General features: G+C 40.8%; 1 pseudogene; it reads left to right on the top strand.

Moving 5' to 3' along the window:
* The first annotated feature begins 31328 nt into the window (after positions 1 to 31328).
* Positions 31329 to 60483, top strand: LOC116857868 (annotated as a pseudogene).
* Positions 60484 to 72089: the final 11606 nt, after the last annotated feature.

The raw sequence follows: 72089 nt of genomic DNA, 5'->3' as shown, positions 1-72089 counted from the left end.
CCTACTCCGTAAGCTTCTCCGAAGGGAAAAGAACTTTCACTTTCCTTCACAACGGTAAAGAAAGAAATCCACTGAGCTGCTTCCTCCATTCTCTCTCAGCCATGCCTCCCAAGAGGGGAAAAAAAGGTTCTTCCCAAAGTAATGTGGGCTTGGGTTCTTACGGGCCTGCTTCTTTCAAAAGTTCCTATTGTCACAGGACACACATAAATAAATTGTTGGTTTTTTTTTTTTTCAATTTAAGCAGATATTTTTACTTCCATTTACCTGACTCTATAACCTATCTTTCAGTTTGAAAAGAAGCTGATAACTCCCATACACCTCAAAAGGAATGATTTTTCACTCCCTGAAAAGTCAGCTATAACAACGACTACTATGATAAAACTTGGTTCCAATTATACACACACACACACACACACACACACACACACACACATTAAAAAAAACTTGAGGCATGAAAGAAAAAACTTAAGAGCATTTAGATGGTAATAAGGGAGACTATCTTCATAGAATCCGTGTAAGGCAGTATTTTTGTGAATAAATCTAGAAGTTCACAAACAGTATTAAACAAGAAAAACCAACTGATTAAATTGGTTTCTATTAAAATTAAGAACTTCTCTTCATCAAAAGATATCAGGAAAAGGTGGAAAAGATAATCCCCAAGTGTCATGATTAGCAAAGGACTAATACGCAGAATATATACAGAAAGAGAAGTTTCATGAGTTTAAAAAAAAAATGTATGGGGCGCCTGGGTGGCTCAGTGGGTTAAGGCCTCTGCCTTTGGCTCAGGTCATGATCCCAGGGTCCTGGGATCGAGCCCCGCATCGGGCTCTCTGCTCAGTGGGGAGCCTGCTTCCCCCTCTCTCTCTGCCTGCCTCTCTGCCTACTTGTGATCTCTGTCAAATAAATAAATAAAATCTTAAAAAAAAATAAGTAAAATGACCTGAAGACATAGGTAATTTATAAAATGAAAAATCCAAATGGCAAATGACTATAAGAAAAGACGCTCAGCTTTGTTATTAACTAGAAAAAAAAAATTAAAACCAGTAAGATGCTACTACATACTTAGCCGATCAGCAAAATTCAGAAATCTAGTATTATCTAGAGTTGGGAAGGAAATGCAGCAATGCAAACTCCCATTCACTAGCAGAGTGCATAAATTTTATGATACAACCACACCGAGGGATGCCTGGGTGGCTCAGTTGATTGAGCGTCCGTCCGACTCTTGGTTTCATTTTGGGTCATGATCTCATGGGTTGTGAGACTGAGCCCCATGATGGGGCTCTGAGCTCAGCAGGAGGTCTGCTTGAAGATTCTCTCCCTCTGCCCCTCCCCACACTTGTACTCTGTCTTTCTCCCTGAAATATATTAATACATCTTAAAAAAATAATAAAGTACAACCACATTGAAAAGTGGTTCATCATTACCTAGTAAACTTAGGGATGTGTCTTGTGGAAAACATGACCACAAATTCTACCTGTTTCTGTTGGCAAGCCCCCTTTTTAATGTGACTTGGCTGTTCCTTTCATCACTAGATAAACATATTTCTCTACACTCTTTATCCAAGATGACCTTAGGACATGCTTTAACTAGTAGAGGGAGGTGGATGTGATGGTATGAGAATATTGAGTCCATAACCTCAAGAAGCCCAGAAGCTTCCATCCTTGCCCCCTCTGCTGTCATGAGAGTGCTAAGTGAAGAAACCAGGATAGTCCTTGAGGAAGAGAGACCACATGCAGGAAGTGTCTGGTCATCAGCCAGTACCAACTGTCAAACATATGAAGGAGGCAATCTGGGGGCCATCCATTTTTTTTTTATAAGCTCCACAGTCAACATGTGGCTTGATCTCAGCACCCTGAGATCAAGACTCACATGCTCTATGGACTGAGCCAGCCAGGTGTCCCAAGGGCCATCCCAATTTAGTTGAGCTGTCAGGTGACTACAGCCACATAAATGAGCCCAGTATAGAGACCAGCAAAAGAACGGCCTACTTACTTAAACCCTACCCAGACTGCTGACCCACAAAATTGAAGAGCAAATAAAACAGTGGTTTAAGTTGTTATGTTTATGATGGCTTGAAACATAACTGGTTCAACGTCTCTATCCTTTTACTCAGAAAATCCACTCCTAGTTTTGTATCTTAGGAAAACTCCCAAAAGAAACACAAAGGCCCCCAGAAGATATAAGAACATTCAGAGAGGCACTGTTTGGAATAGTCCCAAACTGCAAAAAATGTGAATGTTCATAATAATAGATCAATAAATTATGCTATATTCATATACTAAATTATACAAGTCCAGGCTTTATAATTAGCCTTGACCTGTACATATATTTTATATACTCTCCTATATGTATATATCATAATTTTCCCAAATGAAAACAGTCTTCTTTGGTGAAAGAAGTGTGCAACTTAATTTTCAGGAGCAACTAATATAGCAGAAACACAGATGTCCAAATATCACCAATGCCTTGGGATGGCTCATAAATTAACTTTAGCAAAGACAGATGAGGCTGATTTGCCAGGAAGGGAAAACGTTCTGATTTAACAGCATTTGTCATCTACCTTGACATCAAGCCAAGTAAAGCATCCCTCAGGTTTTTGACCTCTTGCACAATTCTTTACATCATTAATATACCTGGTGGCAGGGATGAGAGTCAGTTTGGCTTGCAAAGCAAATGCTCAAAATGCTCAAAGGCAGGGGCACCTGGGTGGCTCAGTGGATTAAAGCCTCTGCCTTTGGCTCAGGTCATGATCCCAGGGTCCTCCAGGGTCCTGGGATAGAGCCCCACATCGGGCTCTCTGCTCCACAGGGAGCCTGCTTCCTCCTCTCTCTCTGTCTGCCTCTCTGCCTACTTGTGATCTCTGTCAAATAAATAAATTAAAATTTTTAAAAAAAAATGCTCAAAGGCAGAGCAGAATAGCCAATCTTGACCCAGCCCGCAGGTGAGAACAAAAGGCAAAAATGAGATCCAGTACACCTTCGCCACCCCCAAGAATCTAAAGGATCCTTTGACAACTATGAAATCGACACATAATGGATTAGAGTACATATCTTCAGAGTCACTATGGCAGATTGGATCATTGTTCCCAATTCTTCCTTCCTCTCTCTCTTAGAGAGTTTACATCTATGCTCTTTTCAGTTTAATTCTTCATTCGGGAAGAGTGCAATTCCCCACTGTATTGATGCTGGGTTTGGTCCTGTGGCTTTATTCAGTTGACAGAGTATGAGGGAAGTGACAGTGTGATTAGCTCCAAGGTGAGGCCTTAAGAAATGTCACATATTTCTGCTTCCCTTTTTGTGCTCCTGTGATTTGTCATTAGAAGAGGATACTCCAGGCAGCCATGGCCTGTGAAGGCAGGAGGAACAGAGATGAAACTGACCAGAAGCCCACTGTCTATCCTGGCACGGCTAAGTTCAGCCTGGATCCGTTGAATCAGAGCTGACCTACAGACCCTGGAGCTTGAAAATAAATGTTTGATGCTGTTATCACTGAGAGTCTCAAGTTGTAGGTTTTGCAGTAAAAATGGTCTAATACAGCCATCTTAAGGAAACAATCCCAGGCCAATGTCTATTAGAATGGGAGTGGTCAGCCACAGAAATAAAAAAGAGAAAGTCTGGAAGGCAAATATATTTCTTCAAGATCCACTGAGAAGTGGGGTAAACCACAGCCAAGGACTCGAGATCTCCAATCTATGTGTGCAGGTATTCATTTATCAGAGAAGTTGTCATAAACATTAAATGTTCCTATTATACGATCAACTCTGTTTGATTCCTTACTGCCCAAAGAACCCCGTGATCATAATTTGGTTTCATGTGTACCTTGCCTACAGTGACAGAATACATCCATTATTGGAATAATTAAATAATCTGACATATGAAAATAAGGATGTTCAGAGCCTTTAACAGAGTGAAGCTCAATAAATTTTAGTCTCTTTATTTTCTCCCCAAGGCCCTTGACAGAGCTCTCTCAGATGAAGGCAGTGTTTCCCACTGTCCACAGCAGTAACTAGTTCTCGCTGAGACTCGACACTTAAGATTCTGTCCTTCTCCACATGAGCCCTGATTTGAACAAAGACAGGTCAAATGACTTTCCTAGAATCCCATCTTTCATGTATGCTTTGCCCCTAAGAAAGAAGACTTTCACAAAGAAACATGGACATACTTCCAGTATCTGTAACTCCACGTTTTAATGTGAATTACCGGAAATAGATATAGCTGTGAAAGCGAAGCCACAGTTAGCCAAGTGCCTGATGAGATGCTCTCTCCCTATTTAATGAAATGATTCCATTAAGCCTAGGTCTCCATTCTCAAAGAACATCAACAATCTGCTTATGGCCAAAGCCTTTTCCTATGATTCACACTTCTTTTTTGTCAAAATAAATGGGTTGTGAAACGTAATAAAGACAGAGTACAAACTCTCACATTCCAAAACATCCCACAGTTTAGGTAATAGTGTTGGGATCTTATGGTGCCCAAGTCAGGATATATAAATTGATGCATAAAGCATCAAATGAGAGTTTCAAACCTTAGTTTTATTTATATAATTGGTGATTTTTACTGACAGTATATTGGGTTAGTCCTCATTATTAGTCAAATCTGGAAGAGGGCAAAGATTTCCATTTTGCATGTACAGAATCTACAACCCAGGGGAACCAGATGAATCCATGTCTCAGGACTGCCATGATGTCATACCTCAAATCCAGAACTCACCCTTTAACATGAATAAATAACTCCCTTGTGCTTTCCTGAAATTTAGTTGCTTGGTGATATATGGTGTGTGAACACTGGTGAGTAACAATTATTAAAGTGAAAGTTCCTGCTACATGTGTACTTTATGTATCACTGAAGCTTACTTTAATCCAAAGTGACACATCAATAAGCTCCTGCGAGTGCACAGCAGCAAACACATTGAACACATTAACCAGGAGGTGGCTTAGTTAAAGCAATGACAGACCATGAAACAGAAGCCAAAGCAGAAACACAAAGTGGAAAAGGGAGGTGTGGCATTCCCCCACACAGGCATTAAGAAATAGATGCTTAAGTTGTTTTCAGTGACTAAATCACTCTAGTCCCATAAAGCCCTGACAAGCCATCCAGTCTGTCCTTCGCTTCCCATTCAAAACCCAATCAGAGCATTCCGGATAAAGTAAAAAGAGCAGATGTTTTCTTGAAAGCGAAATGCCCTTTGGGTTTGCTGTGCACAACAAATGAACAAATACGATTGCTAATTCTTCCAACATATAATAACCAAGTGCTCACGGAAAGTAAAGGAATAGAACCTAACTCTTATTATGCACTCATTGTCTATTTTGGCAGATACTATCTCCATTTCACAAAGAAGAGAACAAAGATTTGAAGAGAAATTTTCTAGCGGCATATTACTGATGACTGGCCCGAGGAGCTTTGAACTCAACCTTGATCAACTCCCCAGCTTGGTTTGTCTGTTTATATTTTACACTATCATGTGCCCAGAATCAAGAATGATTTATTAGTAGATGAAATTCCATTTTAGAATTTCCAAATGTGCCTTTCTCTTGTATTGAATCAGTTTTAGTGGGGAGTAAATTAATTTGGGAAGTGGGAGAATCATTTTGTGGTTAGCATATATGCTAATTTTGATTATGCTTCCATTTTTTCCAAATGAAAGCACCAACATTTTTTAATATAATTCTAAGATGTCTGGTGATTATTTCTTGTTCAGAAAAGTTCATTTTTCTTAGAATGTCACCTATGATCAACTGGAAAATTCCAAGTCATTCTCTAAGGGCCCTGGTAACAGTCAATACTTTCAACTAGTGACTTTCTGCAAGCTTGTGGTATGCCTGAATGGCTTTGGTTGTAATCACAAAAGCCAGGCAATATTTGTCATTATTTTGCTATGCAAAATTTTGCTGACTCTTTCTTTTCTTCGTTATCATGCCACATAATACCTTCAAAGACAGAAAGCAAGGTGGAATTTTGAGAACATTTTCCCTCAGTCTTCTAGGAAACCTTTAATTTTTTTGGCAACAATTATGTGGAGATTCATAAAACTTCCCTCAAAGAAGCAGAAAATGGGCATTGTTACTACAGTTTTTAAAGACACAGAGATTACAACTGCCTTTACCTGCAAAGAAATGATAGGATAGTCATCAAGCCCAGCATAGTGCACTCATCATCTCTACTAACAGCAAATGTGAGATTCTTATTTTTCATATTGTAACTGCTAAGTATTTAGGCAAACTTCCCCCACTGCCTCTTGACAAATTAAAAAGCAACTAATTCATTTCTCTCCAGACTTACAGGGCATTAGCTGTATGTTCAAAGTCATTGTGCTCTCTGAGTCATTATTACAATAAGCAATTTTAAATAGAGAAGGCTGGGAAGGAAGATACAAGTCAAAGGATGGTAGAGGGGCCAAGGGAAGGCTGTCCTAAAACATGCCACTAGGGTCTATTGATTATTTAAAACAAAAGTTACTTAAGAAACAGCCTGTGTAAGAACACTCTAACCCCTCTTTGTCTCCAGGCAACAGGAAATAAATCTCGCACTACTGGGCATTTACCCCAAAGATACAGATGTAGTGAAAAGAAGGGCCATCTATACCCCAATGTTCATAGCAGCAATGGCCCATCGCCAAACTGTGGAAAGAGCCAAGATGCCGTTCAACGGACGAATGGATAAAGAAGATGTGGTCCATATACACTCTGGAGTATTATGCCTCCATCAGAAAGGATGAATACCCAACTTTTATATCAACATGGACGGGACTGGAAGAGATTATGCTGAGTGAAATAAGTCAAGCAGAGAGAGTCAATTATCATATGGTTTCACTTATTTGCGGAGCATAACAAATAACATGGAGGACATGGGGAGAGGGAGAGGAGAAAGGAGTTGAGGGAAACTGGAAGGGGAGGTGAACCATGAGAGAGTATGGACTCTGAAAAACAACCTGAGGGTTTTGAAGGGGCAGGGGGTGGGAGGTTGGGGGAGCCAGGTGATGGGTATTAAGGAGGGCACATATTGCATGGAGCACTGGGTGTGGTGCAAAAACAATGAATACTGTTACACTGAAAAGAAATTTTAAAAATAAATACAATAAAAAATTTAAAAAAATAACCAGCTCAAGATAATCTTTATGCCGAACAGGCATATATTGGGGGGGGGTAATAGCGCTCCCTCCCAGGAGAAAGACTTCCAATAAGGCAATACTCTGAATCTAGTCATCTGATCGTCTTACAAGATACACTGTTCATCAATTACTTGAGTTATTGCTTTGAGATTTCACATCACTGATGCAAGGAAATCTAGTTTCAAACAAGTCTGGGACAGTATATAAAAGCCAGTGGAGGCCCAGGCCATTCCATGAACAGCCTCCTAAGTGCCTATTTGTAGCCTAACGAGGACATTCTTTCATATAGTATAACAATTCAATTTGTCAAATACATGTTTTTATTGATACTCTGGTTTCCAATGTGGAATTCTCCAGACTGATTTTAACATGCCCAGTGCCAACAAAAACATTTTGGATACTTATTATGTAAAATGTGTTGACATATTTAGTTCTTACCACAACCCAGTAAGGTACTATTAACCCAGCAAGGTACATACTATTTTCCTAAAGTGGATTTGTTAGGTTAGTACAAAGGTCTACTTACAAAGGCAAATCAACTAACATCAGCATCAGAAAACAATCACCTGGCGATTGGAGGTCCATTTAAGTAGTGGCAGTGGAGACTGAATGAAATTTCCATTCTGATTCACTTCAATAGAAATCTATTTCAGAGGGGGCAGACCTAAGTTGCATTCGCTAGTCATTTGCTGACATTGAGAACAGGGAAGGTTTTCATTCTAGAAAGGATTGCTTTTACTCTAGGCCTAAATTTCTACCTTGTATTATAGTTATTTATGACCCACGACTTGTCTCTTCTGTTAAGACAGTGAATCCCTTGAGGCCAGAGTCTCTTATTTTCAATTATCCTCTCACAATGTCTTTCAGGAGAGGTGTTCAATAGCAATTTGTGAGATGAATAAATCAACAGTCTCAAACTACTTAACCATTCAAGTATATACCACAGTCTCACTGTCTGATTCACATTAGATGTGCCAGCATATACAAGCAGGACAAACTCGTACTTCCATTCTGGTGCAGACACATACGTGCCAGTCAACAACTAGAAGCAAATAGATTACTTGCTATGATCCAAGTGTTCACCAAGCACAGCAAGGTGCTGCCCTTTAATCTGCCTACGCCCCAGGGAGGGCTGGGTGAGTGAAGGGAAAAAGAAGAGCTGACATAGGGTCTATCCAGTCAAGGCAGCAAAACTCATACAACTGCAGTGGAAATACACCTGGAAGGACAAGTCAAGTCACTGAGTAATAGAATGGGATGGAAAACAAACTACAGAAGTTTATAATGAAAAGCACACTGATCTCTGAATCAGAAGACCTAACTTTGGTTCCAACTCTGCTCCTGAATTGCTAGATTATCTGAGGCAAACTACTTAAACATCTAAAGCTGTGAAGTGTGGCTAGTAAACATGACTCACGGAGAACAGTAGCTGTCCAAGTTGGATTAACATCCTGTGTTTTTAAAAAAAAAAAAAAAAAAAAAAGACAACAGGCCCAAAATGGAGCTGCTTATGCTAAGCCCCCGATCACCAAACCAAACCTTAATTACAGTTTTGGTTTTCCTGGAAAGGGAATCATAAACCAGCCCATCAGGAATCACCTGATCAGAACTATTAGGTAATCTGCCTGAGAGACATCTGGAATCGATCCCCTAAGGAAAAGTGAAGTTGCATTAAGCCACCCACTTTTTTATCCCAGTATAACGTACTTGTTCCTGTCCCCTTCTACCTATAAAAGTCTTTCAGTTTGCACACCCCTCGTAGCTTCTATCTACTAGATTATATGGTGCCTGATTCAGATCAAGGTTTGCTCAAACTCTGAAAAATTGTAATATGATTCAGTTTTATGTTTAAATGCCTGATACTGTATTCTCTGCTCAAAACAACACCTTACGCCCCCTGGAAAATGCCCCTTTCTGTGCTCTAATTACATGGTTCAAATAGAAGTTCTCAAACCCATAAATGGCCCTTTTGACCACTCTTGACCAGCCCCTTACTACTAGAATATAGACTCTGGAGGCAGACTTCCCAAGTTTGAATCCTGTCTTGCCACTTTCTAATTGTGTGACTTTCCTGCTGCTGCTTCATCATCATCAACATCATCATCATCAGGGCGCCTGGGTGCCTTAGTGGGTTAAAGCCTCTGCCTTCGGCTCATGTCATGATCCCAGGGTCGTGGGATCGAGCCCCACATTGGGCTCTCTGCTCAGCAGGGAGCCTGCTTCCCCCTCTCTCTCTGCCTGCCTCTCTGCCTACTTGTGATCTCTGTCAAATAAATAAATAAAATCTTTAAAAAAAAATCATCATCATAACACTTGATCCAGGAAGTTTTGGGCAACTAAGTTCCTAACTGTTCAGAAGAGTCACAGCTTGACCCCCAACTTCCCACGCTTTGGGTATATATTTTGAAAATTTCTTAACTGGTTTGAGTCACATTGTTGTTACTTGCAATCCTAAGTCCTAACATAATGAATATAGAAAGCTTAGAAAATTTAAAGTTCTGCACAAATAAGGATGTAATTACCTTAAAAAAAACTTTTTTTGCCCCATTCCAATCCTATCATTCACTGCTCTTTCCATATGCATTATGCTCCAGTCAACCGGGTCCGTTGTTTTGCCTATTACTTGCCTTTGCCTGAAACGCTCTACTTCTTTTTCTGCCTGTTTAAATTAGATCCTTCTTTCCATCCATAGATTTTTATGTCACTATCTCTGTGAAGTTTTCATTTATCATCTACATCACAAGTAATTTCTTCCTCCTCTGAACTTCTAAGGTCCTTGGTTTGAGTCTGTCTTAATTCATCACATTTTGCATTATAGCTATTTGTAGCCAAATGACTTCACCTTTCTGAGACTCAGCTTACTGACCTATAAAATGAAGGGGTAGAGTGCTGAGATTTCTCAGATCACTTATAAGATTTGTCTACTGTGATGAAATATAATATTGTATATGCCAAGTTATTATTATTATTATTATTATCCTGATGATGACTTGATCATATTTAAAATGCTGTGATACCCCTGACTGATAATATCTGGTTGTCCTAGAACTTTTGTAATCCTTTATATTTTTAGTTTATTCCTCAGATACTCTATTATTTGTCTAGTCTCAATCTTCCAAGCCACAGTCAATGTAATTATTCTCTAGGCATGAGGAAATCATGAATAAGTATGATTACCTAGGTCAAGGGTCAGAACACATATTCCTCAGGCATTGATATATATAAGGTGAAATGGTATTTTCCCTCGAATTGCTTTATTTGAGTACTTTAACTTATCTGTTGTAAATGTGACTTAATGGACTAAATGACCTGAAGATATAAGTTAATATGCATGTATCAAGTGTCTCTTAGGTTTCCAACTATATGTTAGGGACTTTGGGCCAAATTATAGTAACAAATCTAACAAGAGTAATACTAACACCTATTGATAATATCTGGTCTAGGCATTGTGCTTATGGCTTTTACATACATGAACTTTCTTTTCTTGAGATATAACTGACACAACCTGGTTTCAGGTGTACAATGTAATGATTCAATATTTGTATATATTGCAAACTGATCACCACAATAAGTCTAAGTAATATCCATCACTACACATAGTTACAAATATTTTCCCATGTTGAGAACTTTCAAGATCTTCTCTTAGCAACTTTTGAATATGTCCAAAAGTATTATTAACCATAGTCAACCACCAGGCTGTATATTACATCCCCATGATTTATTTACTGTAGGACTTGAGGTATCGTTGACCCCCCTCACCCATTTTGACCACACAACCCCCACCTCTGGCAACCACCCATTTGTTTTCTGTCCCTGTGAGCTCAGGGTTGGTTCATTTTCTTTAAGTTTCATATATAAGTAAGATCTTGTAGTATTTGTTTTTCTCTTACTTCACTTAGCATAATGCCTTCAAGGTCCCTCCATGTTGTCACAAATGACAAAATTCCATTCTTTTTTATGGCTGACTAATATTCCATTGCATGTGTGTACATACACACACACACACATACATATATGTATACATATACATATACACATTATCTTTATCTATTCACCTCTTTATGGATGCTTAAGTTATTTCTACATCTTGGCTATTATAAATAAACCTGCAATGAACACGAGGGTCCATTTATCTTTTCAAGTTGGTGTTTTCATTTCCTTCGGATAAATACCCAGAAGTGGCATTACTGGGTCATATGTTCACTCTACTTTTAATATTTTAAGTTTTCAAAACTTTAATGTGTTTGAGACAGTATTTACAAACTTGCATTTCTCTTCTAAGTACAGTTTAATTTCCTTGCCTCAGTGCTACAGGAACAACTGCAAATAACTACAAGAATTAAAAATAGTCTAGTCGCAAACACAGGTGATAAACTGAATCCAGGCTGTAATCTCCGTATTTTTACTTTTAAAAATACTTTGCTAACACTAGTCAAGTTCAAGCTGCAGGAAAAACACATTCTCATGTTAAAATAGCCTTATGTTAAAAAAAATAACTTTATTATTTCTCAACACAATGTGAAAAAGTTCTTTGCCTTTAAAGTGCAAAATGGACTTTCCACAGAATTCATCTTCTGTTAAAGGTACTTCAATTTTAGCATGTGTCAGCATCTCCTGAAGGGCTACATAAAGCACAAATTGCTGGGCCTCCCCCTCACTAGAATTTCTTAATCAGTAGATCTACAGTTGGTCTAATTGTAGAGGAAGTCAAGGAGTTACTTTTCTAACAAGTTCTCAAACAATGCCGATGCTGCTGGGTCAGGGACCATACTTTGAGAACCACTGACTTAAATAATTATTTCAAGGGAAAATTTTACCATAAGGAAGACTAAGCTAAGAAATCTTTTTAGCTTTACATTGCAACTGTATTTCTTGTTTAAAGAGCAAAAAGCACAGATTTTAAATGCCCTCTGTCCCATAATTTATTTTGCCATTGCCCCCAAAATACATGCCTTTGTTTTTCCCATGATTTTACTGGGATGCCTAAAAATTGGTATTTAATGCCTAACCAGGTATATTCATTTATTGCTGATGGTAGTATAAACTGCTTTTGAAAAGAAATAAAGCAACACATAAAATGCCCGTATCTTTGGGGCACCTGGGTGGCTCAGGAGATTAAGTGTCCAACTCCTAATTTCAGTTCAGATCTAGATCTCGGGGTCATGAATTCAAGTCCCACATTGGGCTCCATGCTGGGCATGGAGTCTCCATTAAAAAAAATGTTCTGGGACACCTGGGTGGCTCAGTCATTAAGCATCTGCCAGGGTCCTGGGATCAAGTCCCATAGTAGGCTCCCTGCTGAGCAGGGAGCCCACTTCTCCCTCTCCATCTCCCACTCCCCCTGCTTGTGTTCCCTCTCTCACTCTATCTCTCTGTCAAATAAATAAATAAATTCTTTAAATAAATAATTAATTAAAAATGTTTCTATTCTTTAAAATATTAATTCCACACCCAGGAATATTAAATAGAAGGAAAAAAAAACTATGTACACAAAGATGCTCAAGTTGTATCTATAGTAACCAACAATTAGAAACTATATAAATGCCCAGCTTTAGGGGAACAATTTAATAAACAACAGTATGGCCAAACAGTGTACCATTAACATAAAGATGATAAATGCAGAAATATCAAAAACAATTGATTTAGTATCAAGTAAATACAGAAAAATGCTGAAACTACTTAAAGATGAATTCACATACGGAAGTTAAGATGCAAAAATTAAAAGATGTTTTATGGTGGTTGGTGGGCTTTCTTATCATTTTACATACTGGTTATTAAGACATTAACTCTAAGTTTCAAACCCACGCTTCTATATGGCTCTGTTGTACGGGGACTGGGACTCAGCAAATCCCGTTTCTGCGGGGCCAGACACTCCACAAGGGGGAGACAGAGGAAGACCACAAGGCTAGAGGAGGACCAAACGATTTGCTTTTTCTGTTCTGAGTCATCTCGGCCAAGGTTCTTTACCTTAGTAGCAGCTCTTAGTTCTAGTCTGTAGTTTTTTCATATACCGAGAACCAGACTCGTTGCATTTTCTCGTAAATGCCAGTACAGGCAAATCTCATTTTATTGTGCTTTGCTAATACTGCCCCCGCCTTTTTTTAAAAGTGACTAAAGGTTTGTGGCAACCCTATGCCAAGCAAACCTATTAGCACCCTTTTTTTCAACAGCATTTGCTAACTTGACATCTCTGAGTCACACTTTGGCAATTCTTGCAATTTCTTAAACTTTTAAGTTTGTTGTTTTTGAGGGGTTCAAGACTTCAGTGGTGGAGTCAGTGCAGATGTGCCAGAAACAGCCAGAGAACCAGAATCAGAAGCGGAGCCTAAAAGTGCGGCTGAACGGCAGTGATCCCACGACAGAACCTTAACAGACGAAGAGCTGCTGCTTATGGATGAGCTAAGAAATCGCTTTGAGGGGCGCCTGGGTGGCTCAGTGGGTTAAGCCCTCTGCCTTCGGCTCGGGTCATGATCCCGGGGTCCTGGGATCGAGCCCCACTTCGGGCTCTCTGCTCAGCGGGGAGCCTGCTTCCCCCTTCTCTCTGCCTGCGTCTCTGCCTACTTATGATCTCTCTCTCTCTCTGTCAAATAAATAAATAATCTTTAAAAAAAAAAAAGAAAAAAGAAATCGCTTTGAGATGGAACCTACTCCTGGTGAAGATGCTGGTCCTGTTAAAAGTGACAGCAAAGGACTTAGAATAGTACATAAATTTAGTAGATAAAACAGTGGAGGGGTTTGAGAGGACTGACTACAATTTTGAGAGAAGTTCTACTATGGGTGAAACGTTATCAGATAGTATTGCATGCTACAGAGAGATCGATTATGCATGAAAGGAAGAGTCAACTGATGCAGCAAACTTCGCTGTTATCTTTATCAACTGTCACAGCCACCCCAACCTTCAGCAACGACCACCGGATGGGTCAGCAGCCGTCAACATTGAGACGGGTCCCCGCCCCAGCAAAAACATTACAACTCACTGAAAGCTCGGATGATGGTTAGCATTTTTCAGCAATAAATTATTTTTTAATCAAGGTATGTACATTTTTTTTAAAAATTTTATTTATTTGAGAGACAGAGACAGCACACAGAGGCAGAGCAGCAGGCAGAGGGAGATGAAGAAGCAGGCTCCCCGATGAGCAGGGAGCCGGATGCGGGATCGATCCCAGGACCCCTGGATCATGACCTGAGCCCAAGGCAGAGGCTTAATCCACTGAGCCACCCAGGTGCCCTTATATTATCTTTTAAATAAAAAAGAAAGCATCAACTCTCACTAATAAGCTGATACATCAAAAATATTTTTTAAAAAAATATTAAACCAAGGCACTTTTATTTCCTGAAGAAATCAAAAACTCTCTTACATAGTATTGCCTGATGCCAGCTAATATTATTAGGTACTTTTGATATTCTATAGCTTGATTTTAGTGTTTACATTCATTCTTAATTTAATACATAAACACAATCTGGAACTCCATGCCATCAAATGGCACCTAAATACATTAACCTTCAGCTCTGTTCATTCAACAGGTATTTACAGAGCCCCTTCTCTGGGCCAAACTCTACATTAAGTGATGGGGTACAGAGCACTTACCTCCAAGAAAACCAATAGTTAAAAGGCCAGGTGGTAAGAGCAGTGATAGAAACAGGCCCAGGTTGCCATGGGAACAAATAAACTCTTTTGTCTGTTTGCATCATTTTCCTTGGTACCTACTGCTTCAACAATAGTGGGAAAATTTCAGCTGGTTGGTCAAAGGGCAAAAAAGCATTCCAGGAAAGGGGTCCCACTCATAAAGGGCACAGAGGTGTGAAAAAGTCTAACATACTCTGAAGATCTGTTTATGGCGGTAACAAGGTTGGTCTGCATCAGAAATACGGGCCTGGTTCATCTGGTCAAGAAATGTGGGGTCCCTAACAGATGCTTAAACAGTACCTTGATACATGAATGACACTTCCCACCTGCACGGGTTTTGACAGCCGGCCCGGTGAGAGGGTTTCCCGGCCTGCGGTCAAAGTGGGACATGTCCCTGATGGGTCCTCCCACTGCCTTCCCGTATCCACTCCCCAGTCCTTCCTGCTTGCTCTATGTAGGCTGCTGCTTGTGTCTCCAAACCCTGGTTCACTCTGGCCTTCAGACTTCGACATCTCTATTCATTACCTTTCCTCTACCTTAAAACCTTGCAACTTCTTTCCTCTATTGACGCCCCCTATTTCACGGGGCTGTGCTTGTTCTCGGTCCCGCTGCTCCCATTTCAGCTGTTGAGCCTTGTCCTGTTGGACTCTTGGTGGTCTGTGCCAAAAAGCAGTCCTGTTGGGTGGCATGAGGTGTCCTTGACTCTGCCTGGCACCTCTGACTCCAGAGACCCTGCCCTTCAAGAAACTTGTGGCAGAAGTTTAGGTGTGAAAGTGGTATAGGGCTTGAAACAGACCTGAGCTTACATCTCTGTCCCCAAAACTTCGGTAAAGAGAGCGGTAAAGAGAGCGCTCACCAAATATTCTATTTACAACCCCATATTCCCAGCCCCGCCTCCAGTCAGACTGGAGTCACATGACAAGTTCTGGCCAATAGGAAAGCATTTTACAAAAGTGTGCCTAGTTCATTACTTCTACCTTTTCTTTCATGGAAACTTGTTCCAGATTATATAGACACAGGGGACAGAGCCTCAACCACCTTGAGTCTCTTAGTAATTGTATGGAGCAGAGGCCCCTGCTGGATTTGTCATGTGAGAATAAAACAATAAGCACAATAAACCTTCACTATGTTAAACTACTTATGTTTCAAAGTTAATTCTTCCCACACAAGAGCCCATCTTATCTTGACAAATACTTTATTTACGTGACTTTAGACAAGATATGTCATTTAGTCTTCCGTTTTCTCATGAGAAAAAAAAAAGGAATGATAACTTTTTTAAAAGATTTTATTTATTTGACAGAGAGGGATCACAAGTAGGCAGAGAGGCAGGCAGAGAGAGGAAGGGGAACAGGCTTCCTGCTGAGCAGAGAGCCCGATGCAGGGCTCTGGGATCATGGCCTGAGCTGAAGGCAGAGGCTTTAACCCACTGAGCCGCTCAGGCGCCCAGAATGATACCTTGTTATGGACTGAATGTATTCTGCCAAAATTCCTATGCTGAAACCTAATCCCCAAAGTAAGATTATCTGTAGGTGGGGCTTTTAGGAGATTATTAGGTTATGAAGGTGAAGTCCTCCTGAATGAGATTAGTAGCCTTATAAAAAAGAAATGCCTTATGCCTTCCATGCGGTGAAGACACAGCAAAAGGAAGGCCATCTGTGAAGCAGGCAGTGAGTCCTCACCAGACTCCAAATCTGCTGGCAGCTTCGTTTTGGACTTTCACACTCCTGAACTACAAGAAATAGATTTCTGCTGTTTACAAGACACCAAGTCTACAGTATTTTGTTACAGCAGCCTGAATGAACTGAGACTCCTTGGGGTAGAAAAAGATGAATGAGATAATAAGTAAATGATCACATATTCCATTGCATGTTCCTATAGCATGAATGAGTTCACATGCAATCGGTAAGGTTAGGAATGATGTGTAACATACAAGTCAGGTTGGTCCATGCACCATTTCTCCCAGCACAGTAGTACTTTGACTATGAATTAACAGAACTAAATACCGAGTACACGACGCAAGAGATGAATGCTACAGCTAAAACCATGACTTGGGAAAATCCTTCCTCAACTGCCCTCTGACTTGACTAGATCTTTCTTGTTGTTGTTTATGATAAATTGTTTTCTTCATTCTTCCAAAATCCTTTCCTACTTCGCTGCATCAGACATCCAAATACTTTAGGTCTTTCAGATTTGTGTCTGTCTTTGATCCCTACCTGGCCCTTCCAGGGTCATCCATAGGGCTTATTTTAGGTTATTCCCCTGGTAACCCTATTCTTATGACCTGGAACTAGAGCCAGGCATCAAGATTTTACTCTTAATATGTCAGCTAAGAAATATTGGAGGATTAAGGCAGAACACAGGTAAAGTAGAGAACTGTTGGATGCAATTCTTAGTGGAGACACTTTGGCTACTTAAGTAAGTTCTAGAAAAAAAATAAGGGCTAGAGCTGTAAATGGATTTGAGAGACACTGGCTTACACTAAGTAGTCAAAACCATGGGTAAAAAAGATGCTACCCTATGAGGTGATAAATACATGAAACACAGAGTTGCAGGAAGCACCAATTTTTTAAGAGGCAGTATAGGGGCGCCTGGGTGGCTCAGTAGGTTATATAGCCTCTGCCTTCGGCTCAGGTCATGACCCTAGGGGTCCTGGGACCGAGCCCCACATCCGGCTCTCTGCTCAGCAGGGAGCCTGCTTCCCCCACCCCCGCCTGCCTCTCTATCTACTTGTGATCTCTCTCTCTGTCAAATAAATAGATTTTAAAAATCTTTAAAAAAAAAAAGAGGCGGTTTAGAAAGTATAAGGTAGGGGTGCCTGGGTGGCTCAGCTGATTAAGCGTCTGTCTTCAGCTCAGGTCATGATCCTGGGATTGAGCCCCACATCGGGCTCCCTGCTTAGCAGGGAATCTGCTTCTCCCTCTCCCTCTGCCCACTGCACCCCTACCTGTGCTCTAACAAATAAATAAATAAATAAAATCCTTTTTATAAAAAGAAAGAAGTATGAGGTCATTCAGACATGATGACACCCAGAAAGCATAACATTTAGGACACATTTACCATTCTAAGTACTACAACCATGTTAAAGCAAAGCCCACCCCACACTTTCTTAGATTTTATAGTCTCTAGATTTAGGTCAGCATAAATTGGCCTATAAAAGTGAAAGATACATTGTGCAATTTAAAACAAAATATTCCAGAAGGTTCTGTATGCAGGCTAATTCATAACAAACTGATCAAAGATTCAAAGTGAGAGCCTAATAGGATGAGAATGTGCTTTCCTGGTCTTACGGATCAAATGCCATCCTGCTAAGGAAGACACCCACAATCCCAGAAGATGACTTTCTTAGTGCCTCTGTGTGTCTCTGACAACAAATATCTTCTAGCATATGATGCCTTCAGATGTCTTAAAGGTAAAGCAAGTGCAAAGCCTTGATACCACCGTCTTTCATATTTGTAACTTCTGAAAAGAAAAGGGTGGAGGTAATATGCCAGAGTACTTGAAATTCAAACATCCCAGTATTAGTAAATGAGTATCTTGGCTACTGGGCAGGACAGGATAGCTAGTTTGACATTAATCTATGAAGAAGTACCAGAAGTGATTAGTAAAGAAGAGTTATAAACATTTATATTACAAGCTATCAGCATAACTTTATTAGGAAAGCATGGCAAACAAAACTGCTTTTGATAGAACACCAAAGTAATAATTCACAAAATTGACACGAGCATTATATATCTAGCATTCAGGAAAGTATCCCACATTAGGGTAATACCACCAGTCCTGGTTTACCCAGGATTGAAAGGGATCTCTGACATAGGGCTGTTTTAAAACCAGCAAAATCCCAAGCAAACCAAACAGGGTGGTCACCATCATGTGATGGTCTTGTTGGTAAAATACTCAACAATGGCCTGGATGATATTCTTGTTAGGGAAATGTATAGTTATTTAAAGAATTAAAGCCTTGAAATGTTATTTGTCTTCTTCCAGTGGGCAGGGTAGTCTTACAGTATTCCTTATGACTTCAATGAAATCAGAGGAGGAATTTCTAGCAAAACCACTGAGGATACAAACATGGGAGATTCAGTGAATATCCCCTTTCTTATATAACAACTGTTTATTGAGCATCTATTATACTGACCGTGTTTCTAGGTCCTATACACAGAAGAAAACAAGACAAAAATACTACCCTTGTGGTAGAGGAATAAAAATATAATAAAAGGTCAGGAAGTGAGCTTCATGGGGAAAATATTAACCTGCTAAAGAGGTGAGAGATTGGCAATGAAGTTAAATGACCAAGGAAGGGTTCTTTGTGGAGGTGACACCTGAACAGAGAGAAGACTTAAGTGCAAAATCTATGGAAACAGCTGAGAAATAAGGAAATAACTAGGTTCAAAGACCATGAAATAGAAATGGGACTTGCCCCAAATTTGAACATATTCTGCCTCAACAGTAAGCAGTATCTAGGAAGCTTTCTTTACTAGTTTTAAGTTTTCTAGGACATGTTAAAAAAGAGACAACAGGCTCCAAATGGAGTCCCTGGTGCTAAGCCCACACCACCAAATCAAGACTGAATGCCTGACCCAACTGCAGTTTCGGCCTCTCCCAGTAATTCCATCCTAACCAACCAGTCTGGAATTATTTGGTCAGCACTAGCGAGGCAATCCATTTCCTGACATCATGTTTGGATTTATGAGATGCCCAGGTGACCAACCCTGATCTAATTCTGTTTGTGGATGAAATAAATATGAATGTGAAATACGAATATGAAATATGAATATGAAATAAAGATGAAAAAGGGAAAAATCCAAGCTGACTATGCTGTCACTCCCCCATTCAAACTCTCTGGAGGAGACGTCTCCCACAGGCTGCATCAGCCCAGCAAGCAGAGCTCCATGCCCTTCCCAGAGCTCACCAATAACCAGAAGGACAAACCAGTACTATGCATACAGACAGTTTGCCTTTGGAATCATCCATCATGATATGGAACAGAGCGGTTTTCTTATGTCCACGGGGACCCCAATGAAGAATGGACAACAAATAAATGGCCTTCCTGCTCCTATTCTCTTACCTTCTGAAATTGCTGTCAACAAAACTGGGGTTCGCACTAAAAAGATTGAGCCTGAGTATCAGAGAAATGCCCCGGCTGACTCTCCTGCAAAGGCAGCGACGACACAAGATACAACGGTTGTGGCTCATATAGATGAAGTCTATTCTGCTTCTGCAAAAAAAATGGGAACCGGGGCTCCAACGTACACTTCAAACATTGGGAATTACCCTGCTTATAATAATCCTAATACCAACCTGGAACGTTATATTCCCTCAAAAGCTTTAAATGCATGTTTGCAATGGTTAACCACCAACCGAATGATCTCCCTAAGACCAGAGTGTTCAACTGAGTACATTTTCAAGATCTTGTTGGTTTCACTCAATGACCCATGCATTGGGTGGCATACAACACAAGAGCTGGAAAGGTATTCCGAAGAGCCATACGAAATGAAAGACTTTTACAGAAAGGTGGTGGGACAAGAAGGTCAGTTCATTTTTTTTTTAACACGTTTAACTAAGATTGTATATTATCCCAACAATTTAAAGTAAATTGTCTAACTTTAATAACAATGCAGGAGACACATTTGGAAAAAGTCACGATTGCAAGTATCAAGAACTAACTGTATCTGATCTCCTTTCCCTGGTGAGAAGAATCAACAGCCCACACTGAGGCGTGTCCAGGAACCCAGAATTGAGTGGGGAGGTGACCCATTGTCGAAGAAAGCATGATCAAGTCAAGGCCAAGGTAGGGGCGAGAGGCAAAGGAGAAAGGGCACTGAAGTTGCTGAAAATAGCAGGCTGAAAACCAGTGAGCACCTGAAACACCAGTTTCGTGACAGAGGTTAAAACTCACAGAAAATTGGGATTTCAGCAGAGAACAGGCAATAAGCAACACTTTGCAGAGTTCTTTGGCCTTTAACACTGCCCAGCGTGAGGAAAGGATAGAGCTATTAAAGATTTTGAATTATTTCCTATAATCAAAGTCTCCAACCTGTCAGAGAAGAATTTCAAAAAAAATCTATGGAATGAGAGGTACTCTTTCAGAAAGCTGCTGGGACAACCAACCTGCTAGTACTCACAGACAAGGCTTTATCCCCACTTCTTGTCCTAGAGTCTTTCCAAGAAAAGAGATTTCAAATGCAACTGGTCAGATTCGAGCCCAGTGGTCAGCCCGCCACTGTGAGATATTTGTGCTGGTTATCCGCTGCAGCAGAACGACCCAGCCCTCACCCAGTATGCAGCAGCTGAAACCCCACTTGTGATCTCCCGAGCAGTGTGGTCTGGAGGCTGCTGCTCAGCAGGGGCTGCATGGCCCATTATGACCCCACTGCCACGTCCAGCAGCTTGGACTGACTGTTCACTGGGTCTCTCTCCCCACCACTGGATCTCCCCACGTGGCACATCATCCACAAGAAGACTAGCCTGGCTTCTTTGCACGGCCGTCTCAGGGCTGTAAGAAGGAAGGAGCAGAAGCTACAAAGCCTCCTGAGGCCGTGGCTGCCCAGCTCATACGACACACGTTTGCTACACTGTATTGGTCAAAGCAAGTCACAAGGCTGGCCCAGATGCAAGGGGTGGAGAAATAAACCCCACTTCCTGATGCGACAAGTGGCAAAGTCATGCTGTACAGGGAGGGGCTGTTGTGAACAACGATGCAAACAATCTACTGTAAGCTAACGTCACTTAAATAAATGCCATCTTCTTTTTTTTTTTTCCAAAAATTTTTTTAAAGATTTTATTTATTTATTTCAGCCAGGGACAGAGAGAGCACAAGCAGAGAAGAGGCAGAGGGAGAGGGAGAAGCAGACTCCCTGCTGAGCTGGGAGCCCAATGCGGGGCTCTATCCCAGGACCTGCAGCTCACGGCCTGAGCCGAAGGCAGACGCTCAGCCATCTGAGCCACCCAGGCGCCCCTAAGTGCCATCTTCTTTTCTACCTCCTGCATCTAAGGGGTAAGAGGATCTAAATCCAAGGTTTCTTCCTCTCCCATGTCTCCCTCCTGCACAGTACCGCAAGACAGGTGGCAAGTGGTCTATTCTCTTTTGTTCTCATGAGCAGTTTCTCGAAGAACCTCCAAGAGGTGGCAAATATCCAAAGGTACGTGAGGGCAGAATTCTAGTCCTCCTGATCTCCTTGGCCAACTAAGAGAAACATGCCTTACCCTCATCCTTGACAAAGAAAAAATGAGGCCTCTCTTGTAAAGACTTCCTGACCATCTTCCTTCCCCACTTAGCCCACACCCTAGTGCTCCCTGCCTGCTATCTCTGTCCCTTGTGTCCATGCTATATCACACTACGGTGTGGTTGTTGCCTTCACATGCCTATCTCCCCTAATAGTCTGTGAGGCCCCCGAGAAGAGGGTTCAGGTACATCTCTGTAATGCTAGCTACGCAGTGATCGGTGCAGGGCAGGTGTTCTACAAACGCCTGTGGAATAGAACTGAAGAGATTATAAGAGCATCTACGAATTCCAGATCTTCAAAACCATGAACTAACACATATGCTAATGCGGCTCAGAGCATCTCCCCCTGCAAAGGGGACTTGAGCAGTGTCTCTCATGTTGTACCAAGTACCCAAGGGAAGAGAACTTCCTAGGGTCTTCCAGAGACACTACAAATCCCTATCTCTTCTTCATACTAGAACAGGTATCTCGGGGCAGGAGGGAGAGGAGAGAGAAACTTTGTGATTAATAAACCCTTAAACCCTTAAATCAGAATTCTATGCCCATTTGTAAAAAGAAGTGTTTTAAAATGTTCTTTTGTCTTAAAATGTTCTTTTCTGATACTTGGGTTTATAGGAGATACAGTGTTTCACTTTGCAAAGGGTATTCCCTGATGAATTCAGACCTGAAAAGTTCACATATTTCACACTGAAAGAGGAGCCTGCAGCCACCGGCAATCATCACCAACAGAAGGGACTCGGGAACATTGGAACCACAAAACCCGCCCTGCAGTGACTTAGGTATGAGAAGAAATGTTCAGAAAAGGAAAAGCTGAGTCTTTAGAAGAGCCTTCATGTGCAGTAGGAGACAGGCAAAGTTCTCACTTCCTGTGACTTCTAACGTTTCCATCGAGAGAACATGATCACCACATTGACAAGCGTAGAACCAACTGGAAGTGAAGGCTAAATAAGAAATGAGAGCCACTTGAAATCAACTTGTGTCTCTAGGCCCTCAACAATGGCAGGCAGTCTCAGGCAAGTGGGAAAGGAGGATGAGACAGACAACAGGGAACAAGACAGGCAAAGCTTCCAGCCCTCCAGAGCTCACATTCTTGGGGGGAGGTAGGGGAAGAAACAACAGGCATAATAAATACATAAGTAGTCAAGAGTTGAAAGGGTGGGTCCGTTGGGGGCACGGTGGCAAAGGAAAGTGAAGAACAGAACAAAACCGTTGATAATATTCAACAGGATGGAAAGGGTGGGCCCTACTGAAAGGGTGAGGTCAGACAGAAGGAAGAGGGTAAGCCAAGGAGATGTTCATGGGAGAAGAACGTGATGGACAGGCAGCTAGAGTAAGGCCCCTGATGTGGAGGCATGTTCCAGGGACAGCAAGGTGGTCAGTGTGGATGGAGCAGGGCTGACAAAGGGGGACACAGGAGGAGCAAAGATCAGCTAGGTGATAGGGGACAGATCATATGGGACTTGTGGGCCATTAGGAGGACTTTTGTATGGACTTGTAGGCCAAATTCAATGCCATTTACAGGTTTTTAGCAGAAGAACAACGTGATCTGACTTCAATTTTTTCAGTTAACGCTAATAATTGGAAATGTCTACCTTCTGACCCCCTTATATATGTCAACGGTTTTTCAATTAAAAAAAAAAAGAAAAATACTATTTTTAAAAAAGTTGACTCTAATAAAAAATAAATTATAAGTAAATAAAGCTAACTCTAATGACTGGGCTGAAACCAGACTGCAAGAGGCCAGGAGAGAAGCAGGGAGTTTCAGTTCTATGGAGTGACATCTCATGCAGGGTTACATTTTAAAAGGGAAAGCTTTGGATCTTTTCCCTCTTTCATCAAGAAAGCAAAGATATACTCGCTGACTTGTGTTTAGCAATCAGCCTATATGAAAAATTTAAAGAATTCTTTTGTGAGAGATTCAATTTTCTCATTACTACCCTAGAGGACCAATAGAAGAAGTCAGAGGAAGAAAGAATCCAGTTCAATATTCAGCAGGACTTGTGTCAGTAGAGCTGAACTGTCACAAAGCACCCTGAACAAGCGTAGACTTTCTTATGGGACCCAGGCAAGAACGTGCAGGAAATGCAGACATGGTTTATACAAGACGCCCTTTTGGATTACTTCCTACCTTGCGAGGGCATCATCCTAAATCCATACCAAACTAACTTCATTTCCCGGGTTCTAACTAGGAGACTTGTCACAGAATGCTGGGCAACAGATTCAGGTCATTATGTGACAGCCACCTCCTCCTTAGAAGATGTGCCTTCTCTTCTAGCCCCATGGTGACAAGCTTGTCCCCCAGGTCCCAGGACAACCACTTAAGATCAAGTAAGAGAGAGAGATAGCCAGCGATCCAGGACAGAGAGCCCACTATCCCATAGGCCTCTTTATGTAAGACGGTGCTGTCTCCCTCTCCCCCTTGTCCTTTTCTTTCACTCTACCTCTGGGTTTGCTTGGCCAGGACTGCAATATCTGCATGGCTCAGCTGAAAGAATTAGAGTTTACAGGTGTATTAAGTGGGTTCAAAGGTTGAATTAATGGGTGCTTGAATAATGGATCCTGTCAACATGAACGCCCCAGTGACATGCCTGTGGTTTCTGGATCTGATCATTATCTTTTATAATGGCAGAAGGACATATCTAGCACATTTCAGCATTTGCTTGCTGCCTGTCTTCTTCCTAGGCATATAAGCTTATATATGAGCTCTAACCAATATACTCAAACAATCTTTTGAACAATTACCAGCATATTCTCTGCCTTCCTGTATAACACTAGTCACTCATCCAAGAGAGGTGCTTTGGGAACCAATGTAAAAGTTGTTTGTCAGTTTCAGAGTCCATGGTTGTCAGGGGATGTCCATTTCTCCCTGAGTTCTGTCACTAATCTATCCAGGTGGTACTCTCATCATCCTACATCCGTCGACTAAATGATGCACTTCATCATAATGAACACACCCTTCATAGGAGAGTGAATAAAAGCTAGAACAGTGTTAAGCTAGCAATGGCCACGAAGAAAAATTGGAAAATTAATTCTAAAGCCCTCATCTTTCTATAACCTGTTCAGGGATCCCCTTGTCTTCAGCTAGCACTTCAGGCAAGGGGAGGGCAGGATGTGTTACTGAGTAGGGTAATTCAACTCAACCAAGAGGTCCAAGAATTTGGTAGAATGTTTGCCCCTTTTTCTAGAGATGCTACCCTGCTTCTGTGTCAGATTCTGTTGCTCCCTCCTGCTTTTTTTACTTTTGCTGAGTCAAGTACAGAACCACCCAGCTAAACTGGATTCCTAATGCCCAGAAAATGTGAGATAAAAAATATTTTTGTTTTATTTGTCAGACAGAGGGGCAGAGAGAGAGAGCGCGCGCGCGAGAGCACACACAAGCAGGGGGAAGCAACAGGCATTTCTTTTGTTTTAAGCTACTACATTTTTTTTTTTGAGAGAGAGAGAGAAAGTGTATGTGCGAGTTGAGGGGGAGGCAGTGGGGAGGGACAGAGGGAGCAGGAGAGAGAATCCCAGAAAGACACCACCCCAGAGCGGAGCCCAACACAGTGCTTGATCTCAGGACCCTAAGATCATGACCTGAGCCGATCAGACAATCAACCAACTAAGCCACCCAAGGGCCCCAGGGGGGAATTTGTTATAAAGCAAAATATAACTAATAGATTAGGACATTAGATGGCCCACTTTGGTCAAAGAGGACGGCATCACAGAGGAGGACAATAAAGCATTAGGTTAAAAATGAAGACGGAAGGCAAGGCATAGAGCAAGGGATCTTGAATGCTAAATGGTCTAGACTTTAAATAAAACAGCAATGAGGATCCTAATAGTATTTTTGAACAGGGAAGTTATCAAAGGAGTATGTTCGGAGATTGGTTTAGCAGACCTGCCCAGACTACATTAGGAAGAAAAAAAAAATAGCACAAAGGTAAAAAAAAATGGATCATTCATATAAATATCCCATCCCAGTCTCATGTCCTGCTTAATCGTTATCAAACCCATTCTGTTGTATATATGCTTTTCATACACTGTGTTAACTTGAGATGGATGGCCGGATTCATGGCTAATTCCTTTCTGAATCCTCTGAACCATCTAGCCCCATGCCTTGAACATAGTAAGTACTTGGTAATATGTGAATCATGAATAAAACCTTCCTGAATTTGCTCTACTTCCCTGCAGACAGAATAATACTCTTCGCATAATATTTTGTTCATACAGCTAATAGACCATTTCTCAAATCTCAGCATTTTATTACCAATTGTACTTTCTTTTTTCGGTCTCACCCCTACTGCCCCTTCAGGGCAGTCAGGACCAGCTATGCAATTTGCCAGGACCAAAACAAAATGCAAACGAAGGTCCCTGGTTTCAAAAATATTTGGAATTTCAACACTGGAAGTGGGGGGGTGGTGGGGGGAGGTACTTCTGAGCTGAGGCCCTTCTGTGCACAGGTCACAACCCAGAAAGATGGCCTGAGGGCATTAATTCCATCTTATGCATTGTTTTAACCATGGCTTCTACCATGGGAATGTTTGGCAAATGTGGATTCACCGTCCTAGGTCAACAACGAAGGTCTAGAGGGTTATATGGAAAGGGGAGACTGACTTGGCCAAAGTTCCACATGAGCGGAGTCCACCCTAAAGGTAACATGGCCTGTTTAAGTAAGACAAAGACAGGAGTGCCATCTGCTGTCATACTCCCTCCGTTGCCTGGGCTGCCTACCTCCAGTACTGCAGAATGTGCTCATAGTTTCTCACTGGGTTCAAAAGGCCTGCGTGTCCTGTGTTGATTCCCACTCTAGGGGATTCTGGCTTGGGTTTGGTTATTTATTTGATTTCCCTCTACGCAATGACAATGGCAATGATTTAACATGTAAGAAGCAAACAGCTGAAGGAATTTTCTAGGCAGAAACAACGTATTGACTAATAACGTTTAAGACCGTAAGAGTTGGTACTCTTAAAATAAAGAAAACAAGGCTAAATGATTTAAAAGCATGCTTCAGACAAATCCTAGTTAATTTTTTGAAAAATACAGCAGGGCAGAGAAGTGTATATTGATCATCCTCTCTGAGGGATGGGACAGACCTCAGAGATGAGCTATAACCAGGAAGAATTGTTTTCTCTATGGGACAATTTATTGAATCCCTTCCTATCACTGGTGAGTATCCTACCCACAAAACACAAATATTTTCCTTTGTATCTGAGCAATGCCTCCCTGCAAAACTGAGGAAAAGAACCTACTGGAAAGATCTCCGTAACCCCCGCTCTTCCCTTTCATTTTAAGCAAGTCACAGCCACCACTCGAGAACCGCAGGCAAAGCTTAGCAATTGTAACGGTGACCCCCAGTGGCAACTGTTTGCAAATGAAAACCTGGCTGTTTCTCTGCCAAGGATGGCGATTTCATTAAAACGCTTTCTTTAAGAAGAATATTGGCAACTTTGTTGAACTGTAATAAAAACTAATTGTATACTGGTTCCAAAAAATCAATATCCTCCCCTCTGCTTTATTGTCGCTAGTTAAACACATGAATTTTCCTTTGAAAAGAGACTCTTGAAAGTGACAAGCTGTTTCTGGAAGGCCTGATAAGTATGGGTTTAACAGCGCTTTACTCTAAGAGGCAGGTAAGATGAGGCCTGATACCAAACCTGGGTTCACATACACCCTTCTGTGTCCACTGTGTTCTGAGAGTCGGCCTTAGTGGGAATTAATCAGCGGCCATTTCTCTAAGTCTCACTGAATCTGGAAAGGTAACCATCTAAATGAAATCTGAAAAGATATAAGTGGTCAAAAAAACAAGTCGAAAAGATTGGGCTTGCCTTCTAGAAGCTTGCATTCAACCCAAACAAAGGCAATCGGATCAAAGGGAGCAAACATTCGGTAACGCAAGTATGAAGAAAAATGAACTCAAAATAATGCAGTAGGGTACTGTATCATATTCAGTTCTCACACTTTAGTCCTTTCATTCCTTCATTCATTCATATTTGTGTTGTGGCTGGAGGGAGAGGAAGCAAGAATATACCATCGATTCATTAAGTCAGTGAGGGCTCTAGTAGATGAAATCCACATGCAGGTACAGTTAAAAACATCCTTAATATGACAAAGTACTGAAACTGACTAAACAGGTATGTGTCGGTAGGCAAGGTTAAATTGTGGTTCTCAAATGTTGCTGCACATCAGAATCACCAGGGAAGCTTCTCAGAGTCTTGAAACCCAGGTTACCCTGCATATTACATCATCATTGCTAGAGCACAGGCATCAGAATTCTTTAAAGCTCCACTATTCAAGCAAGTCCCTTGTGCAGTCAAGCCTGACTGGCTACCAGTGGAACTGCGGGGGTTTCAGCCTCAGTTTGACCATGGATTAGGCATATCCCTTACCGAACAGGCAGTTTACCGATGTTGGAACTATTTACAAGAGTTTTCTGCTATGAGTCTACTGTAGTATTGCCTGGGGAGTTTTGTTGTTGTTGTTTTTAAATCCCAATGTCCAGTCTGGACCCCAGGCCAATTTCATTAGAATTTCTGCTGATGGGACTCTACCAGGGCATCAATATTTTTCAAACCTCCCCAGGTGCAATCAAGTGCAGACAAATGCAGTCAAGGTCGGGGAAACACCTGTGCATTCAAATATGGAGAAAGAGTAATAGAGAGCCCTAATTTGGCAATATTAAACCATTTAAAATTACAGCATTTGTCCTCTTATTGACTGCTCTTTGAGGTTACAAAGAGAAATTCCTGAGAAGTTGGAAATATGGAAACAGATTGCCTTGTGAAAATAAACACAGAAGGGTACTACACAGAGGGGTAACTTAGTCAACCCAGGAGAAAAAAAAAAAGAAAAAGGAAAGATATTATTCAAAAATTTAAATAAGCAGCCTCTGCCAATGCTCTAACCCAGTGTTTCCAGCCCCGGCTACACATAAGAACCACCTGGGGAGTTTTTAAACTTGCCAATGCCTAAGCCAGAATCCCGGGGCTTTTGATTTAATTGATATATTTAAAAGCTCCCCAGGCAATTCTAATGTGCAGCCAGCACCGAGAACCACTGCCCCCCTGCAAAGCAGGAACAGGTCAGTGCGCCAAAACCGCGACACAGTCTCTGGTACCTGTACAGAGAGCTAGGAGGAGAGAGTAGATATTCATAGAACATCACCATGAAGCACGCGTTGAAGTGATGAAGACCTGGGAATAACCAACCGCGGGCACACAGCTCTGTCAAACAAACTGCCATGAGGCTTCCAGTACCCTCACTGCAACTGTAAAGCAGCAAGCGACTCCTCGAGCAGGAAGATTTGTTCATCTTTTTTAGCCAAAGGACTTTCCATGACATCATCTCGAGTTTTCTTTCTTACTCAGCAAAGCAAACCGGATTAGGGACCGAAGGGACAAGAGGAGAGGATGCACTTCTGCCAACACTGAGCATTCTCATGATTGCACCATGACGGCTCGTGGGACCTTGGCACCAGCATCCGGCCACCTGTCCGCAATTTGTGGGCCTCTACCCCCAAGGTATTCCCGAGAGCCCTCATGGCTAGCCCCAGCCAAGCTCACCTCCAAGGCATTTTGCCACTTCTACCTACACATTTCAGTGTTCCTAACTTCAATATTTTAAGGATCACAAATCCTGTACTATTATTTTTTGTAAAAATATAAATACTGAAGATTTTTCTTAAATAAATTCTTTTATGCATTCTCTCTTACGTGCGTGCACACACACATACACACACACAGAGAATGCATTATTATTATTAGGAATTTAGCTGCAGACAACAGATAACCCTGCCCCTACTCTTTCTCCAGTATTTTTCCATGTGTTAATAAACTTTTACAAATTTAAAGCTTCTTGTTTTGTTGAATAAGTTTATCTTCTATTGGTACCTGGACTTTTCACCCAAGCGAGGGATGGGGCATAAGATTTTATATATACATAAATACATACTTACATATATACGCACACATATATATATATATATGCACACACACATACGTACATATATGACATTTCAATTTGCAAAATTACCATGTTCTACCTGCAGATCTGATAATGGCAACTATGTACAGCTTTCCTCTTGAAGTACCAACTGGTAGTTTCGAGGGCACTCACCAGACGGCTCAATCTTACACTCAATGGTGTCTAGTTGCTAGCTGAAACTATGGATGTAAATGAAGTTTATTCATATTCTATAGAATTATACCTATAATACTGATCAATGTCTCTATTATCAAATTTCAAAGCAATCACTTCCTTTAGAAATTTAGGGACAGGACCTTTTTCTCCCTTCTTGAACAGGGATTTCCTTTCAACAGTCATGGAAAACAGTGTCCCTACTTCCACTGTCCCTTCTTTCTTATCTAGAAGCTAAGAATCAACTCTAGGAACCACTTAAAATGTCTTGTTTGCGTTGAGGAGCTCATAGGATCTGAGGAAGTGAAGTAAGTAGATGTAAGTTGGGCTATGAAAGAAAGGAAAAGTCTAGTGACTCAAAGGGAATAAACTGTCAAGAAAGGGTTTGGAGTTTTGTTTAGCTTATAGAATGGAGTTCAGGAGAGCAAACAAAAGTTTAAAAATGCAATTCCTAAAAAGTCAGGAGCCACTGACATCCAGAGTATGGATAAAAAGCCTAGCTTTAGCTATAGGAAGGTATACCCTTCCATTGGCACACGCCAAACGTTTTCACACAAGTAGGTGTGGTTGTAGAAGGTGAAGGTCATTTCTTTTTTCTCTTGTGAGTCGCACGGCAGTTGACAGAGTTGAGTACTACCTGAAGGAAGAGATGCCACCAAGTGGAGAAGTACAGAGATGAAGAAATGAATAAAAAACAATCAGAGTTGGCAGCCGCCTAAGGATGAAAACTATGAATTTATAGACGAACGAAGATGAGGGAATGAAGCTAACTTTGGGGGTACACAAACTCCGGCCCATAGCTAAAGTTCCAATGGCATACAGAGACGGTTGTTGGCCTTTTTCTTACTTCCTTTGTTTCTTCTTGGTGAATACAGTGGGAGTGCAGAATGTGATGGTCTGCGGATGGGGAGCTCCGTCATAAGTGGACTGAGAAGAATAAACTAAAGGGGGCTCACGGGACCAAAGGTCTCAATGACATCAAAGACAAGGGGTTGTGTGGAAATGAAAGCAGAGAGCTGGAAGATTATATGGTGTGGCTAAGAGAGGTGGGCACATTATTATGATTTCAGAGGAGAAACAATTCTACGTGAGAGGAGGTGGCTGAACGGGATGGAAATGAAGGTCACTGGAGCGTGGGAGCAAACGATAGGAAGAGATCTGGTGTATAGGTCTTTCCTGTTAACTTCGCCCACCGTGACGGCAGGGTGGGAAAAAATGTTGTGAGCCAGGTATCAAATATTCAATAAAAGACAACATGGACGATGAGTCCAAGGACATCAACAAGAAACGCACTGGGTGAGCCAGCTAGAGGACATGAGCTCCAGAGAAATATGCAAAAAACAATGCAGAAGTATCACAGCACAGAGGAGAATCTCTATGTAGCAAATCAATCCCAACGCGTAACCCTGGGGAGGTAGGTTGAGAAGATGCACCCACTGGGGAAAGTTGCAGGGTAAGCAGCACCTTTGGAGGATCTAATTAAGGCAAAGTACAAGTATCAAGGAAGTGCCACCCGTTGCCTATCATCAGGAGCAGACGTCGCAGCACTTCTGCCACTATGTCTTGCTATCATTGTCATCCAGGAAAACAATACAGTCCAACACCGGATGCAAAAGCCCGTCACTCACAAAGACAAGAGACAGCAAGATCAGTTTCAGTGGCCGCTCTCAGTCTCTCCAGGTCAGCAGATCCCTTCCAGCCTGCAAGCACCCTTCGTGTACCACAGTACAAAGGGCCCCATTCTCTCCCCACAGGGGACGGATATGGTGCTGAGGTGGCCACGTGCCAACTGATGCACACACTTAAGCAGAACCAACGGTGTGCAAACGAGAAAAATCTTCCCACGCAAGATGGCCTATCACAAGCTGTAAGGACTCCATCTCTTGGTAAGGTGATGATCCAGGTCCAAGGCCGATTCTTCTGTGGCCCCGACAATGTCAAAAGACTGCATTGCTCAAGACTGCCCCTCCCGACAAGAAGGAAAGTTCTGAGAGGAGATCAAGGACGACAGGAATTGGTGTTTGGAGGGCCAAGAGGAAAGAAAGGTTTGGACCGAAGAGGAAAGATGAGAGCCAAGGGATAAGACAGCGAAGTGGGAATTAGAAAAGAAACGATGCAGCTGAGCAGCAGGGACTATTCTTGGAGCAATGTCAAGTTCCCCGAAGCAATCATTCCTAGCATTCCTGTGACAAAAAGGGATTCAAACATCTATGGGGAGAGTCTGCTGTGGCCTTGATTATGTCTCTGAGGCTGTTCCTTTTGTCAGACTCTTGCTTTTTATTCCTATTATTAAGCCTTATTTTTTAATACACCTTTAACACTGTGTCTTTTCAACTTGCTTTTCAAAGTACAGTATACATTTTTTCTTTACAAAATAAATCCTTTGGCAAAATAAAACTTAAGGTGGCTTAAATCAGGGCTTGTTTTATAACAAGATCAAGTATTAGCAACAGTAATAAGAGCTGGCATTTATTAAGTCAGGCACTGGACTGAGGGCTTCACACGTGTTATCTTTTTTACTTCTGACAAGTGTGGGAGAAACTATTTTGATTCCTAGTTTTCAGAAAAGGAAATTAAGACTTAAAGAAGTGATTTAACTTACAGTAAGTAGTGCCCCGGGCAAGGGCACTAATTAAGGGCACTGTGGGAACTTTATAAGGACAGAAAAAGAACAGAGTAGGAAGTTCAAAGTGGAGTGGGTCCCTCTGAGAGCAGAGAAGGCGCCTAAAATACTCACAGCAAATTGGTAAAGTAGTTAAAATTGGCGACCTACCCTCACAATATGCTCAAGCATGATCATCGCAGCAACTATTAAACTCATCATGCAAAGTTAGGCTCAGGGTCCTCGTCCACAGAGCTCTCGGTCCCTGCAAAGCAATCGTTTCTCTGAAGCACACACAACAGACCTATTTATCTCGCACACAATGCTTGGAGTGTTGTGCTTAACAGTGAGGAATGTAAAGGACAGAATTTCTATAATTCCATCTACTTTCAGACAGCAGAAATTAAGTTTTCTACCATGGGTCAAAGTTCTGGCTCAATGGACAAAGAACCAAGTAGCAGCTGAAATGCTGATTTGGAAAGTCTTCCTCTAAGAGCCCCCCAAACGTGTGTGTGTGTGTGTGTGTGTGTGCGCGCGCGCGCGTGCGCATGTGTGCCAGTGTGCGTGTTCTGAAGAATACTTCCTTACTTACTCCTCAGCTATTTCAAGGAATAAAAATGGAGACTAAGACTTTTTAAAATAAACTAGGTGATTTAGGGGTACCTGAGTGGCTCAGTGGGTTAAGCCTCTGCCTTCGGCTCAGGTCATGATCCCAGGGTCCTGGGATCGAGCCCCACATCGGGCTCTCTGCTCAGCGGGGAGTCTGCCTCCTCCTCCACTCTCTCTGCCTGCCTCTATGCCTATTTGTGATCTCTGTCAAATAAATACATAAATAAAATCTTTAAAATAAACTAGGTGATCTGAATAGAAACCAGAGCTGCAGCAATGTGCTCTCCTCTTAAGCTCCCATACACTTAATAGGTAGGCTCTCTATTGGATGGGAGTTGGGAATTTCCAAGTGAGCTTAAAAAGAATGGCTTTCCAAGACAGGAGACATTTGGGGCTTAAATCTCAGTTGTGCAACCTTCTAGAACGTACATCCAGGAGAATTTTCCCTCAACCTTCAGTCTTGGTTTCTTCATCTATGAAACACAAGGCAAAAAAAAAAAAAAAAAAAAGCAAAAACAAAAAACTTCAGAAGTTGTTAAAAGACATAGAAGGTCTGGAACAGAGAAGGCATCCACAGATGTTAGGTCCTCTGTCAACCTCCCTTCTTCCCTCAGCAGCAAAGTAATGGCCTTTCCTCATTCTCCCAACTGGTGTTGGAATAAAAATCACTGCTCAAAGTTCATTCAGGCATCACTTCTGGTTTTATTTTGGATCTGGTTCTAGTAGTGGTTTTATCCACCTCCCTGGCTCAAATATACACTATTATATAACTATGGGATGTGACAAGTCTGAAATTCTTGCAAATTTTGGTAGCTTGTCCAATTCATTCAAAGTAGTTAGACATGGGTCATTCCTTGTACACGGTGGCATTAAATAATCATTGACAGTTTGACAGCATGTACTTACTTAGACCCATCATTCTTTCTCTATTGGCAAATAATTAACAAGATTTCTTCCAAGAAGTAGACTCCATTCTGAAACTTAAATGTCAAATGCATAAGACCTGTCCTCTAAGGAGCAAGGATCATGTAATCGCTAATAAAACTGGTACAGTATCAAGGCTGAGGCTGGACATCGTGGATTCTGAATCCAGAAGTCTTAAAATGTTCAGTTTCAGTAAATGCTGTTACTCACTCTGAGGATCCCCATCAGTCGATTTTGATGTGCAGTCTGGACAGCCAAAACATGTCCAGAACATTCACTGTTATTTAACACACTGGGCAGAGTTCTTCCCCACCAATCTGAGATTCAGTCATTCTAACACACCAGTATGTTCCCTGGTTTTCCAGGAAAGCTCACCTACCTGAAGAGAAAAACTTCATCAACTCTGTACCTTCCGAATTGAAAAATATTCAGTGTGCTCATTTCTGAAGAAAGCCATTTTAAAGCTAAATGTTTAATTTTTTATTGTTGGTTTAACAAGAAAAAGAACTATGACAATGTAGAATGTATTAATACATCCCCAGATCTTGTCTCCCCTTCCACTGACCTCCACTCCTCCATCCACAGGGATCAAAAGAGAGCTTAGGACTCCCATGTCCCTAGAAATTTCCGCCACCACACTCCCACCTAACTTCCTAATTTCTCTGCCATTCTTTATTTCAAGATCATTAACTGTAATCCAACCATACTTTCTACTTCTGTTCATGTCAGGTACCAACCCACATTTAGTTTCAACACTCCAGACCCTTTCCTCTGTGCCCTCGAAAACAAATGCCAACATTTTTTGTCACAGGACCCTGTAAAGAGTTAAAAATAACTAAGGGTCTCCAAAGAGCTTTTGTTTACATGGGTTATATTTACTATTCTTTGCTGTGTTCAAAACTTGAAAGAAATTTTTAAGTATTTATTAATTCATTAAAAAATAAACTCATTGCATATTAACAAATTCATTTTTATGAAAAAATTTATTTTTTTGAAACCAAAAAATTAGTGAGAAGAGTGGCATTTTACATTTTTGCAAGTCTCTTTAAGGCCTGGCTTAATAGAAGACAGCTGGAGTCTTTTATCTGCTTCTGCGTTCAATCTGTTGTGATATGCTATTTTAGTTGAAGTATATGAAGAAAATCCGGCCTCACCCAGATATATGGTTAGAAAAGGGAGGAATATTTTAAGAATCGTTTCAGATAATTGTAGATATTCTTTAACACTGTATCAAAACCCAACAAATGGTAGTTTCTTAAAAGTGCATTTTAATGTGGAATCTAAAGCGATATTGATAAACTTATTTTTACTTGGTTATATTAAAATCCATTAGTCTGTCTTGCACTCCAAATGGGTATCTCACCCACACATGATTTTCTCACACCATGCCTCACTCATTTGGAAACCATTGCTTCACTGAGTTATGGAGATGTCCCAAATGCTGCTACGTTTCACTATATAATATTTAAAAATTACACCTGTTACTATCACCACTGATGTCATCAAAAGCGTCTTCAACTACTGGGGAACTATCACCTTGGTGGATAAAAGTTTTTCCAAAGTCCAAACTATACTTAAAAGCTCAAATTTTATCATTGGCAACATATATTATCAGTTGTTTTCCTTTAAGTAACAGTTCATTTGATTTATTCCTGAGAAGGGGCCTAATACCCAAGCTTGGATAACCATTATTATTATGATTTTTCTCTCTCTCACTCATTGTTTCAAGTCAGAACAATCTTCAGGGGAAAGAAGTGGTTAGTTCAGTGGGCAGCTCAACCAGTTGCACACGTGCTTTTCTTCAAGCCACCCATGGTACCTTGGTAAGTAGAAAAACTATTTTCCGAATATGTCCTATTTAATCACAGTATCTTGAACAGACGTGCAATCCAAGGCCAAGATCAAATAAAGTGCTACTTTAGAACTCATGAGCAATCATTGGCAAAACTCCCTGAAAGTTGCGTGTACTACAAGAGGGGTCTACGTGTTGTACAAAGGGAGTGAGAATCATTACGACGTACTGACATCATCCCACAATCTCTCTCTTTTTTTTTTATTTGACAGACAGAGATCACAAGTAAGCAGAGAGGCAGGCAGAGAGAGAGAGGAGGAAGCAGGCTCCCCGCCGAGCAGAGAGCCCGATGTGGGACTCGATCCCAGGACCCCGAGATTACAACCCAAGCCGAAGGCAGAGGCCCAACCCACTGAGCCACCCAGGCACCTCTCATCCCATAATCTCTTAATAAAACTTTTTGTTGGGGCGCCTGGGTGGCTCAGTTGGTTAAGTGTCTGCCTTTGGCTCAGGTGATGATCCTGGAGTCCTGGGATCAAGTCCTGCATCAGGCTACTTGCTTAGCGGGGAGCCTGCTTCTCTTTCTGCAGCTCCCCTTGCATGCGCATGCTCTCTGTCTCTCTCTCTCTCTGAGACAAAAATCTTTTAAAAGATTCTTTTTGTTAACTTCCAAAAATGAGCTTTCTCATCTGGTACTTCCACTTTTTCTTCATGCCAATTAGTATGTCTTTGGTATAAAGAGCTTATATAAACCTTACTCAAAAATGATTAGCTGATCAGGAAAAGTTGGCGTCTCTCAAAATGAGAAGGAAGAGCATCTTTCTGGTTGGTTAATTTAGGACTCATGGTACCAAGAGGAGTCTTGTGTTTCCAAGGGAGTCATGAGCATGTGACATTTCTAGTACAAAAGATAGCACTGCTTTTTTTTTTTTTCCAGAAGAAGGTTCTCCTTTCCAACAGTGAGGAAACCTTTCTCAGAGGCCCTCTGCACCATGTGTCTACATTCCTTCTGCTTGCCTTTTGATGGACATGTGATCTCCAGGAGTGGTTAACACTGACCCAGATTTACCCCTGAGCTTTAGGTAAGGTCGTGTTCTCTATGGGACAAATACCTGCAGAAAATCAGGTTTCATTCAAGAAAGGAGACAGTGAGAAGGGGGACTGGGGAAGGCGCTGCCAGTGCCCTGCTCACGGACAGCCTGCTCTCACCCCTGCACAGGAAGGCCTCACTGACTACAAACCCCTCTGACCCCTGGCTGGAGGGCTTTTTACTGGGCACAAAGCTATACACAATGCACAGAACAAGCCAGAAGTACCAGAATTAAGGATCCAGAAGCAGCCCTTACACAGCAATCTGGATAAGTATCCAGATTTCTGCTGGGTACTCGTCTGAGATAACTGAGGTGCGCTGTCCATGCCCCACAGTTAACCAGTGAAATAAGTCACAACAGTCACCCCAGAACACACTTTTTACTTTCTGCCTTTCTCGCCCTGTCTCATTTCTTCACTTCTTGTGCCAGTGTTTCCTATTAAGGTCTTCCTAATGAACTATTTGCAATAACATCTTTGTCTCAGGGTCAGGTGCCAGGGGTACCCAGCACAAGGCAACAGCTCCTCCCTCAAAAAAGTGCACCATGATCAGAAACTCAGAAGCCCCCCTTCAAGACAAAGAATTCTCCAATTCTTTGTTCTCAAGAGGCCTTCACTATATCCTACTCCCGAAGAGTTCCTGTTCCCTGCCAAGACTGCAAAAAGGAACACGGGCTTATTGTTTAAATGGGCACATCAAATAGTTTTATTAAGTGCATAGCATCAATCAAGACTGCTGGGCTTAAAACGCCTTTCTCAGGGACCACCTCCGGCCTCTGCGTCAAGGGCAGCCCTTGGTGGCCATGTTCCAACCCAAGGGTAGCCAATCCTTGGCAGACAGTGCCCAGATAGTATGAAAAAATAAGACAATCCCCTTTCTGCATAAGGAATAACACGGAGGACATTGGGAGATGGAGCAGAGAAGTGAGTTGGGGGAAATCGGAGAGGGAGATGAACCATGAGAGACTGTGGACTCTGAGAAACAATCTGAGGGTTTTGGAGGGGAGGGGAGTGGGGGGATGGGTGAGCCTGGTGGTGGGTATTAAGGAGGGCACGGATTGCATGGAGCACTGGGTGTGGTACATAAACAATTAATCTTGGAACACTGAAAAGAAATAAAATGGAAAAAAATATCCTCAAGAAAATCATAGGGGCACCTGGGTGGCTCAGTAGGTTAAAGCCTCTGCCTTCAGCTCAGGTCATGATCTCAGGATCCGGGGATCAAGCCCCACATCGGGCTCTCTGCTCAGCGGGGAGCCTGCTTCCTCCTCTCTCTCTGCCTGCTTCTCTGCCTACTTGTGATCTCTGTCAAATAAATAAATAAAATCTTTTTTTTTTAAAAGAAAATCATTAAAAAATTAAAAATAAAATTTAAATTAGGAAATACCAAAAATTTTGTTGTGTGCCATGAGCTGGAGTTATTAACCGTTTGTCAGAGCCACAAGGCAGTCACGAGAAATTGCTGTGAACCACAAACTATGAGAAAGCCAAAAGCATGACGTACAAAGAAATGATCCAGGAGGGAGAGGAAATCTCCAAGCAGACCGTATCAGTTCGAAAGGGAGCAGGTCTACCAGGAAAAGCCAAACTTTATTAAGAGGGTAGCTGTGGAACTGAGAGTCACAAAGCTGAGGTTTCAAGAGCCCTGGCTGCTGCTAACTTTCCTTACAGCCACAGAACTCACTTTCTGGGAGATTCCGTCTCCTTATTGGTCACATCTATTTTGATGCCAGTTCCTCTGATATGAACAAGTTTGAGTAAGCATCTACCCATCAGCATCATAATCATAACGTTTTAAAAACAACTGCATAAAAAGCTGGGCTTTTTTTTTTCAATATACAATGAGGTTTTTAAATTTTTTTATTTTAATGTGGTCCCCATTTCACAACAATGTGAATACGCTTGACACCACTGAATGAACACTTAGAAATGGTTAAGAGGACCTGTACCCCTGGGGTAAATAATACATTATTTACATTATAACATTACTATGTTAATAAAAATAATTTTTAAAAAATGGTTAAGAGGGTAAATTTAGGTTACAAGCTTTTTACCACAAAAATATCCCTATTTCTCTCTCTCGGATAATAAAAAGAAAATAAAGAATGGGATGTGGTGCACTCTTAGAGAAGAGTTGAGAATAAATCATCTTGTCTTGTGATACACCCACATAATAATGGTATTTCCCAGAATAATAGAATGTTACCCCTTAGTTAAGAATTTTTTTTTTAAAACCCTGTTATTCTACTCTCAACCCAATACCCAAATTGAACATATGAAAGGATTAAAAGTAGTAGAAATTAGAAGAGGAATTTGGAAATAAACTGATTTGCAGTGATTGCATATAGGCTGGCGAACACACTAAGTCAGATTCATCCCTAAGTGATGGAAGGATCTAGAATCAGGCTAGCGTGCCGCTTTACAACAAAGTGAAAGAAAGATCACTTCACTGGATGTACACATGAGAGAGTCAGCACAGCTTCATCCCACGTCTTGTCCCGGAAAGTCTGCTGAGGAAAGAAAATGGGCTACAAGTGTCACCAGATGACCAGGTGCTAAGGAAGGAGTCAGTAACCAGCCAGCCCTCCAGCCAGTCAGTCGAGGGCAGTCAGAGATGAATTTGCCCTGTGGAAGGAACACAAAGGGAGAGGGAGAAACCCCTGCAAGGAGATGGAAAGGCCAAGCGTTCCGGGGTCTCTGATGAACCCAGAAAGATACCCTCCCCAAGCTCAGCCTGAACCACCCACCAGATCTAGACAGCATTGGTGCTAGATCACCAAACAACGGCAGGCAAGCAAGAACATTCTTGTCCGCTCTACCCTCTGCTTCCCTCAGCTCTAATCCTAGAGGGGTCTGAAATTGCTCTGGGGGGAAGAGGTATTAACGAGCACCAAGGAAAAACAAAGAACCAACCAAACATAATCTCCACCCACCCACTGGCAGCCAGCCCACAGCAAGCTGACTAGAAGAGAGCTTTACCTTCAAATGAAATTTAATAATTTGACGGGACAAATTACTGACTAAAGATTGTCTTATTACCTAAAAACAACCATCAACATCATGGGACCTCCCTTAAATGCCATCAAAAGCCTACAAAAGAACCAGACCCTCAGGATAAATGTAAATATTACACTGGGAGACAAAAATAAAGTTGCTTTATAATTACACCCCCATGAACCCTGCTTATTCACAGGAAAGGTTACGGATATTTAATTTTAGGAAACAGACTGAATAAAAGTAAAAAAGGCTCAATCTGATCATATAAACTTTACGTTTTAAAAATAACACAAGAAAATACCACAAGCCCTTAATTAGACAGGAACAATCGTTTCGAGGAGCAAAGGTACAAACAACATAAGATAGCATGACAATTTATCTTGACTTGATGTCTAGACAGTTAAAGGAACTGGGGACAACTACAAGGCCATGAATTTTTCCATAGAAAATGTAAATTCTATTTTCCGAATTGCAGACCTATCATTTTGCAAAGTATACTGTCTAAGATTGTAGGCCTAGTTTCCTCTCAATATTCTTGGAGTTTCTACAACACAGATAATGAAGCAGATACAAATTTTAAGGATGACAAGAACAATAATAATATTAATAAGACTAATCATAATTTACTGAGCATCGACTCTGCCGGGCTCGATGCTGTAAGACTGACATACAGGCTCCTATTTGATTTTCTAAGCGCTGTTGTAGATGGGTGGTTGCTACTGTCATCCCTGTTTCTGGAGAGAAAAACATTAAGGCAAGGAAAGGTGAAGTAATTTGCCCAGGACTGTGGAACTAGTAACTGCCCAAGCCAAACCCAGGAGCCTCACTGTTTAATGTGTGTTGCTTGCCTGAGAAAACCTTCAGAGCAATGAGAGGGGTTTTTTGTGTTTTTTTGTGGGTTTCGTTTCTGTTTTTGTTTTTTAATGAGTGGGGTTTTAACGTATTGATCACCAGGCAATGACCTCTGACTTCACAGGGGTCCCAGGTGCCTTTAACATCTAAGCCACTGGGACAGTTGGAGCAGACATGTTGCATCCAGACAGACAGAAGCCCACCTTCACATGGGCCTGCATAGAACTTGCCTGAATGAACCAATCCTCTGCCCCATCCCCGCCCCCAGCTATCAGCAGTTCCTTTATTAAGTCCTAAAATGATTAAAATAAATCCTCTTTGCAATTCCCATCAACAACACAATTATTAACAACTACAATGATCTCCCTATGTTCCTGGCTTACCTAGAGACAAAATTCAGGAATCTGTTAAAATTACTTCTGGCCATCAAGCAGAAAAATAAATGTAGTTTCTGTAATTCCTTCTTAATAGCATTGGGCTGGTTTACCAGAGCACCACGACTAGCAAACCACCATAGTTCTCCCCAGTGACAGCGTGCTGGCACTTTTCCTTCTGCTAAAAAACACAACAAAAACCCATCTTCCTTATTACAGCCTTGATGCTTTCTACATTGGTAGATTCTAATATTTTGTCTATAAATTATCCCTCATACCTGTGCAAACCGTGTGCAGCTTGTGCTTCTTCTACAAATAAATAATATATTCTTCTCTACAGCAAGGAAATAACATACCAAAGCCATATAATCATTCCTATACACTTATTATCTTCAGAATAACATTTTTGCTTCAACTGGGATTTTGTCAGAAAATCCAATTGGGTAGCGTGCTCAGCCGCATCCAAAGCGCCGTGGGTCACACAGAGGAGACTTCACTCTGCCCAGTGCTTCTGGGTTCCAAAGGGTGCCCCTGACGGAGGGCACAGCCTGCCCCCTTCACTGGGGCTTCTTAGTCCCAGGCTTGTTTCCTTAACACCCTATCATCCCTCCCCGCTTCCCTTAATTGCCACATCCTCATTAACTCCATTGTCCTCATCAGATGACTCAGGGATCACAGAGTGATGATTGGTAGGTAAATGAATTCCATTAGCAATCAGTTTACTTGAGGCTGACCCTGCCTCCTTTTCTGTGTGAGTTAGGGGATTAAACGGAGCCAAGGGAATGACAGAGGGGGGAGGGAGGGGGAAGGAAGGAGGGATGAAGGAGGGATACAGGAGGGGAGGAGGACAAGCGGCATTTCAGCCATTTACAGCAATGCACCTAGAAGAGATGTTAGGGGATAAAGGTATTACGTGATGCTATTCGCACCGTGGCAACAGATCTCTGAAAGAATATGATATTTTTGTTTTGTTTGTTTTTAAGAATGTGATGTTTTACGGGATACCTGGGTGGCTCAGTGGTTTAAGCTGCTGTCTTCAGCTCAGGTCATGATCTCAGGGTCCTGGGATCGAGTCCCACACTGGGCTCTCTGCTGGGCAGGGAGCCTGCTTCCCTCTCACTCTCTCCGCCTGCCTCTCTGCCTACTTGTGATCTCTGTCAAATAAATAAATAAAATCTTAAAAAAAAAAAAAAAGAATGTGATGTTTTAGACGAAAGCCCGGAATAGTTTTAGAGAGAATCTAGAGTTTCTCCTTGATTCTTCTACTTATAGTCTTCCCCTCCCCCAATAAATAATTCCCTGTCATTTGGTTGGGATGGGATGCAGAGTGGAAAAAGATAAACCACCCCGTATCTGGCTTTTATTCAGCATGGGTATGGATTTGAAATCCAGGCCATCTGCCCAATAGGACTGAATTACCTACCAAATGTGCTAGAATACCTAAAACACTTTTGGCTTGCCAGTTATATGCTGAACCTCAAATATTCACATAGACGTGACTGAGAAAAATAGGACTTGAAGCAGATTATTCTGTACAAATACAATGGCCTCAAGATTCTTGCATCATGTTGGTGAATGGCAGGTGTTATGGGCTGAAGTGTGTTCCCCCCAAATTCTGACGCTAAGGTCCTAAGCTCCCAATACCTCGGAATGTGAGTGTACTTGGAGACAGAGCCCTTCAAGAGGTGAGAAAGGTAAAATGAGGTCATACGGCAGATAAGACTGGTGTCCGTACAAGAGGACATTAGGACACAGACACACAGAGGGAAAACCGAAGGAGAACACAAGGAGAAGGTGGTACCTTGATATGGCAGCCCAAACTGACTAACAGAGTGTACCATACAGATCCCAGGCCACATCCAAGTTCCCACAGTTCCCAACGCAGAGACTGAAGTTATTTAACCTCAGATATGCTAAGGATATGAAAGGAACTCCAAAATTACAATATGTAAATGGGAGGAAAGGTCAAATTAACATAAAAATACCACGTGTTGTGGGTTCTTACCAATTTTCAAAATGGGCTATACATAATAGGTTGGAACCAAACATTTTATGAACACCAGAGGCCTGGAAAGATGAAAATTAGAGACTTTTGGTGCCTTTCATCTCTTTTTCTACAACATAGACTAAGACTTCTGAGAGTCATTTGGGGTTTGGGGGACTGGGGGGTGTAAAACATGGAGTGATCTGTGGGCAAATCAAACCACCTGTTCTCGTGCCATGGTCTTCCTAATTCCACCCTGAATAGATGCCTTCATCAAAAGCCAACATTTCCTGATATTGCACCGAAAACTGAGAGGGACTTAGAACTGTCAGAGAAACATCTGCAGTTCTGTCAAAGAAACCATGAAGCATTATCTTGCAAATCGTGTGAGGATGTTTCAGTGTTAATGGTTACAAATTTTCCATTTAGATATAGAAGCATTATATTTAAGAATCAGCTTTCCCCCATTAGAACCGTCATCTTTTATTAACACATTTTACTGAGTTAGTCATCATCTGACGATGTGCTTCATTCTATAAGTCAAAGGCCCGTATGTGTATGTGTGCGCACACGCGTGAGACTGTGTGTGCGACGGTGTGTGCCCGTTAAAATGAGAAAGCAAGACATCCCCAAGAGCTTAGACATCATGCATAATAAAAATGATCTATTTCAAAGAATTTCCAAAGGTCTCTTCATGCATTTTTAGGAATTTTCAACAGGGAACAAAAACAAAATAACCATCCTAAACACCATTAGTCTTTTCCTGGTGTTTTCTTTTCCGTTCCCTTTTTCTCTCCCTTCTGCTCATCTATTTTTATCTCCTGGCTTCCACTGATCTTTAGAGATTCTTAACCTTCTGCAACTCCACATTATTTTCTAGAGGCAGACTTGTCTACATGCCTCATTTCTAGGATTCTGCTGTTATTAGCCTAATAAGTATTCTTCCACATACTTGGTGCAAAGTGGTTTTCTAACAGCACAAATAAATGAATAAATAAAAAATGTGACTTCATTTGCCGCACAGGAGATTTGTACTTAAAAATAAGCTGCAGCTTTTATTTTCTATGCTTGTAAGAAATCTGCGAATCCATCAGGTCAAAATAACTAGCACATACAAAATGCCTGTTACTTACCGGCAATTTTATTTTTAAGAGACATTTCAATAGTTGGCAGAATTGTCAATCTACACATTTTCCTTTGATTATAGAGGAGACAGCCTGCCATTATACCAGAAATAGTTAATATTACAGCAGTAGGCAGCCCAGAAACATACAACTACTTCTGCTTTCCGATTGTATTTGTTTGAAAGAGATTTAGGCAGTCTAGCTTATGCCAAATTCTTTAAGAAGCTGTTGTATGCTTAGAGCCTACCTTTTATGAGAATCTTAGATTAAGACCTTCGCAATTGTAAGATGTGTTTTTATCCATAGAAATGTTTCTTACATTACTTCTACAAGTACACTGCTTAGGTTTTTGTTGATATCTATTATATGTTCACCACAGAAAATATTTTTAAAAGATAACCTAGGATCTCCATGTTAAGTTCCTTCCAAATTAGCTAAAGAAGAAAAGATTAAGAAACGTGAACACAAGAGCAAATTGAACTAAATCTTAAAGGTGCTCCTGGATAAGTTCTGAAGAGAGAAACTTCAGTGAGAATGGAAACAGACAAAGAAATACACAGAGAAAGGTGATCAATATCATCTTTGGAGTGACTGATTGGCTTACTGGCTCGATTCTTCACCCTGACCTCTATGTACAAGCTCTGCCATGGGACTGTGCGGTTCCTCCCTCAGAGAACGAGTGTATTTCCCCTGCATCTGAACTTTGGGAATGATCTTGGGACTTGCTTTGAGCAATAAAATATTAGCAAGCAAAGGCTTAAAATGTGCTCCCAAAGTAGGGCACTCCCTTCACACTCTATCCTTCCTGTGACAAGAGCTTTTCCTGGGTAGCTACTGCTTCCTCAGCCTGCGCCTGAGAATGAACACAGGTGGAGCACACCTAAGCCCAACTTTCTGAATTCATCTAGACTTGACGTTTGAAGTACAGCTCTCCAGCTGAGCTCAGCCTGGATTAAGCTAACAGCAGACACATCAATCTCTTTCTTCGGCCCTGAGTTTTATTACCTAGCAATAGCTGATTGATACACTTGGAGACAGGTTACACCTTGAATAGGTCAAGAGTATAACAGTAAGAAGGTACTTATTTCCGATACTACATGCTTTGGCAGCTCTGAATATTTCATATTTCATTTCTTCAATTATCCACTACTCCACGAGTCTCTATTAGCAGGAATGCTGGTATCTCTTCCTAAAAGCTAGCACCATCCCCCCTCATTTGTGTAGTAACTGTGGTCACTCACTCAACCCAAATTACAGTAGAAGAGACCAAGAGTTTTCCCAGCCTAGCACAAAATCCCAGTTTCCAGCGTCCTCTGTCCTCATCACTATTACCTGACAGTACTGTGAAATTCGTCCTGCAGAGATGGCTATCCCTCTCCACTACTATGGGGACAGCCGTACTAGCTGAAGTGTTTGTGCGGGACTCACGAGTACCACATCCCTGGCACTCTCGAGGTTACAGCCTTTACAAAATGTCTACCCACGTGTTTTGTCTTCAAAGTAGAATTGCTGGGTCAAAGCAGTTGCGTTCAGAGTCCACTGAAGCCTCAAACTCAAGAGGTTTGAGAACCAGGCCTCCCAAAAGAACCTTCCAGACCGTAGTAGGAAAGAAAGGCTCTTCCCTCTCTTTTCTTGACATGAGTTTCTCTTCATAACTTTTTTTTTCCCAGAGACCCAAGTCATCACCATCTCATCAGTCAGAGGGTCTAGTAACTTTCAGAACAAGAGGACAGCTTGTCAATGCCTTTACTTCCATGGAACAACTTGCCTTTATGTAAAGATGTTCTCCACCCCCAACCATCCTGACCTTCAAAAGCTAACAATTGTGTGTACTGAGAAGTATCATGAGAGGCAACTTTTATTAGCTCATAAAAATATCCTAGGTGTCTATTTGCCTTCTATGTGTATACCTATGATATCACTTGGGGAGTTCAAGAGAGATTCAGAGAATCTGAATTCCCAGGCTATGGTCTTACTTACCTTGGACAAGCTATTGGTAGTTTCCTTTGCTAGAATTATTTTTATATTCTCTCTTACCTAGCATCCCACCACAAACACAAAGCCCTAAAGACAAGAATGAATTTGAGGTATTTATATACCATGTACACCTTTAAGAAATAATTTTTGAGTGCCAAATGGCACTCTGCTGTGCCAATGGCATACGACTCAGTAACAAGTCTTCAAGTAGCTCTGTATCAAATAGAAGAGACAAAACAGAGTTGTAATTAATTAAACTGCAGAGAGACGTTGTGTTTTTTGGGGAATAGTGAAAACAATGCTCAGCAACATGATGTATAAACACATTTTTATACAAACATGTAACTACTTTGGATTCAGGAAAATGAAGTTAAAGAATACTTACTGATATGATATTTTTGATATTTTAGTAAAAGACAGTTATAAGCAATATCACAGCAACACATTCTTATTGTATGTAAATCATGTGTATACATGTAAACACACATTATACAAAAATCTAACATACTGGCTAAAATGTTATTTACTATTTTGGTGGTAGGATGATGAGAATATTTTTTCTTTTTGCTTATTTTCTCATGAGTCTACAAGAAACATCTACTACTTGAATAAAGAAAAACTAAAGGTAATTTTAAGAAAATGTTACCACACATTAAGACCAACCCTCCAAACAAAGTATGTTGGCTCATGGTGAGGAAAACTAGAAATGGCGTAGCAATGCCAACTCTTCACTCCAAGACTCTACTCTTATCTTCTCATACTACTTAGTTCTCTGAGTGTAAATGCAACCCATCTCTCTCCACAAGAAACTCCTTTCTTAAAGAAATTTTTGCAAATAATTTTAAATGGAATGCTTTAGGATTTAAAGTCTTATGTAAAATCTCTTTCCACATCATCAAAACTAAGAATTCATTTACTTGAGAGTCTGACTTGTTTTCTATGTTATTTGCATAAGGACTTAAGCACAAGATTGGTAACTGCTTATGCTAAAATGCCACATGTGATGGCAAACTGTTTCTCATCTATGCGTCAAGAGGCAAAGTAGATATTTATGGATGTATTATGAAAATCTGTTAACCTTTTGCTTTCCTTCAGAGGACATTATAATTCAAATTTTCTGAATTCATCAACTGTCCTTCCTAATTTTTGCCCTCAAATATCCAGCCATGCCTTTATTTATACTTTGAAATAGCATAAAATTAAGTTACTGATCATGTACTATATGCCAGATAATCCTCAAAACTCTTCCGCCAATATCGTTACATTGATATCCCTTTTTATAAATTTTTTAAAAATTGGCACTCATCAATAGGTCCCCTCTAAAAAGAACCAGGAATCCTGGGAGAAATGGCTGATCCAAGGCCAGGGAAGGTCAAATACAAGGTCAAATACAAATCCCTGCAATATTTTGGGGGGCAAGAAAATAAGGGAACACTCAAAAACTGAAAAATACACAGGAATCAGATTTAATGAGCTCCTACTGACAGACACTGGGACAATTTGGTCATCAAAATAATGACAATAATGGCTTATAACAATTGAATTTTTTAAAAAAGAATTCATGAATTCATACGGAGACAAGTAATATATGGGCAGATGAATAAGCAATTAGGTAGGTAGGTAGGTAGGTAGACAGATGGATCCACCCATCCTTCCATCCATCCACCAAGAGGGTAAAGAGAAAGCTCTTGTTTATAATAAAATGTCAAATAATAAGTATAAAAGAACAGTTAGAAGAATCACCATTTTTCTACCTCTATAGAAATAATTTAATCATTAAGAATTATTAACGAGTGGAAAATCTTGGGTGAAAGTTTGTTAGGGAAAAGGATATTGACAGTATTTCTGAATGGATAGCTTGTTAATTACAAAGGAAAATGGGTACTTTTACAGTGTAGAAATCCTCTGTTGGTTAACACCTTAGCCAAATGATCCAAGTTAACATCACCAAAAATGAAGCAAACAGTCCAAAGGTATGCCCTGAGCAGAACAAAATCATTTATACAGTATTTCTGTCAATCATGTATGACCCGACTCAAGTGATTAAAAAAACCTTAATCCAAGCAGGGTAACATCCTACAAGAAAACGGGCTCAGACTTTTCAAAAATAGCAATGGCATGTAGAAAAAAAGGAGGAGGGGGCTAAAGACTAGAGACTCAGTTCTACGTCAAAAAACTGATGAGACATGAAAACTCAATCAATATCCAACATTCTCTATAATACCCTGGATTGGATCCTGCACCAGAAAAAGAATTGTTACAAAAAAACATTTTGGGGGAAAATCTGTTCTACTTAAATTGAGATTTTATATCAGATGGTCTTATCAATATCCAATGTTCTGTTTGGAACTAGTTTATACAGGAGAATATTCTTAGGAGGTACATGACAAAGTAGTTAAAGAGGAAGGGTCTTTAGGTCAAAAACTTACTCTTAGATGATTAATAACAACAATAAAGGGAATATGTACTTTGGGTAGAAGATACAGCAAGTAGAGCAAAATAGTAACGTTGGTCCATCTAAGTGAAGGATAGAAGGGTGCTGATTGTAATTTTCGCCTTTTCTCTAGGTTTAACATTGTTAAAAATGGTGAGTTGGGAGACAAAGGAGTTTATTAAGCAACTTAAGCAAAGGCCGGCAGGGAGCAAGCAGTGGTGCTATGACTGAGGCCCAGACACTGTTTGCGAGGCCAGGCGGGGCTCCTGACACATCTCATCATCGCCGCCCCCGGAGCAATCAAAATGGCGCCTGCTCAAACCCTGCCAATGGCTTCCTATCTCACTCAGGACAAAAGCTAGCCTTCTTATTTGCAATAGTTTACATGTCCCTGTACCACTTCTACTCAGAGCATGGTCTGCAGACCTGGGAGAAGCTAGAAATGCAGAACCCCAGACCCCACTCTGGAACCACCGAATCTAAATCCACACTTAGACAACAATCCCCAGGATTCTGGTGCCCATTAAACCTTGAGGAGGTCTGTCTCTGGGACTCAGGCTCATTACTAACTCTGACTTCATAGCCTTCCTCTCTTCCCCTTTCTTGCTCATCTCCAGCCATGTCAGCCTCCTTTCATTTCTTGAGCATTCCACACCCAGTGCCACCTCAGAGCCTTTGTACTCGCTAGGTCCTCTGCCTGCAGTGAAGCTCCAGTAGACATCAACTTGGCGCGGTTGCCCCAATTCCTTCAGGACTCTTCCCAAGTATCTCAGCAATGAGGGTTTCCTAATGTAACATCTCAACCTCTCTGCAGTGCCCCCCCAGGAATTCCTATTCCTCTCCCATTCACCCTGCTTCCTTTTTCCCCCAGAGCCCTTATCAACCACCTGGCATACCAGGTCTTGACCTGTTGATCTGTTTATTTACTGATTTATTGTCTCTGTTCCACTGCACCTCTGAAAGTTCCATGAAAGCTGGACTTCGTGTGTGTGTGTGTGTGTTATCTCTAGTTTCTGTACCAGTACCTTGACCCATGGTAGTTACACCATAAATACTTGTAAAATGAAATTATGAGCGAGTCATCTGGAATTCTCACAGCAGACTTATAGTTGCCCACATTTTAGAGAAAAAGAGGTTCAGACAGTACAGGAACTTGCCCAAGGTTACTCGGCTAGTAAGAGATGTAGCCACAGTTCAATCTCGTATCTGAGCCCAAATTGGATAACTCCCGGCGATTGTTTTACCACTTATGGTCTGAAGAAAAGCTCAACCTACAGAGCGACTATACTGCCCTGAGAAGGAAGATGAATCCTTACCACCGGCATGGCCTTTTTCAGATAGAAACGATTTTCATGTATGCTTTCTTTTTTTATTCTTAGGTTACTCCACTAAGCAAGCAGGGTGAAATTGCCTCACGGGAGGCTCTCAGAATCCACGTGTAGCAGGTGAGCATAAATAGGGATCTTCCTCCAAATCAAGGGCCATGGAGACGAATGCCAGTGACCACCACAGGCCTGGGGGTGACAGCACTGTGAAGTCACGGACGGCCCCTAAGTGCGCTTCTGCCGCTGGGACCCGTGCACTGCATCCAAGACAGTCGCTACATCTGGGCACATCACCCTACTTCTCTTCATGTCCTTACTGTTCTGTCACCCAGAAATGTATTTCATTTGATTTTAAACTCAATGACCGGACCCTGGCAATGCATTTTGGTTAATGACTTCATTTAAAGCATCTGACAGAAACGTACGCATATAAATCAAGGCCTTCTTCCTCTCATAGGAGGTCAGGGGATCTCAAAACTGACTGAACTTTAGAAGCACTGGCAAGCTTTTAAAAAATATACTGGAGTTCAGGCCGCAGCACAGTCTCATCTAAATGGTTTGGAGAGAGCAGCAAGAGTCAATGTTCTGTGAGAGACCCCAGGGAATTCTAACGATCAGCCAGGTGTAAGAACCACTTTAAGACCTCAAGAAAATACACATGCACACGTTTGTGCGCACACACAACACAACATCTCAGTCTATAGCAACTGCGGACGCAATAGAGAGAAACGGCAAACACGTGATAAAAAAGAGCAAGTTACTGAAATTGCATGGACCCGATGCAATGACCAGTGAAAGTCAACGAGGGGCTAAGAGTCCATTTACACCACTGATTTAACTGCTCACTGAGCTGTGTTTCTTTATTTGCTGTCAGTCCTTTTTCAGTACGTCAGGTCCCACAGAGGGGCATCTAGCAACCTCGGATGCATCAACAACCTTGGTTCACCTTCAAGAACACTGCTCAGGGGGCGCCTGGGTGGCTCAGTGGGTTAAGCCTCTGCCTCTGGCTCGGGTCATGATCTGAGGGTCCTGAAATCGAGTCCCACATCGGGCTCTCTGCTAGGCAGGGAGCCTGCTTCCTCCTCTCTCTCTCTCTCTCTCTCTGCCTGCCTCTCTGCCTACTTGTGATCTCTCTCTGTCAAATAAATAAATAAAATCTTAAAAAAAGGGGGGCTCCTCCCTCTGCCCCCCCCCCCAGCTCATGCACTCACTCACTCTCTCTCAAATAAACAAAAAATCTTTCAAAAAGTCCTCATTAGGTTAGAATTCTTATAAATGAACTTTTCATTTCCAAGCACTCTGGGAGCATTTAAGAGTATAAGTTTAGACCAATTTAATTTTCTAAACATCAAAGTAATACCATTTTAGACTCTTCTCGAAAGGCATTCAACCATTCTTTGCTTACCTTGAACATAATGGGTTGCCCCACTTCAGGGCTTCTGCACTTGCTATTCAATTTGGCTAAAACTTTCTGTCCATTCCTCTATGCTTACCTGCTTCTTGTCCTTTATGTCTTAACTGAAATACTTCCATTTAGAAAGGCCCTCTAGGGGCACCTGGGTGACTCAGTGGGTTAAAGCCTCTGCCTTCAGCTCAGGTCATGATCCCAGGACCCTGGGATCGAGCCCCGCATCGGGCTCTCTGCTCAGCAGGGAGACTGCTTCCTCCTCTCTCTCTGCCTGCTTCTCTGCCTACTTGTGATCTCTGTCAAATAAATAAATAAAATCTTTAAAAAAAAAAGGCCCTCTAAAACCACTCAATTTAAAACAGCTACAAAGAGGGACGGCTGGGTGGCTCAATCGCTTAAGTGGCGGACTCTTGGTTTCGGCTCAGGTCATGATTTCACGGTGGTGGGATTGATCCCTACGCCCGGCTCTGTGCAGACCTGCTTCAGATTCTCTCTCTCTCTCTCTCTCCCTCCAGCTCACATACTCTCTCTTTCTCAAATAAATAAATAAAATCTTTAAAAAAAAATAGTTGCAAACACACAGCTCTGCTCCCTCATGTTATCTTACCCTATTTTTTCCTTACATTTAAGTATCAGTACACATTTTGATTCACTACCCTGAAAATCTCTCATTCATCTATTTATTACCTGGTTCCTCACATTCAAATGTATGCTATGTGGGGTAGGCAACTTTTCTGTGATGTTAACCCCTCTCCCCTCCCCGCCCCTGAGTGCTCATCAAGGGGTACATAGTCAACAGTTGAAAAATATTTTCTGCAGGAACAGACTTGGGATAGCCTGAAAGTTGAGACATGAGCCCTTTCTCAAACAGGAGGCCAACGTTTGCAATTCAACAGCTTTCATTTACACATCTGTCTCGTTTCTGTGGCACCTCTAAGTCCTTAGAAGAGGCACCTGAAAGCAGGTTGCAGAGAGAGGATGGGACTTGCTTGATAAAAGAAGAACAAAGCCAGCTCCTACCAAAAAACCGGCCCTTCTCCCTCTTCTCATGCATGTATTCAATGACTGCAAGTAATTTTAAAATAATCATTTGCTAAAATCAATAAATATTTAAATCAGCATTACCTTATCCATGGTGATCTCTGCAAGTTCTCCTTCCACTATCTCTGTATAATTCTCTTGCTTGCCAACTCCCTGTCAAGGAATATAAATTCCCCTATTAAATGATCAAAAGTATAAATAACATTTATATGTCTGTAAGGAAATAACATTCATGGTGCATTATTCAACCTTGAATTTAATACATCTTTTAGCTTTAATAATCTGGGAATTTTTCAATGAGAAAAATTGTGGGGTCAGAAAGTATGTTTGGGGTCAAAAAGTAGGTTTTAGGACCACAAAACTTTTTTTTTTTCTTCCTTCCTTATCTCTAGCAGAATTTTCTTTTCACCTCGGCTCAAAATGAAATTCATCAAGTTTTCTTTATATTCTCTCAAAGCAGTTGACACTTCCAATGACTTTGATGTTCCACAGCATTTGTTCAGATGTCTTTCTGACATTGACCCACAGTGTTGTAATATCTTTCAAGCCCAAGTTTTTCACCAGCTGAAAATGGTTTCCTTTTACCATTATATATGTCAACAGGCTTTAATCCAAATCAATTCCATTTGAACTTCAACAGAAAATGTTTTCTTGATTTTGCTACCTTAGAAGCCTGACACCTGCCCTGAGACATTTTATCCCAAGTAAGCCATGAGCTAGAGCACTGAAAGAAGTTTTTTTGATGGGGTTCAGTCGCATTAATTGAAATTTAAATGACGGAATATGAAAATAAAACTTTTTTTCCGGAGACAAGCAAAATTTCCCAACCAAAGGAGGACTTTCCAAAGGAATAATTGCAATGCAAGAAGCTAAAAAACTGATTTTAGATGCAATAGTGAATCATCCTCGTCAGAGCTTGCCACACGGCACCCACTTACCAAGTCACTGCTGTATACGCAGGAGTGTTTGTTCCAGGCATTCTGTAATGATGTTTTTAATGATGGTGCTATACTTGGTTAGCTGTAACCAAAAATTCCGACAAATAATCAAAGTACTGTCGAGTGGAATATGTGTGGAAAAATCCACAAAGATCTTCTTTGGTGAGTGCCTATGGCGACTATGTGTGATATTTGATGTTTATGACCCCACGACTGCGGTTTCAGAAACTGTCAGTGAGCGCTCTAAAACCTGCTAGGGACCTGAGAGATGCAAGACCAGGGTCATAAATGTTATGATGTCTGTGCTGGTTATCACTTGTTATCTCCCCACTCCAGACCCACTCTTCACCATTTTGCATTTCTCCTCTGTGCCCGGGAAAGGTGATAAGCATGAATCCCATCAATGAGTTCGCTTCTGCATGTGTTTGGCCAATAAAAAGCATCAGCAAGAAGTGGTATGGTGAGAGTATTTATTTCCTGCAGTCTCACTGCACACAGCTCTGATCATGTGGCCATCTCTGCAATGCTCTCTCTGCTTTCGGGGTTCAGAAACCACTCCATTCATTCGACATTTTGGACATAGAGTAAGTAACACTGTCACCAACCAGGATACTGCCTCATGGTTTCCTTCTCCACATGTTTAGAAACAGTCCTTTATGAAACTCTTTCAAAATTAGCCAACTTGAGCTTCCATAGGACTCCTGAGACAAGCAAAGTTCAAGCTCCGGTCTTTGAGGAGTTTCCCATTTGGTAGCAAAGAACAGTCTTTGTACCTTAAGAGAAGGATGCAGTCATATGTCAATTATTAAACTATGACATTTCCGGGACACCTGTGTGGCTCAGTGGGTTAAGCCTCTGCCTTCTGCTCAGGTCATGATCTCAGGGTCCTGGGATCAAGCCCCGCATCAGGCTCTCTGCTCAGCGGGGAGCCTGCTTCCCACCCCCCAACCCCCATCTGTTTCTCTGCCTACTTGTGATCTCTGTCAAATAAATAAATAAAATCTAAAAAAATAAAAAACTATGATGTTTCCATGAAATGCTACAAGGATTAAGGGAAATAAAAGACTAGCTGGGAGCTTAAAGCTGGACTGAAAAGATTTCCATCAAAAACTCAAACCTCAAGTGTAGTGACAAGATAAAAGAATAAACGGCTAGCAGGAAGAGCATAGATCTTAAATGCTCTTACCACATAGACACACGTACGGGTAATTATGTGAGGTCATGGCCAGGAGAACTTTACTGTGGCAATTATTTTACAACATACATGTGTATCAAATCACCACGCTGTACACCTAAAAACATACACAATATTATTTGTCAATTTCATCTCGATAAAACTAAAGGCAGAGGCAAGAAGGTATAAACAAGCTCTGGTAGGAACGTGACTTTGGCAGAAGCACAAAAGTACAAGTAATAACATGTGGGAGGACTATTAAGTGAGCAGTTAGCTGGTCTATACAGGTTCCAAAACCTCTGGAGGGGAGGAAGTCTAGGGTTTAAAGATTTTTTTTAATTTTTATTTATTTGACAGACAGAGATCACAAGTAGGCAGAGAGGCAGGCAGAGAGAGAGAGGGGGAAGCAGGCTCCCCGCCAAGCAGAGAGCCTGATAAGGGAGGGGCTCAATCCCTGGACCCTGGGATCATGACCTGAGCCGAAGGCAGAGGCTTATTAACCCACTGAGCCGCCCAGGTGCCCAGGAAGTCTAGGGTTTAAATAGCGGCATAAACCATCCCATCTGGACCAGGAAACACATGGGCAAATGTCGCCCACAGGGATCAAGGTGGCCCCGTGAGGATGAGGAGCGCACGTGCAGTTCTGACATGCCAGGATTCGGGAGGGGGTTCAGTTGTCAGCTAGCCCATTAGCCAAAATAACCAAGTGACATGTAAAATCATTTGTCCTGGGGCTTATGCTATTGGGTTTTTTTTAAGCCTCTGATCAAATGCTTTTCTGAATTCTCATCCCAGCAGACAGCTCTTCAGTTTGAATGAGCAACTGACGTCCTTGACAGAATACAGAGCCCCTGTAGCATACCTTTGAGAGGGAGGAAGTGGCAGGGGCCAAACACTCCAGGGCTTCTAGCCATGGTGACCATACAACAAGACCATCACTTGGTGGCAGGCATGGCTCACCCAACGACCCCTGCTTCTAGTCTATGCTGGCGTACGATCCAGAAGCTCTAAGTTTCTGCTTTCTGCCATTTACATTCTAGTCTACCTAACTTCTCGAAGATTCCATTGCCACAGGAGCAAAATGAACTCACCATATTTGCCCTTTCCGTGTGCTGAAAACTGCTGTGAGGAACAAATGAAGCAGGGCTCAGGAAAGCATTAGATAAGCTGAATGAAAGTAATTCAACGGAGAGCTATTACTCAGGAGGATGGAGATGGTGGGACTGGAAAGGCCAAAATATCTCCCTTACAAATTCTTAGCAATATTTTTGGTATTCACACCCTAAAGTATACTAAATCAGCAGTATACGAAAGGATTTAGGTATCATCTATCTGTGGTTTCTCTCCAATTCGCATTAGTTGCAATGGCATTATGGGAGGCATTAAAGTGTAATATTGGCTTTTGTATAGTTCCTTTCAGAACAACTAAGACCATGTCTCCCAAACTCATGCAAAATCTTTTCTGTCATTTATTTCGCAGCTTGTGAAGACAACTCGGGCATATACCAATGTGTAAGTGTCTCTAGCTTACAAAGGCAATGCCTGTTGGCAAGTGTCAGTAGATCGCATCACAAAAATACCTCTGGTTTGCTATGAAAATTCAGAACAGTCACCCTGACTATGACCTTCTCTCCCTGAAGAAAATCTAGTGCCTGCAGCTGCACTGCGTTGAATTTTAAGAACAGTTTTGGACCCGGGAAAAGAAATGTTCAAAACGATACATGTGCCTCTTCCATCACATCAGCATCTAGGGATGGGCAAGTCTATTCTAAAACGAAGGAGACAGGGACACAGAAGAGAAGCAAAAGAGAAAAGAAGGATAGGATTTAAAAGGTTTTGATGCCCAAATGCGAAACTCAAAAACAATGCTCACTGCAGAAACAAGGTATTTACCTAGTATTCACTGGTTAAATACTAGTTATACTAAAGAACCATCAATCCAATTACCAATGCCCTGTTTTATCTTATAAAAAAAAAAGAATGGCTTTTAAGCAAAAAATATTGTGTGGGTCACTCCACAAAGCAGTCAGTATCCAAGACTTATCATATCTGGGGGTGTGTATTTGGCTGTGAGAAATTAGAAGGTATTTTCTCTAAAAAAAGATTGCCTTTATGGCAATTTTTCAAGCCTACACTTAAGTTGCGGCTTCTTCTATTACAGCTTCTGTAGCGGCAGCTTTCATTCCAGAATTCTGGCCGCACGTTTTATTGCGGTAATAAAGTAATAAGAACCTAATCTCCTTTGAAAGGGTTTGCAGAAAGGATGAGTGCAAAATTGGCACAGGATAGAGTTTTTGACCTTTTCCCAGTGAAGTACACACAAGTAGGTCACAATCTGATTTTTTTCCTAATTTGTCTTTATTCCAGCCTGGCCCAGGTGTTATGCAGAGATCTCTAATATTCATTACTATTTCAGAGTAGTAAGACATAGTTCAGACAGTGTTTGAGTCAATTCCACAAGGCTGCTACATACATACTGAATTTTCAGAATGAACTTCCCATCTTTTTAGGATTCCTCAGCTGGAACCCCCACAAGCCTGGGGCTTCAGGTTCTGCACAGCTCGTGATAATTCTTCTGGTCAAAGATAACACAGCAAATGTAGGAAGAGAGAATTTCAGAGATCCCTAGAGGCCCCTCCATTTGAGTGAAGGACAGGACAGAGATATAAGGCAGTCAAATACAGGCGTTCTCCTGGTTCCTGGTGCCCCATCCAAAATGGGTTTTTCTACCAACCACTTGACCAAAGATATAACCACCAGCTTACCTGACTCTATGGCCCTTATCTCCATTCTTCTATGTTTTAACCAACTGAATGCCCCAACACTGATGATTTTGCACTGAAGATATTTTCTTCTTTGGTAGAGGTCCTTATCTGAGTTGGAGGTTGAGTGCTATAGTAGTTACGAGCTAATTCTAGAACCAGATTCAAATCCCGTTGTCTGTGTCATTCAGTGTCTGTTATTAACCATTTGTCAGAGCCACAAGGCAGTCACGAGAAATTACTGTGAACCACAAACTATGAGAAAGCCAAAAGCATGACATACAAAGAAATGATCCAGGAGGGAGAGGAAAACTCCAAGCAGACAGTATCAGTTCGAAAGGGAGCAGGTCTACCAGGAAAAGTCAAACTTTATTAAGAGGGTAGCTGTGGAACTGAGAGTCACAAAGCTGAGGTTTCAAGAGCCCTGGCTGCTGCTAACTTTCCTTACAGCCACAGAACTCACTTTCTGGGAGATTCTGTCTCCTTATTGGCCATGTCTATTTCGATGCCATTTCCCCTGATATGAACAAGTTTGAGTAAGCATCTACCCATCAGCATCGTTTGTCTAAAAGACAAAGCTTTTAGAATAATCGCTTAAAAAGCTACACAAGTTACCTCAACTCTCCCAGCTGTTTCCTTACCTATAAATTGATGGGAATGATTGGGTGGTTTTGTATAAAGCCACAAAAAATGATTCATTTAGGGACTGTCATATGGTAAATGCTCAAGAAATATTTGGTGATGATGAGACAGTAAAACCCACCTTAAGAACCTACCCCCAAAACTTCTAGAAGAATATGGTTTAAGTAACAGCATGCTTATTCTACACCTCTCTTTGAAAACCCCAAAACAGGGGCTCCTGGGTGGCTCAGTGAGTTAAGCATTGGACTTAGGTCATGATCTAAGGGTCAAGAGATCAAACCCCACAGCGGGGACTCTGCTTGGGATACTTTCCCTCTCCCTCTGCCCCTCCTGCCATTTGTACTCCTACTCTCAAAGATAAATAAATCTTCAAAATAATTAAAAAAACCAAAATTTTAACATACCATCTACCTAGGAAATGAACCTAGAAAATAGCAAAAACCCCAACCCACAGTTTGTATACAGTATCTTTGAGAATTCAGTGAATTGTGGACTTCCATTAAGAAGGGTGTTGAAGGATGGGGGGGTTAAGGGGGTAGGAGAAGAATAAATGAAACAAGATGGGATTGGGAGGGAGACAAACCATAAGTGACTCTTAATCTCACAAAACAAACTGAGGGCTGCTGGGGGGAGGGGGGAGGGAGAGGGGAGTGGGGTTATGGACATTGGGGAGGGTATGTGCTACGGTGAGTGCTGTGAAGTGTGTAAACCTGGCGATTCACAGACCTGTACCTCTGGGGATAAAAATACATTATATGTTTATTTAAATAAATAAATAAATAAATAAATTTTAAAAAAGAAAAGAAAGAAGAAGGGTGTTGAAGGCCAAAGCTCCTTTGTCGTGCTCGGGAGCAATGTGTAAACACTCGAGAAATAAGGGGATCTTGAGGACTGAGATGAGACTCTTCTACCTGAATCAACAAAGACTGGGGATAGGGGGCGCTGTGAGGGAACTGGGGGTCCAGGTGCAAAGGACAAAATGCTAGGGAAAGTAGGTCTGATGAGGGGATTGCACAATTCAACTTTATTTACTATTTTGGCCCCAAAGTCTACATCAAAATAAGGGAGGCCAAAAGTAAAGGAAAAACACCAATTGCTCCTGCAGCAAATTCATATAAACCAAAGACAAATAAATACTGAATAAAAGAAAGAAAGACTTGTGGGCTCGGATGTTCCATTTTGGCGCATGGTGATCTCTCATTTTTTTTTAAGATTTTATTTATTTATTTGACAGACAGAGATCACAAGCAGGCAGAGAAGCAGGCAGAGAGGGGGTGGGGCGGGAAGCAGGCTCCCCGCTGAGCAGAGAGCCTGATGCAGGGCTTGATCCCAGGACCCTGAGATCATGACCTGAGCTGAAGGCAGAGGCTTAACCCACTGAGCCACCCAGGCACCCCTCTCACATTGTTTTTGAGCTCTCTAAAGAGAGATGTGCTTCCAAAGCCAGAGACGCAAGCAGATAGCACTCTTCAGAACTATACTAATATTCTAGTTTCAGTATGTCCCAAATATTGCATGGCAAATATTTGTGATAGTAAAAATATATTCATTGTCTATTTAAACTTCAAGTTTAACTGGCAGTCTTGTATTTTTATTTGCCGAGTTCTGGCATTCATATCCCACCCACAGAGAAGAAAGAGGTAGGGAGGTCAAATGGGCCTTTCTGCATAGACAGTATGAAAACATGCAGGAAATTCACATAACAAGTGACACAAGTGAAAGATGTACTTCAGACACATTACCACTGAGAAATCAAAGGCAAGTTTACGCAAGCATCTTTATAATCTCAAAGAAAGTAAAAGAATAGGGTCTATCGGACGAAACAGCTCACATTATAAATAAAATGGGAGATGAAAAGTGATTTGATGAAACTAATGAAAAGAACTGAAGACACAGTAACAAAGCTTGTTCAAAATAAAAACAGTGAGAAGTAAAATCCATTCTGCTGAAAAAGAGTCAACAATGTGGAGAAGAGGCCTAAGAAACTAAAGAAAGGTCTGGAAGAAAAGGCAAATGAATAAAGCGCTGAAGGAAGAAAAGAGAGGGAAATCCATCTAATCATCGGCGTCATAGCGACGGTGAGTGTAATAATTGTACCAGAAAGAGAGCACAGTAAACAAATTAATTAAAAAAACATTCTCCAATAAACACAGTCTCAGTCATTTTTGGCACCAAGGCCACAGCATTCATAATAAACGTAATTCGGATTATTCGTGACCAAAAGGCACATACACTTGTGCCTGAGTGATTTGTGCTTGGATGTTATTTAGATAGAAAGAATGACGAAAAGCCAACGGCCTTCCGGAAAAAGAATTTGTCTAGAAGGGAATTGAGACCCAAGGAAGAAGTTACCTGGATTTAAGGGCTGTGACTGAATTACAAAATGTTCGCATTTTAAACATTAGGAGAGAAATAAAAACACATTAGCATAAAGAGCATCCCTTCAAATTAAATACTCTTCCACTTTTCAAGTAATAGGTACACTTAGCTTAAAAATAAATAATTACTGAGTAAAAAACCACAAAATACAAAGTCTCAAATCTACAAAATCAGTACAACTAAATGTACTCTGGAAGAAGATTATAAAAATAATCAACATGAAGACGTAGCCTGACAAAATTCAAGGGTAAGAAAAGAACACTATAGGCATTCAGTAGCGACAGCAAATCATCTACAAATAGGAGAGACCAGACTGCCAGGAGACAGCAGACTAACGTTTCCAGTGTTTTGATTGGAAAAAATAAAATGCAATCCAATAAGATACTATCATTTACAACATTTATGTATCGAACTTGCTAAATTCTGGAAATGGTAGCTTCAAGGCTTAAATTTCAGTCATCAAGAAAGGCATCAGACAAGCCATGGCGGGAAATTCTAATGGTGAGCACTGAATCCATTTAAATATAAAACATGAAGCAACTGACTCTTCATCTGTAAAAAAATGATCAGTGAAACAATCTTTAACATTTCTTCTGCTTCTAAATCTTTCCAATTTCATTGAGTAGAAGCTTATGATTCTTGTACGTCAGCTTTGGAAACACAATGTCATTATTCATTTATGCCTTTAGTGCTGAATCACATTTTAACAAATATATTTTCAACACGAGGCACTGTGCTTGCCATTTGAGATGAAAGAAAACAAAATGGTGATTAAGAAACTCATCAGGGCTTCACACATGCACACTAACTTTGAAGATAGACAGAGTTATTAGCATTTACACCATTATAATACATACCACAAATACCTGGGGCAAATATTATAGACCAGCTTTTCTTCTTGGGAAAGTGGGAGAAAACCTTTAAGTTGGAGTATAGAGCAGGAGTAGGAGTTTTCCAAATAAATGAAACAGTCCATCCATAGACAAAAAGGTAAGAAAGAGCCCTGCACATTCAGGAAATTTTTGTCAAAATATGTGGCGAGGATGTACAATGTAAACTTAGTAATGACAGACAAAATTGGTGAAACAGGATAGAGTCAGACTGCAAAGGGCCTGTTTCATCAGGTTAAATAGGGGAATCCGGTGGAAACGGTGTCTAGATAACTATCTAGAACCACCAACGCTGACCATCAAGTAGAAGATGAAAAGTCAGAAGCATCCTTGCAAAATGTAGCATCGTTCCCATGGGGAAATACAATCAGTTTTCTAGGAAACGCCTATGGCCAAAAAACAAAAGAGTGCCAAAGACAAAAATAACAAGTTTGTTTTTAACAGAGACTTGAAAAAGCAGTATGCCTTTCTCCTTCCATTTTGGACCCTTGCCTTCGCTATGAGAACCTGGGCTAGACCATTGGGGCAATTCAAGAAAAGCATGGAATAAAGTCTAATTATGTTAGCCAAGGCCATCCTAACTAGCCATCCCCAAGACCACACCCAGAGGCAGCATGGGGAGCCAGTCAACCACAGGGCATGGAGACAGAAAAGTGTGGAATATTAGGACCTATTATCAATCTACCTAAGTCTTCAGATACGTAAAATGAACAAAGCTGAATTTTAATGTTTTAGAGTAGGACTCATGGATTTACCGTAGATACGTAAGCAAGTCACTTTCACGACTGAAGAATTCAATCTCAACTCCAACTTTTAGAAAGCGGAAATAATCAACATGCACCTCTTTATTTGGCTAGGATGATACTGTTTCTGTTTCTAGTACCCTATCATACATCCAAGGGTTTATTTTTCTTTCTTTTTTAAGGTTCTTAGCCTCTCTTTCCCCCATCATTGTACCATGTGATCTATCTGCACAGTATATGCCTATACATCTCTCACCTACTAATAAAATTCATTGTATACCGTCTCTGTGTAATATCTTGTATAACAGCTCATCTGATGCTTACTTACATCAGGTTCATGATGTGGGTAGTATCATTAGCTCCATTTTGTAAATGAAAAATCTGTGTCTTAGTAAGATCAAATAACCTGCCCAAGTACTTTACAAAACCCCCAAAACACAAACTGGCAGAGCTCAAACTTGAACTCAGGTCTTAAGCCCTAAACTAAACTCTGTCTGTGTGACAGGCACTAATGTTCTGTTTCCATACCCACTCCATGAAATGACACACCAAGCCTATACAGTGCTCTACAATACTATTGGGCATTTCTTCTTTGAAAGGTTCCCAAATGTTGGGAGTCCAATCCTTCTGGTTCTTACTGAACCGGCATGTCGATAATCCAAAACATTTAAGAATCGGGATGAAATTAAAACAAATATTGTATCTGCAAATATACTAAGTTAAAATATTTCTAAAATACAACTGCCTATAAAAATGAAAACATGATAAATACTTAGGAAGACTTGCCCAACTCATTCTACTGAAAAAAGAAGTCCCATGACTGAGAATTAGAAAATTTAGTCAAGACACAATCTTCACAATTTTATACATGAAAAAGAGACAACATTTAATCCCATTAAAATATAAAATCTTCTGTGTATATTTTCCTTTACAGCAAATATATGAATTAAGGATTTTTTTTTAATGCTGTTTATCATCAATATGTAAATGTGATTGTCTTAGTGGCTTGCCACATTTGGCGTGGCCAGGTCCTATAGCCTCTACATCCAAAGAGAACCCTGAATTGTTCTCTTTGCCCACTTTTGGTATAGAGAGATGTCTTGTTTTTGTCAGTTGACAGCAACCTTATCTTGAAGGTCTCAGTGTCCTTCAATCAAAACATTATGTGAACTACCTGTTTTCCTGAGTCATCTTTGATTAGGAATTAATTTGAATTTTCCATGACCTCTATCAAAAGGATGATTCTCTCATTCAATGATGTTATTGTTCTGAAAATACCCTGGCCTTAAAGATACAATATTTTAGTTCACAATCCTAGACCATGGTTCAGAAACACGTACAACTAAATTCTTAGGAATTGTGTGACACCTGCATTAAGAAAAATGCAAAAGGGGCTAACAAAGGTGGCAAAACAAGTTCAGAAGAAAATAAAAGGAAAACACCATGCTTCATCTTCCCTCCTCCTTCTCTCATCATTAAATTAGCATTGCTGTTGTCTCCCAGGCAGTCTGCGGAGTTCAGTGTTTGTGGCAAGGTTGCTGTGAGATTTTGCAGTTAAGTTTAGATGGATTAGGTATTAAGCAAAAAAGTCCTTTGAAAAACAGGGCATGATCTTTGTACTCTTGGGAGAACATAGGCAAAACCTTATAATCACTTGCTAATTAACCCAGTAAAGTAATTTGTTTTATCTGTCCGCCATTTGGTTTCCTGCAAAGTGAAAAAAAAAAAAAAACTATTAGGGGATTTTGCTCAAACTAATTACTACTATTTTATCATGAAGACTGTTCAAGCGTAATCCTCTTTCCTTGGCTTGCTTTCTCCATGAATTTAAAATCTTATGGTAAGCCAAGCAGTAGTTTAAACATCCCAGACTGTAACAGATACTCCTGATTTTTAGCCTCCCACTCTAATCATGTGCCATGATACCTCCGTATTTTAAGTCAACAGCTGCTAACAAGTGTTGTGCATGGCCACTCTTGGTAGAAAGTTATGAAATGAATAGCTCACTAGCAAAAAGAATCTTCCTAGAATTTATAATGAGAGACAATGCAGAAACATCATAGTTACACGGTGCCCAACCATTAACAAAGAACTCTCATATACATAACCTCACAGAATCTTCTTGATCATCATGTGAGGCAGTCTGGTAGATTTTTGTTAAGTATTCACATCCTGTCGCATGTCACATCACAGAAGGAACACTTCTTCATACCACTGATAGTGAGCTCACGACTTGATTTGGTCAGTGGGATGTTGGTAGACATGAGAAAACCAAAGACTTGAAATGTGCTTACAAAAGTAAGCTTCCGCCATTGCCAGGAGAAGAAGCTATCCTAAGAAACTCATCTCAGAAGGATTATACACATGTGGAGCCAACCTAGACCCAACACAGAGCCTGGACGCAAGCCCAGCTGAGCCCAGCCTAGATCAGCTTCATCCTGGCTGACCTGCTGACCTATAATCTGGAAAAAAAAATGTATACTCTTGTAAGCTTTAGAAATACTACGGTTGTTACACAACAAACACCTGATGTCATTATTCCCTCTTTGCAAAGAATGAGAAAATAAGACTCAGAAGTGCTGTGCCCAGAGTTTCCCAGAAATTAAATAACAGAGCCGTAATTGCCTATATGAAGAGAGAAAAATTAGAAAAGGTCAGTGACATTTACAAGGCTGTGTTTGACATGCATCTGATGTCAACAAAATAAATCTGCATCTTGCTAGATGAAAAACAACATATATCAAGACTGTTTTCCATTTTGTTTTATCTATTCAGAATCAGTTGTAAACACTGATGGCTAGGAGAATGGATACTGACAGTCTCAGTCACAATATTAATGAGATATATTGGCTAATAGAAACCCTCAAGTTTTATTTTCTTTATCGAGCCCATTAAGATGAAATCCAGCTCTGGCAGTATTCTCTCATTTGAATGGCTGGTGTGGTTTCCTTGATTGAAATGACTGCTCTGTTGAGTTGGATGAATGGCACTGCTAAAAAGTACACTGTCAAATATTGATAGCTAATTAGATGGATTTTATCATAATAGTCAACTGCACTCACACAAAAAAGGAAGAGCTATTAAAGATCTTGACAAGAAAATAAACTGAGCCCTAGAACCTCACTGTTTATTCAAAGCTCATTTCTAAGTTTAGCACTCCAAGTCGGAAGATGTGTTTTTACAAAACTAGTGAATGATAAACCCAAGGGATTATGTACATATTTCAAGAAAAATCAGTACTAGGGTTAAGTCAACTATTGAATTTCTAGGATTCTTGACCAGCCAGCTTTCTAGACGCTCTGGATTCCCCTAATTGGTCAGATTGTTAAAATTTTCAGGAACAACCTGACAACATTTTTCTCTTTTTTCAATTAATTTACTCATTTTAAGAGAGAGAGGGAGTAGGAGAGAGATAGGGCAGGGGGAGGACAGAGGGATAGAATCTCCAGCAGACTCCCCACTCAGTGTGGAGCCCAACATGGGGCTCGATCTCATGACCCTAAGATCATGACTTGAGCCAAAGTCAGACGTTTAACCAATTGAGCCACCCAAGCACCCTGAGTGCATTTTTCTAATAAAGAAGTCCAAGGACAAAGAAAAAGAGTTGCTGACACTTAAGACTTAATAGAAAGTTGTCGATTATCTTCAAGGTGTGATGAACAAAGATGTCCATACTGGGTGAAGATTGAGGAAGCTCTGCAAAGATAAAGAGTAAAATGGAGCACAAATTGGAAATAGACTGAGTTAGTTCAAACAGGAGAGGGAGAAAAAGGACAAGTGAAGAACTCTGCTGACTTCAGCAAGAAATTACCCTGGTAGATGAAGTGGAAGATCAGCCCAGAATTCAAGTTAACTAGGACCAACGATAATAATGAGGATAGACCAGGAGCAGGAATACCAGCATCGTGGTGTGGGCAAGGGGAGCTCGTGGATATTGAGACTCTTTCATAAATTTCTGTCCTGAAAAAATTTGACTCAAGTTAGCATAAATAATTGCAAAGTAGCTACTACCTGCCCATGACACTAGACAGAGAGGAATTAAATGCAGCAATGCCAAAAATAGATTCATTTATGAAGATACTGAGATGGTTCAGGCTGACACTACTGTTTCCTCACATAAAGATTCCTGAATTACTCTTGGCAAATGTTTACAAATTACTTGGCTCATTTTTAAGATTCCTTCCAAAATTCCTTCCCCCCCCTAAAATCCTCCCCCTCCAAAAAAGTTCCTTTATTTACCTTTTTTCTCTTTACCCTGTAGACTTTACTGTACACTGTAATTTCTCCAAAGGACAGAAAGGGGAATGGCCACAATTCAATTTATCAAAAAGTTGACGGCATAGACCATGTCATGGTAACAACAGTAATAACATTGGCAACCATATGTTGAATACTAGCATGCTCCATGAAAATTTCCTGATAGTCAAAAGAGCAAAATATAGTCCTTGCCTTCAAAAAGCTTACAGCCAAAGAGGGAAACTCTAATGATAATTTATCAAGCAGTTACTATAAGCCAATCATTCTTCTAAATGCTTTATTTCTGTGTATTAACTCATGTCACCCTCATTAAAAAAAAAAAGAACCTCTGAGATGGGGACTATTATTATCCTCATTTGATAACTGAGGGAAGTGAAACACATAGAGAATTGAAGTAACTTGCAGAAGTTCACAGAACCAGGAAGCCATAGACTCTGGCTTCATAACCCATGCTCTTAACCTCTATGCCACAATGCTCCCTGTAATGTATTAAATAGCTAAATACAATTGAACAAAATATAATGCCAAGAATGGAGGCATCCTTTCTGAGAGAAGGCAAAAGATATTACAGAGACACTATTATTTGAGATCAATAAAGAGAAATTTATTTCAGTCTACTTAGTCATTATTAACTAATGTCAAAAAGAGGGATGAGTAAAATAACACTTGGACATTTTTAAAAATTCAACTATCATCCCAATCTGTACTTACAAGGCACCAAACACTTAATAACACATTAGAATAAAGTCCTCTGATTACTGAAGAATACATTGGTTAAACTTTCTCAGACCTTTTTAAAAATGTGAGAGTTCTATCTTTCAGAGCACAGTAACAACATCATTCATCTATCTCTAACATATTGATCCCAGTAATGATTAAATTTATAAAATGCTCTGCGTAACTGATTAGATCAGGAGTCAGCTATTACAGCCCTTAAACCAAGTCCCACCCACAGCCTATTTTTTTAAATAAAGTTTTATTGGAACACAGCCATCCTCATTCATTTATGTACTATCTATGGCTATTTTTGTACACAAAGATGGTGTAGGGTAGCTGCTGGTAGAAATTTTACAGACTGCAAAGCTGAAGTATTTATTACGTATCCTTTTACAGAACAAGTTTTCTGACACCTGGATTTAAAGAGGACTTTAGAATGATCCCCTAATTTTACGGAAATTTTGTCCTACCCTCCTCAAAAAATGTCCCCATGACTCCATTTAAAGGCTTCTGGAATGTTCAAAACAATGACTACAACATCAATATTATCTTTTCCAAAAAAAGTAAAGCCCAACCAACCAAAAATCATGGCCTCTTTTCTTTCTTAAACTTTGGTTTTTCAAACTGTTCAAAGTTATTGATGCCAGAAACGCTGCTCATCATCTTTACGTAGTAAGTATATACAAGTAGAAGATACTCTCCCAAGAGCAATGAAATTCACTTTAAACGTGACATAGGGCTATTCTTTAAAACTTTGTACTCTGACATAGACAATACGGGTGCAAACAAGTGGCATGACAGGGTGAACAAAAGACATCCAAGAAGAGCAGAATATAAGTTTATCCACTGGGTCATTTTTCACAATGATATCTTCATGGTCCCTTCCAGAAACATGTGTTCCAGATGAAATGATGTTATAAGCATACTCACAGCAATGTACTTAAAACAAAACTTGAAAATCAGGTTCCTTCGTTTAGCTTTCTGAAGTAGGAATTCAGCAGTTACCTCTGAAACACCTCTGATGTTTGTTTTTCCCACAACCTCCTTCAAAATTTCTCTTACAACCCCATCTCCTCATTCTTGCCAATCTAGCCAGCCTTGTTCCAGGCTCTCTCCTCTCCAAACCACGCACTGGAGACCGAATGACCGTGTTCTAACACAGTTGATAGAGCTCTATTCCCAGTATGACTCTATTTGGAGATACGGCATCTGAGGAAGTAAATAAGGTTAAATAAGTCCTAAGAGTAGACCTCATGAAAGGACTAATGTCCTTTATAAGAAGGGGAAGAGAGACCTGGGTGTCCCCCACACAAAACTGACAAAGGAAAACATAGCACCAAGCCCCATCCATGGGCCAGGAAGAGCACCCTCACCAGGAATCCCATCAGCCAGCACCTTGATCATGGACTTCCAGCATCCACAACTGTAAGAAAAACAACTTTCTATGTTTTAAGCCCCTCAGTCTGTGGTATTTTGTTATAGTAGCCCAAATAGACTAATACAGCAAACCTAAATATCACCTAGGGATTACCTCCCAAAAGTAGGACTTCAGACATGGCACTTCCTCCTCAACAACATACACTTGGCTGATAGGATCATCCAGTCTTTTGTCAATATACAACACCATCTGAATTACAGCCCTTCACTAGCATCCAGTGTCTCACACAATCTCGGTACTTCTAACTTTATTTCTAGACATTAACAACAGTTAGATGTTTTGCTCACTGTGCCTGAATCCACCTTGCTCATCTCCAGAACTGCTTGCTCTGAATTGTCCAGAATATCCTTGTGTGCTTTGTCCATTTTAAAAATCCTTCTTCCTTGGAGGTGCCTGGGTGGCTCAGTGGGTTAAGCCTCTGCCTTCGGCTCCGTCATGATCTCAGGGTCCTGGGATCGAGCCCCGTATTGGGCTCTCTGCTCAGCGGGGAGCCTGCTTCTCTTCCTCTCTCTGCCTGCCTCTCTGCCTACTTGTGATCTCTCTCTGTCAAATAAAATCTTTAAAAATCCTTCTTCCTTAATAACTTCTGTCAACTATGGCAGCCTATACCAACTTCTTCCTTTGAACCAAACCTACTGCTTATATCACTTGTGTTCACTAATTATATACATGTTGAAATTAACCAAGTAGGTCTTTAAATATTTTTTCAGTCCACCAAGAGTTAAAACCCCAAACAGAAAAAGAAATAAAGTTTATTTTTACTATAGTAACAAAAAAATACCCAATTCACCTAGAAATATTTTCAGCCAAAACACAGGGGATCTACGGAATGAGTAATATTTTTTTAGAAAAAAGAAGTGAATATGTATATAATACATATTTCATATAGATGTCAGATATCTCCAAATTAACTTACAGCAACAAAGTATCAGAATCCCATTACGAGTCCTGATAAAAATTAGCATTAAATTTTGCAAGTATAGGAGAGGTCCAAAGAGTTAACAAAATTTAAGGGGAAAAAAAGTTATAAAGGAAATACCTGCATTAAATATTAGATATAAAAACTGTAATCCATATGGTATTGTACTGGCATAAGAAAAGAAAATCATATAAACATAGAATAGATAATGAACAGATATTAGTCTATAAAAGACTTTAGTGTTTACTTAGAGAATCACTCCAAGTCAATGGAAAAGAGAGACAAAATTGAACACAAAGTATATTGACTACCAGGATATAAGCAATATACTCATAAAATTAAACTGCATATGAACGATACCATTAACTCTAAAAACTGAAACCTTAAGAAACACATGAAAGTAGATAGACACATGCACTCTGTGAAGAAGTCATTTATCAGGCTGAAAGCAGTGAAATAGACTTTACTGCACAAAACAGAAAACTCTCTATATTGAAAATATTAGAACTGGGGCACCTGGGTAGCTCAGTGGGTTAAGCCTCTGCCTTCGGCTCTGGTCATGGTCTCAGGGTCCTGGGATCAAGCCCCACATCGGGCTCTCTGTTCAGTAGGGAGCCTGCTTCTCCCTCTCTCTGTGCCTGCCTGTCTGCCTACTTGTGATCTCTGTCAAATAAATAAATAAAATCTTTTAAAAAAAAGAAAGAAAATGTTAGAACTAAAGTTTAAAGGCAAAAATGAGAAGCAATCAGTGAAAATACGAGCAACCATGGCACAGCATTATGATCTTTACTCTCTAAGCAGCTCCAACACTCGGCAGAATGGCGGGATGAAAACATCCCCAGATGTTAACAGGGCTTCATCTCTCGATGTCTTTCTTCCCCTCCTCTACTTTACGTATATCTAAAACAAAAGGACTCATGTAATTAGAAAAAAAATCCTATTATGGAAAGGAGAAGGAAAATATAAATGAGAGGAAGAAATTGCCAAGAAGGGTCTGGTTAGCAGAGAAACATTGTTTTTGGTAAAATATTCACTCTAGAATTAAAAAAATAGAAGACAACTGATATAAGAATTAGCATATAAATTATGGCAAAGGGCTCTCCCCTGGAACATGGGTTACTAAGTATCTGATTATGGAAGGGGTTTCGGTCAAAAGGACAAAGCCAAAGGAAAAGAACTTTGGAATATACTAAAAGCAAAACCAATTTCATAAAGTATAATACATGGCTCAATTATATACTCTTAGACTGAATAAAATGTTATAATTCAATTGAAAGCTCTCTACTTCCATCTTACGGTTTATGAATAGTCACAGAAGTCTACAGGTGAATTACTGTATCAGTACTGGTTTTTGGATAATAGATTGATGCTATTAATACATATATAAGCAGGGGAATTTAAGAGGGAGAAAAATGACATTTTCAATATGGGCCATGTATCAGAAGACAGCCCCAAATTGAAATCAGAACTTACTGTTTGGGTCCTGCTTAAAATAATCTGTGTTAGAAAGTAGAGTGCTATTGGATTGGAGGTTTGACTAGAGGTGCATTTTATTCATCACTCTAACAATTACTCGTAGCGCATCATGTGCCTTTGTCATATGGAGGAGTCAACACAAGGAACACAGCATCTGCCGAGCTGAGGAGCTCTCAGCTCCCTGGGAGTTACACGGAGTAAGGGTGCAATGATGATACACTGTGCTAAGTGTTGGAATGGAGACAGGCAGAGAGTTCAGACACTACGTAAGGAGCATTTCCAATATGAGAGGTCAGAACCAACTTTCTGGGGGATTAAAAAAAATGCTCCTTAAAACAGAGACTTGAGTGTCAAAGTTAGCTACATTAATACAGAGAGGAAAGAGTTTAAGGCCAAGGATAAAGGCAAGTGGCTCAGAAGCAACAGCACACACATCTTGTTGCTAGAGCATACAATGTGAAGGGAAAGAGAGGACCCCCCCACAAAAAAAAAGAAAAGAAAAAGCTGGAGACCTTAATCAGAGTAAGGATTCAGTCTTCTCCTAAGGGCAATGGAGAATCATTTCAACAGGAATGGGAGGTTATGATATAATCAGCTCTCTGTATTTAAAAAAAAAATCATCCTGACTGTTACACAAGGGGAAAAAGAGGGAGGGTGCAGGGAGAGTCACTGAGTTCAGCTCAGAGTTTCATACAATGAAGTAAGAGTGGCCTAAGCCAGAATAGAATGATGGAAGACACGGGGACATTAAGTTTTAGAAACATTTAGAGGTCAGAATCTTTAAGATTTAGTGATTGCATTTGGGGACAATGAAGCCTTTGACTACCTCCGTACAATTTAAGTCACCAAATTAACTGGCATAAAGTTTTTCATTAAATTCCCTGATGGTTTTGATATCCGTAGAATCTGTAGTGGTGTCACCTCTCACTACTGACACTGACTGATGAGGACTGTGTTCTCTTTTCCAGCTGATTCTAACCAGAGATTTTTCAGTTTTATTCATCTCCTCAAAAAACTACCTGTTGGCTACCTGATTTGTTGTTGTTGTTGTTGTTGCTGTTAACTGTTTTCTGTTGAGAACATTGATTTTTATGCTGATCCTTATTTGTTTCTTCTACTTGCTTTTTGTTTCATTCGCCTCTCTCTATT

Source organism: Lontra canadensis, unplaced genomic scaffold, assembly GCF_010015895.1.
Source record: "Lontra canadensis isolate GAN:19392208 unplaced genomic scaffold, GSC_riverotter_1.0 scaffold127, whole genome shotgun sequence".
Taxonomy (NCBI): Eukaryota; Metazoa; Chordata; class Mammalia; order Carnivora; family Mustelidae; genus Lontra; species Lontra canadensis.
Note: the sequence above shows the minus strand (reverse complement) of the source record. Positions and strands in the feature narration are given on the sequence as shown.